General features: G+C 32.5%; 2 protein-coding genes across 2 annotated transcripts; both read right to left on the bottom strand.

Moving 5' to 3' along the window:
* Positions 1 to 4,887: 4,887 nt before the first annotated feature.
* On the bottom strand, positions 4,888 to 12,661 carry LOC132747090 (CD209 antigen-like protein A). The gene is made up of 5 exons (XM_060736400.1): positions 12,531 to 12,661; positions 12,143 to 12,225; positions 10,602 to 10,692; positions 6,024 to 6,243; positions 4,888 to 5,000 (listed from the first exon to the last, which is right to left on the bottom strand). The coding sequence occupies exons 1-5, from the start codon at positions 12,583 to 12,585 to the stop codon at positions 4,979 to 4,981; spliced, it is 471 nt and encodes a 156-aa protein (XP_060592383.1). The 5' UTR covers positions 12,586 to 12,661; the 3' UTR covers positions 4,888 to 4,978.
* Positions 12,662 to 29,792: 17,131 nt separating this feature from the next.
* On the bottom strand, positions 29,793 to 59,083 carry LOC132747093 (sterile alpha motif domain-containing protein 9-like). Its single transcript, XM_060736403.1, is given in 14 exon segments — positions 29,793 to 32,174; positions 33,574 to 33,672; positions 35,103 to 35,207; positions 35,844 to 35,969; positions 37,205 to 37,372; positions 38,260 to 38,403; positions 38,861 to 38,983; positions 42,230 to 42,365; positions 42,805 to 47,129; positions 48,742 to 48,806; positions 49,235 to 49,430; positions 50,011 to 50,328; positions 50,736 to 51,357; positions 58,947 to 59,083. Coding segments are annotated over 13 exon segments (6,663 nt in total). The 5' UTR covers positions 51,334 to 51,357; positions 58,947 to 59,083; the 3' UTR covers positions 29,793 to 31,914.
* Between the last annotated feature and the right edge of the window lie 4,509 nt (positions 59,084 to 63,592).

Genomic DNA, 63,592 nt, shown 5'->3' on the forward strand with positions numbered 1-63,592 from the left:
CAGATGCAGGAGATCACCTGGGAAAAAATGTAACATACCATTTAAAGATATTCCTACACCAAAACCTTCCGCGTTCGTTGAGCAACCAGATGAAATAGTTAAGGATAATTTTGAGAGAATGTTACGCGTTGTCAGAAAAGAATATGACGTAAATGGGATACAAAATGCACATTTTGGAATAACAAAAAAATCTAAAAAGGAAAATATATATAAAAAGGACATAGATACGGTTCATTCAAAAGGGTTATTAGAAGTAGATGAGCTTCCTATTGATAAGGAATACAAACGAATTGGTAAAGACGGTAACCAGTATCAGAGTCACACGGAGCAAGCATTGATGGACGATATTAATAATGTATTAAAGAGGGATTGTAAAAAGGCTAGAGAGTGTGGGGACTTGTATTTGTGGACAAAAAATAGTCCTTGCATGGAGAATACGTACAGATATGCCGGCCAAGCCAAGTCATGTTTTGCAATTTTGGCGGAAAATGTTATGATTATGTGATAGTTTTAAAACGGATAGGAAAATGTCATGTTGGATTTAAAGATTTTTATGTTAAACCTGGTATAAAAGGGAACGAAGCAGCTAAAAGGGTTTTTTTCCAAGAATTAAATGATTTAACCTTTCTTAGGAATAATCTGGCAACTGAAACTGGGGATAAACTTCCAATTGATAATCTTGCGAGGTTCATAAAATTTTATCAAATTCAAATTCCATAACGATTGTTTAAAATGAAAAGAAGCGATGTCTCTATTTTTACTAACATGTAACTGATTACTTTACGTTATATTTTGTACAACCTAAATAATGCTAGAAAGTGCCCTTTCAAAATTTTGTTAATAACCATCAATATTTAGATAGAAATGATATAAAATCAAATATAAATCAAATAAGTTATGATCTTGTTATCTCATTATTTTCAAAACGAAAGAAACGTTAAAGAAGAAAGGAAATACCAAAAGATCATTTGAAATTTAATATTGAAAAATACAACGTTAAATTAAAGGCCTCAACTTCGGTGAGTTTGTAACATTTTCTGTGGGTTCTATTGTGAAAAATCAGAAAAAAAATCATCCTAATAAGTCAAATTGTATTTTTTTATAGTTTAATTTTATTTTTGTTAACAAAACTAAAAGAGGCTTATAGGTTGACCCGGAAACAAATCGTGGTATGAAAGTATTTTTATGGTTTTCTTTGGAATACATGCTTGCAGTTGAAGACCATAGATGCAATTATAATGAAAAATTAGGAAATTTCGAAAGAGGAGAAGAATGCATTTTAGTTCGTGCAAAAGTGGTTTACTCAATTGACGCATTGTTTAGCGTCTAACTTTTGATTTCAAATTGAAGAATAATTCTCCCATTAAACCATGAAACCCAATTGGTCGCTCAATAACTCCCAGAAAACGCATTTGTACAAAAACAACACAATTCAGAAATGTATTTAACATTCAATTTGGTACTTTTTTCAAAAGATTTTGATCAAACAGTGCATACTTAAACTGAAAGTTTTATTTTAATCGCTGTTGCTTTAAATGCAGAATTTTCAATTAAGCAAATTATGTCAAAGTCATCATTCAAAATTTGGAACGGAAGTTACGCACTTTAATTTAAATTGTGATGGACATACGCGTCATTTTTAAAATGTAACACTGAGTTAAGTGCCATTTGTCGAGGTTTATAATTTATTTTGTAACAGTTCCTCAATATTTCATGCTTTTTTTGAACAATTATATTATAAAAAAGTATACAACTGAATAAACCTGCTGTGTTTGCAGCTAGGGCATACCTTAATAATAATGAAACTGAAATAGACGAAACGCGCGCCAGGCGTAACAAAATTAATTGTCTACAACTTAGTTTTTATGTTGTTGTTAAGACAAGTCCTGACTCACAAAAAATATATCAAATTTTCATATCCTTTATTTTAAAAGCACATTTCTCCATATTTCGAAAATAAAATTAGCCATAATGAATATGTAATCAGACATATGCATTAACCATTTTGTTTTAGTGGTTTTTTTTTAAATATTTGTATTATGTTTTGAGCGTCCAATAAACAGGTGACCTGGTTTTATCAAATATTGATGTGAACGAGCGTATAATTTAAATTTCGTCTAGGAACATTTTTTTATCATGTACATGTTTCCCTTTTCGTTTCGTATTTTTTTTTTGTATTTTCGGGCATAAATGCGTCTTTTTTTAAAAAAAAACGTCTATATTCAGGATGGACAATCAAACGCCAAAAGTTTAACAGAGATATACACATCAAAATGCGAAATCAATGTATTTCCCCATACGACGTCTGGATATTCAATAATTGAATTGGTCTTATAAACGAAGTATAAATTATACGAAGATTTACGATCTTATACAAATTTTTATTTTCTCATTATGTTTACCCGTTTCCATGCTTTATCACTTATATATTCAATATGTGTGTGTTATTGGTAGTGGTTAGATAAGAATAAACCAAAGTGTCTACGGTCGTTTAATTCTACTATATTTTGGTTATTAATAAGCATTTCGAGTTGTTGATGAGACCTGTTTCTTTTACTAGAGATGATAATTGATTCTGGCTTAGATAGAACAAAGGTGACAAGCCCTTTTAAGGTTATTGATATTTTATTTTCTAATAGGAAATGTCCCAATTTGCAGAAGATACATCACTATTATTAGATGGTACAGAAACATTTACAAATACTGCTTTAGAAGTTTTTAATACGTTTATAGATATCACCGATTTAAAGAAAGATTTTGACAAAACCTATGTTATAGGGACAGTTTCTCTTAAATATAGTACTAGATCAATTTAGACAAGACGGAAATGAAAAATTGGTAAATCACATTTTAAATTGTTAGTTTAAATATTTGTTGTTGATTTTAAAAAGATTTTGAGTTTAATTTTACTGAAAACTTCAAAAAGTAAAAAAAATTAGGATAAAACACTGCAACGAAGGAAGAATATTAACTACACTAGAAAGATGTGCTGTTATTAACTCAATATGGCTTCCGTTATTTGCTTACTGTTTCACAAGTTTACAAACATCAAATACTGTATTTTTATGATTTTATATGAAAGGCAAAGAAAACATAACCCAGTCAGTAAGCCTTACTAAAGTATACAAAGAAAGTGGTTTAAACAGGGTTGACATTTAAAGTTATGTACATAGTTTAAGGATAAATTGTTTGAAAAGATATATAAGTTATAGCAAAAGTAAATGTAATAAGCTGTTAACACACAGCTTAATATTAATAAACGTTTTTATCACTGGAAAGCTGTTTTGTTATTTTATAATTATTTGATCATTAGTAAGATAAAAATGCTTTCTGGACTGACATTTCAAATCCTTATACCTTGGTAGATAAACTTTGTATAGGTGATAAAGAACAAGTATTATTCTAAGTGAACATTTATCTAACAGACAAAATAAATATCATTTCTGCCTTATCCAAGTATCGACTAGTTCATTTAGATATATTTCTATTTTTTTATCTATATGTCTCTTGCAAATAGTTGTTACTTCCTATGGTGAATTATTCAATCTACCCATTTTCCAAGGATATACCTTTTATCCGAAACAAAGCAAACGAATTTGTTGAATTTACATTCCCCGCCGAGTTCTTGTTATTACTAACCCCCACAACATTTTGAGACATAAGGATGTAAATATTTATCTTAACATAAACAGTTATATTCTATGTACATGATACACATTCAATAACAGAGACCATAACTCCGTGTTTTGCAAAATTATCTTGACATGCCAATTGGATTCAAATTGCCTGTTGTATTGATGGTTCCCATACGGTTTTGTTGAAATCAATCAATCAGTTGCAATATACCCCTCCCGATTCCATCGGCGGCGGAGAATAAAAACCCTTATCTGCAATAATTCCAAAACAGGCTTCCAAAATGAGGCTATCTTGTTTATCATATTCTATGTGGCCATGTGCAAATTGCATTTCTTAGACAATTAAAAAAAACAAAACGCAAAAAGAATAACAACAATGTATATGCACATTACGCTATAAATATCATTTGCATTTTAATTTCAAATTTTGTACAAATGTATGTGAGAAGCTGCACAGCTTAACATTTATTGGACGGACAAGTTTTATTGTGTATAAGTTTATTATTTTTATTTATTGATTTATTTGGTTTTAAAGTCATCATAAAATAAAAGTTCACATTATTTTGACTTAGTTATTATCGTTTTCCCATTCCCCTTTATTCCCAGCAATTATGCAATAAAAGTCTGAATTGATAACATTAAATATGGACTATTATCGACATGTCACACAATTATAATCAAAGAAACAGAAAAAAGTTAAAGTAACACATTTCTGTTGTAAAAAAACATGTATTTCCTGCCTATGGTAATACAAATGTCGTGTAACTATAAGGAAATTCCCTATATTGCTTGGGTAATATGAAAGTGACTGGTAATAATTATGAATTTGATAATAAAGAGCGCAATTTGAAATATCGTGTGTTCAATGAATACTATTTTATAAATAGTATACTACGAGTCGACATAGGAATATCCCTTGTCATAATTCATGGGATTTAAGTTGTAGTAAAAGTAACCAATGATGAAGCATCGCCAGAATTAAAGTTTGTTTGTTTGTTTTATTTTACGCTTTCTTCCAACAGTATTTGAGTCATATAGGCGGGTAGTTTCTTAACCATCGTTCCTGGAAAGTTATACCAGTTCTAGACTACTTTTCTCCGCGCTAAACTACAAAAGCATCTCCCGGGGATCGAACCCACGCCAGAGAGGTAACTGCATTACAAGTCATCGACTCTAACCCCTCGACAGTATTAAAGAATGATAAACAAAATAAGGATATACAATAATAGAGATATGACGACAGAAAACGCAATCTTTGAAAATATCTTATTTCCTGTTATCAATAAGTGATACAAATGCACTGACATAAACATTTACTTGCTGCTCATCATGCATATCTTTTATCATCCGATGATTTCATTGTTTCTGAAATAAAAATGCAATGTCAGATTTACAAGTACAAAAAACTTTAAATGCCATATAAGTTTAAAATTATACAGACAGTGCTTAACTCAGACTGATCAAAGACACAGTTGCAGCAGTGACAAAATATAATAGTAAAATGTATGCAATAGACAACAGAATCAGATGTGATAAGTTATGCGCATCAAACATGTAGAAATAGACAATTTGAAAAATGCAGGCAAATTCTTACAAGTAAAATGGTTTCCTGCGGTGAACATTTTAATGATATAAAGGTATTTCATTTAACTATTTTCAACATTATTTGGGGGAAGGGGGATAAATAAACGTTTGTATCATAAATATAGTTGACAATTGAATAAACGATCAATATTGAAGAAGGTATTTGGCAACTGGTGACCGTTGAAGAACATAAAACAATTATTTCTTTTTAAGAAAATGATTAAATAGGCCTACCATTTTATGAATAATTCCGAGCAAAAAATAAATAAAATAAACACACAAGTTTACGCAGAAAATATCTCTATTTATTATGGCCGATGCCCCTACGAATATTTTAATTTTATAAATGTTAAGTATAAACAATTTATTGTTTGTTAAATAGAGATAGATATTAAACAAACATTGATAGTTTTCAAACACATCATTCAAATTTTTCCACCTAAAACGGTAAAATAATTATAGAAAATAAGAAATATCACGTAATAGTTTTTTATTCTTAATAAGTTGTAACTCGGATTAATTCCCTACTGGTGAACACGTAACGTACAGGCAAACGGTATTTAGCTAGGTTTTCGGAAAGGTCAATTAACCAATCATGTACGGTTTACAGATCACATGCTCCTCCATGTACCAAAACAGGTCACGTGCTCCTCCATGCCTCAAAAGTTAAACGCGTACCAATACCATGCGGTCTCCAGACCGCAGGGAATGATGATTAAATAAGCTAGAAAGATCATTACACCACATCCCCACCCGCCACACTGCCTCCCCAACGCACCCAAAAATTAATACTTAAATTCATACTCAAGTGGCTTCTCGCAGATATAGAATTTAAATACATGGCACTGGTCATCACCCCAAAGACCGTCTGATCGTATTTGACAACAATTTTCCTTGCCGCCAATATTATCTGGCCGTCCTGGTGCCCAACTTGAGAATCCAGTGGTAGTCAGCAAACGCTTGCTTGAGTACCAGCGCCAAATTCCCTCTTCTTGGATATCTGTCAGGCCGATCCAGAAATAGTCTAAAATAAATCAAAGCATTATATAGCAATTATTTTCTTATAGCAATATATCCAATGAATGGATATTAGGTTTACAAACACGATTTGCATTCTGGTCTCGTTGAAAATACAATAAACAGTACGCCAAAGGAAAAGTGTCAATTTTTATTATATGTATGTATGTATGTATGTATGTATGTATGTGTGCGTTTGCGCGCGCCTGCGTGTGTTTATGTATTTATGTCTCGACAAAGAAAACTTAAAATTTCTATCAAACAAACGGTCAAAACATACAGTGGGCTTTTTTTGCAGAAGTTTGGTGGGCATCTTAGAGGCCATCTTGGATTTTTTTTATGTTTCGACCATTTTGTTTGAAACAAAATTATGTTTTTTTCGAGCCCTGGCGAGCATTTAAGTATATAAAAGTAACCTTTTCAAGACATAATTGACTCCCTAAATGAGTCTGGTTTCCTGGTTCATTTCCTATACTATAAGGTTTGAAGTGCATAATCTAACATCAATGATTAATTTTTCAATATTATGCACGTTTTAACTTCAAATGTAAGGCTTATATGAAGTTCACCAGTACATTTTGGGCAAAGAAAACTAGGTCATATTGCAGAAGGTACGGCATTTATGAGAAAACTGGGCTATTATGAGATTGGAGAATTTTGATTGACTCTCCGGCTCGGCCATTATGAATCTGCTTTTGTTTTCCGTTGAAAACAAACGTCATTTTGAATTGCTGCAAGATAGGTTTTCGAGACATTTTTTAAACAAGACCTCTTTTGCCATACCTCACAACAATGGAATTTCATATAAGTTATTGTTCACTTATTACATATTTTTGATTATATGAAGTTAATAAATAAAATTTTCAATAATTACCATTGTATCACATTATTAACTTATCAAGACAAGATAAATCTAGTATCTCAATTTTATAATGCCGTGACATGACATTTCCATCATAGTGGTCGAATTGACATTTCAATTGTTGCATGGACTCTCAGAATCATTCAAGACAAATTTTATTATTTCTGGTATAAAATCTTGATTAACAACGCTTATGAACATTATGAGCGATGCGTTAGTGACGACGTCATTCACAAAATTCTATGTCTTACGGATTAAACTGAATCATCGTTTTGCTTCACATATACTCCTGTTGACATGTATAAATGTATCTTAGTACGTAAAAAGCATGCACATTTAATATTAAAATTATTCACAATGTAGCTCCTAATTATTTTACGTTGTTACACATTGTTCAAGAGCACCGCATAAATTATAAGCTATCTTATATTCATGTAACGACTTGTTGTACATTCGGACAAATAGATCTATACACCTCATCTGAGTTTCTCAAAGAATACGCGAAGTGGTGGTAGAGTGTTTTTGTTTTTTTGTTGTTTTTTTCATTAGCTCACACAGTATCCGGGTAAAGAAAGATTGTCTACGATTTTCCGACACCATCGGGACTTTTCTTCAGTTACAACACGTGATCAGTCTGATATATCCTGGCAAAGGTGGTTTAAACATTTTTATTTAAGCTCGATTGCGTAACAAGTAATTGCAACTAAATCACTTTCGAGTCTGATTTCTTGAACCAGCCAGTACTGGTGTCATATGAAGAAAGATGACCCCTGAATTGTTGATATGATAAAAACACACGGTAGCACTTTGTAATTATTGTTAGAGAATGTTTTCATTATAATTATTTAACCTTATAAATTTTAGATTTTACATATTGATATACATGTACATGATACCATTCTAGACTAACAGTGATACATAAGACCTGAATTTTAGGGACAATTTCAAATGTGACACATAATGGTTTTATTTTCAGTAATTATTATGATTATTTGTATCGAATGAAGTGATTGATATTGCAAAATACCTGTAAAGTCTCTTATGATTTGCAAATCCAGCATCTACAAAATTTGATTTATCTATTTAAGTTCCGATCGATTGATTGAACGTTCGATCGTTCGTTGCTTGTTTTGTACTATGATTTATATAACCTCGTGTCTGGAAACGCATAGTGCATCATACTTATAACAGATTACGGATTATTTGACGGGTTTTTTATCCACGCCGACGCTATTTCGGTTAACTAATTTACAGCGCGTTGCTGTTACGAAAGATTATGTCATAAATGAAACCGTGCGAAAAGATTGCAGAAAATTGCCAGGCTTTCATTACATACTCAAGAAATGCATGTGCACAAAAACACCCATTTATTAGTTTGTTTCATTGGGCTTTACATCACACCGACATAGTATAGATCATATGGTGGCGTTCCAGCTTTACTGGTAAAAGAAAACCTCGGGTGCATTATTTTAAACACGAATGGGCACCTGAGTAGAACTATAGACGTTCCGTTAGTAGTAGTAGAACTATAGACGTTCCGTTAGTAGTAGTAGAACTATAGACGTTCCGTAAGCAAGCTGAATAGCTTCCTCACATAAAAGAATCCAAGATTCATGTCAGGATGCGAACCCACAACGGTGAAAAGTGAGCAGACCTTAACAACTCGACCACTGACGCCCACAAACCGTAGCATCATGATGTTTATCACGAAGTCTTGAGATTATATACATGTAATGCATCTTCACGAAAAAAAACTTAAAAACAACATTTTATAAGCATGATAAATATTTAAATTAAGGCATAGGAAACAGACCCACGTAAAAAAGATGACGTCAGACGTTCAACGGCTACGCGTACAACTGCGCAAAACAAAAGTTACAGCTTATAGTTATCAGTATTTATAATTTTAGCGCAGTGATTGTCTTTAAATCAAGAGATATGCTTTAAAGAACAATATATACAATAGAGTTTAGGACATTTACATAATCATAAAATAATACGATGGCCATAAAAAAGTTTGATAAATCTTTGTTCACAACGCAATGAATGATATACTCTGATCACGAAATAGAAAACTAGACTCACTTATTAGCATACACTATAACAACGACTTGGCAGAGAACTTTTAAATAACAACGCAAAATACTGACAAAATAAAATATCACCATATGTCCACTGCGTAACATATTCAGTGTGGACTATTGTGTCAACTATTTGGTAATTTACATGGTTTGTATATAATGCAATTACTTCCTTTGTACATTTTACAATGTTTTACTTTAAAAAATATTTTCCTAATTGTTATACTTACAAGTATGGGTCTTGAGGCATGATATTTACATTATGTTCAATTATGTAATTTCAAGGAAAGTTTGTTTTCCCCTTAATCTTATATAAAGCAGGACGGAATTTCAACAACTTCAAACGTTTTACGCACATACCCACGCCATTATTAAGTGTCTCTCAATTATATTCTATTGATTGGAGTGTCCGTTTTACATACCAATGAACTCCATGTGATATGATATATCTTCATTGTTCTATTTACATAAAATGTTTATTCCAGTGCGTGTACATATCAGCCCAGCATGTTTCAATATACAGAAATACTTGGAAAACATATTGACACTGGGGAAAAAAACCAAAAGAATATATGTTTTCATTGTTTAATCATTTTAAGTAAGTAAGCCCTGAAAGTGTTTTCTTTTGCAAGGGCAGTATGCCATGTATCGTTGTAACATATGCAATTTGATGGAATTAGATTTGTCAGCTCATATTTTCCTTGAAGTTCTTTGTCTTGGTATTCTAAGATAAGATTCCAGCAAGTGTGTTGTTCTTAATTTTTACGCTGTAAAATTGAATTACAACTACCCATTTTTTTTTAATGCGGAAAACCGTCATCACTGTGGTTATTTTTCTATTATTTTATAGCGGTAACGTAATGTTTTTTTTGTTGTTGTTTTTTTTTTTTTTTTTTTTTTTTTTTGCGCACTGTATAAAACTGCACGGTTCTGATTGGAAAGACGCGCGTGATATATAAAAATGGTGTATGTTATTTTCATGTAACCTTTCTATGATAACGTCATTTGACCATTATGTTTGAAATGTAATGTCACGGCTCAATTATGTTGTTTTCTTTTCTTTTTTTTCTTTTTTTTTTGCTGTAATGTCCTTATTACACCCGGAACAACGGTTTGTGATTATTTTACTATGTGACTGATCTTATTAACATAAATATGATGGAGTGATGCACTCAAACTAAATCTCAAAATGATTAGCATTTTTGTAACATGTATACCTCGTTTTGGATATATCATTTAAAATGCTGTAATCATTTGTTATTAACCATTTCATAATACAATAAGCATAGTTAAAAATACCCAAATCTTAAACGGTTATACTTTATCATAATTATTTTTAAAACATTTGAAATGAACTGACTAGTCTTGATGAGTGTTGATACATACAATTGAAAATAGAGAGATAATATTAAATTTACTCACTTTTCAAAATTTTGACCTTGTTTATCAGAAAAACATTTTCCTCTGCGGTTTCTATTTCTGCTAGTTCCCCACCCATGTTTTGGCATACAAGCTAAAATAAAAATGTTATTTATATTCAAATTGAATGAAAAATTATACATTAATTCATGATTTAACAACATAATGATTGAATCAGAAACAACTATAATTACAACCCTCTAGACTGTCTTAAAATATAACATAGACATAAGTCAAAACATGTTTAATATCTGGTTGGTACAAAATCAATGGGACGATGTGTAGAGCGTAATAATTGTGTTGCTGAAGGTCTCAAGGAAAGGTCAAGAATTAAAAATGTACATTTCCTGTCCGCTCCATAACTTTTAAACCGCTATATTTTTTAAATAACTTATCAGAAATGATTACCATTATGACATGATTTGCAGAACTTAACATTCAGGTTGTTACCCCAAACGTCAAGGTTAAATGTTTTCCATAACTTTTGACTTTATCAAAGATTTTAAATATGATGAGACTATATGCTTATAATATACATGGCACAACATGAAGAGGTCAAGAAGTACACATTCATGGGGATTAAGCCGTCCTTCAGACGACAATACCGAAGGTTACTTATCTTCCGTCACATTTGAGATCTCTTTTATGCAAGTCCATTAAATATATAGTTCCGCGTAATTCCTTTTTTTTAATTTAATTTTAAATCAATATTATTTGCAACTTTTTATAAAAAGTTATTATATTTTTTTTATTTATTATAGAATGATGAATGATTTAACTGCCATAACAAGTCCATAGCAGGTTAGGGGTTACAGTCAATCAGTGCTGGAAACAATGCTTAGTTCCAGTAGAAACGGATGCATATGTAACAAAGTGAATTATTTATAATTTGTCTTCATATTGAGGTGTTTGGGTACTTAGAAATAAAACACTATTAAAATACATGTACTCAGTTGATGCAGCAGAAATAATACACATATTTCTTACAAAATGTTTGTGCGAACTGGATGTAATTCTTATAAAAAAAGGAGTAACGCGGAGCTATGAATAAACTTGTATAGAAAAGGTCCCAAAAGTGAGGGAAGATGATATAAAACCTTCCGTAGAATCAGTTGAGTAAATTCATTTATATATAATCACCTTACCAATAGACACCATTTTACTTTCGACGATTGTCACATCAATTAATAATTAAGTTACACACGATCACGTTAAAAAACAGTAGACACAACCTTACTAACGGATGCACATATGTTTAGTCACGTGAATAAAATAATTATTTTTATTTATTGCCGTCTTAGCAATACACGAAATTTGTACTTTCGGCCACACTTGCATATCATCATATAAATAAGAATAAATTACATATGACATCCTTAACAATAAACACAACTTTACTTTCGGCCACACATGTGTATTTTCACATGAATAAATTCAATAACCTATGGCCATCTAATCAATAGATACAGATATACTTTCGGTCACATCTGTGTATAGTTATATCAACGTATGGGAGCCCCAACAATAGACACAGGTGTACTTACGGCTGCCACAGGGAGAGACTCCTCATCGTGACTAAAATGGTAGCATCTTGTATTGTGAGACACCCAGCCGTCTTGGCAACTTTCTATGTTTAACATAAAGAAGATATTTGTTTTCACGAAAAAGATTATAATTCATCAACAGAATACAGGCATTTTTCCCAAATCTATATTTTACTTCATATAAATATGTATTTAAACCTTAAAATAACAAATACGATCTTATGTAGACACAAAATAACATTTTATATTATCCCTAATCTTTATTATAGAGAGAGTTTAATTGATTAAAGCATACCAAAGTGTAATATTGTAAAATCAGCACCAAAAGCATACGTATTTTAAGCATTTTATGAAAGTAACAACTGCATCTGCGTACAAAGAGACAAACCTATTTGGTCCGTGTAAAGCCATATTATACAAACAATGAAATATATCTTCCACATTGCTCTAATATACTAACATATGATAAGGCTTATGGTGTATTCTGGACTTCTTATCTAAAGACAGGTTACACTGTAATTGTTAAGGTCAATACTGTGAAATTCTACATACTTTCTACTTTTTAAAAATTGTATCAAATGCAGACAGACAACGTTATTGTAAATATAGCATGGATATACATGCATCTTTTTTTATAATCCTTAAAATAATGCTACTACAAGGGACAGCACAAATGGCGAAGGCCATCTCAAATCATTAACTTCCTATAAATTATACAGGGAAGAACTTAATATTAGAAGAATTTTTATTGGTCATTTTAAAATTACAAACTAAAATTTGGGAACCTGTTGGTGAGATTTTAAATTTTGTTTAACCATACTTCCTCGATACAGACGTACAGGTAAAGGGAATTTTACATAATCTCCCCTCCCTTCCTTATGTTGACATCTTACTATTTTTCCTAATATTGAATTTTAAATTTCAATGTTATACCCTACAGTATGCTGAAAATAAAAACAAACAAACCCCCATATGCACAACAACACATGCTGATCAACAGTCATGTAAATTGTTATGACTCTAAGTCAAATACTGTTTTGAGTTTAGCAGGACACAACTTTATAATTTCAGTTTTCTTACTCAGTCAAGGGCAATTACTCCAAAAGCAAACCCCAAAGGTTATTACTACACATGCTGACCAACATTCCTGTAGTTTTATGGCTCCAGGTGAAATATGTTTAAGCTACGCGCAAAACAAGTTAAAAATGGTAATACTTCTAAAGAAATAAATCCACAGACACACATCTGTTCCTGTTCTTGACTCTCAGAAAAAGTAAAACAAAATATGAAAAATAAGATCATCAAGGCCGACCGACACCGTCTGCGTATCCGATGATTTCCCTATTGATCTAATAGGGAACGATATGAGATTAGCATCGTATACGTCACTGATAATGAACCTGTTCTAAAAATAGCCACATATCGATAAGTTTCGGACAAGGAAACTGGTTAATCTACATGTAGATTATACAACATAATGGTTACGAATACTTTATGATTTAACATACATTGTTTACGTATAGACAATAAAATACATTTGTTTTTTATTTTATGTCTCACACAAAATATTTGTTGTTAAAATCTTCGCCAATTACTGGTGCATTTCTAAACTTTGTTTTATTGACAAGGTGTAAAGATGTATATAGAGGCCAGAGCAGATTGTGACATATGTTTATATTTAACTTTAAAAAAAGTACAGTGTGTAGTTGTCCCTTTTCTTTTCACACTAAATTCCATTTCCTACTTGTTTGCTTTCTACAATTGTATTAAATTTCTTAAAATATTGCATGTAAACAGAAGTAAATATACGCTGATTAACATCATGTATAATGTGTAATCCCTAATCCCTTGTCCGAAAGTCAGTACAGGTGATGTAGTGGTGATTGGTAAAATCCGTTTTTAGAACAGTGTTACCTTCAGATCGAAGGCTATTAGATTAACATTCTAAAATTTAAACAAAATAATGTAAATAACAATACAAAAAATAATCTGACCTTCAAGTAAAGCAAAGACATTTCTTTCAATTGAACCATCACAATATTGCCCCTTAGAGAAATCTAGCCTATTTATTGTAGAATGTTTGTTGAAATCATTGATAAACTTATGTCTCATTTGTTGTCAATTTTACAAACAATTGGTGTATTAAATCAGTGAATAAGTTCCTTTTAACGTACAAATTCTGTTTAAAATGATATGGTAAACTATGTTCGCAATTATCGCAATATAATTATATAACAATTATTAGTTTTTCTAAACGTGTTAATAAGCTTTATAAGAGACATGGTAACAATTAATCAATAAATTATGAACAAATTATCTTCTTTAATTTGTTTTGGTTGGGGTTTACATCGCATCACCACAGTAAACATGACAAAGGTATGGTGGTTGATTTCTGCCATTTCGTGTTTTCATGTTTTCGCCCTGAAAGTCGAGAGGCGCAGACACGCAAACATACCTATATTTCGTTATTTCGAATTTTAGGCGAAATAACTAAACTTTAACACGCGAACTGTCGAAAGTTTTCGTGTCGGCTGGGCGAAATATTTCGTGTCCGCGCCGTTTGTTTGTAATGTCTTCGTGTCTTCGCTGGTCGAGATAACTAAACTACGGCAGATTTTCGTGTTGTCGATATTTCTCCTCGTAACTCAAAAGTCGAAGTAACGACAATAACATTGTTTTGGGTTTCGCCTTCCGGCAGGCATGCGCAGAACGGTAAACACAAATGATCAACCAAACTTCTATCTAGCAAAGTCGGGTGAAATAAAAAAGGTCCAGTACACGGAATCCGGTAAACAGGATATTCTCTGCCTTACTACAATCATACTATAAGGAAGAAAACCTCTCAGCCCATCTAAAAAGTCACTTTCTTTTATCTTGTTCAGAAAGAATTTCCAAAGCGATTTGCAAAGAACCTAACAAAGTTCTTTGTGTATATCGTGATGTCATAAGGTTTTGATGCCTCACAAATATGTAATATTTAATCAAGTCTTATCAAAGCGTACCTGACAATGACAAATAATAATAAACCTATAAAACAGTACATCGACAGTCTTATTAAATTCAAATACATTTATACAATAATTACATTTAAAATATAATATTTCGTCACATACATTATCTATATATAAACAGCTACATGTGCTTGAAATACCCCCTTTAAACTGTTCATAAAATCAACATTAAAAGGTCTTATCAAACACTCAATACCATGACAAAATGTCTTGTTATCTGAAAAAATGCGGTTGAAATAAGTGCCTAAATTTAATCGAAATAACTTAAATTTACATTAGCGCGGGTACTTTAGATTGTTACTATGATCACAGTCTTTTAAATTTTTTTCTTCATATTTTTTATAAACAAACGTATTTCTATCACAAAATTACAAATGAAATACCACCAATTAGTAGGTAAAAAAGAAAGAAGTAATGCAGTAACTGATATATAAAATAACATAATAAGATAACTGTTATTTATAGAACAAATGATTTCTTTCTATTCAAAATGCTCACAGGTTTTGGCAGTTTCTCTTACAATATCTTTATTGGAGAGAACAAATATAATTAGCTAAATACTTTTAGACAAAAGTTATTTAACATATACTTCAGTCTCATAAATGTAACTTCGGTGCTTCTATTTCTTTACCGTACTAAAGACAATAAAATATATCAGAGTTCATACATGTCGTATTGTATTCTTTTCAGGATAACTCTTGACCGTAGAGTTACATGTAGTTCACATTTCACATTTCTATCGTAGAAAGAATCACCCTGAAAACATTTACTGTACAATATTATTAATAACAAATACCTAAACTTACATATAACATTTTAACATTACAAGTTATTGAAAGTTACTTATGATACTTTCATTACAATATCGATATATGTTATCTGTAAAATAATAAAGTAATACGTGAATCGTACTTATGGTTTGGTCCTTAATTCAAATAAACATTTTCTTCATTCCATGGGAAATAAAGACATGCCTTAAAATGAAAACATTATCAACATACAATCCCTTAGACATTGAACAATCACAAATGTAAAAAGAAATGACAGAACAATCTTACCCTCGGCACTTCTATCAAAAGAATTACTCTCTCAACACTTTTTATGGAACACCATGTCTGCCTCATGTTGTTACATTTCGTTTTGTTTTTCCCTAAAAGTGTCTTAGTATGTATAATAGTAGTTTTGGCTTGTCAACGTTTTATGAGAACCTGTCTTAACGAAGTCTTATTAGGCCAAATATTCATGTTATCTTGTAAAAATGTAGTGCTTACTTGTCTAAACACTGTCTTATTATTCCAAAACGTCATGTTATCATGTACAAATCCGGTCTTAATTTATCTAACATGCAAGCCATCTTTTCGAATTTAGATTTCAACATGTCTCAACACAGGCGTGTTGAATTGTCTTGAAATTGTCTTATTATGTTAAACAGTAGTGTTGTCTTGTCGGAACTTTTTTCCATCTTGTCCAAATGTGATTCTGGTTTGTTATGACATTGTTCTATTATGTTATAATGTCGTCTAGTCTTGTCCAATTGTGGTAATGACTTGTCTAAACACCGTCACATTTTGTTAGACTACCATGTCAGTGTGTTCAAATTCGACGTTATCTTGCCTAAAGAATGTTGTTTTTCATGTCAAAATAGCATGCTGTCTTGTCCAACTATGGTAGTAAATTGTCTAGAAATTGTCTTATTATGTTGAAAAGTAGTGTTTTCTTGTCGGAACTTGGTGTCAACTTGTCAAACTCATGTCTTATCATGTCGGCTAGTAGTGATATCTCGTTCAACTCGTCGCCCTAATTCCATAATGATGTAAGTCGTTATTTAACATTTTGAGAAAATCGACTTCAAAGTTTTAACAGGCTATATCTTCACACTTACTCAACCAATTTTAATATAAAATACATCATAGTGTGCAGAATTATTTTAACTTTTACACTTTTAATTACGAAAAAGTTCCTGTGGATAGTTTTTTAAAAAATCAAAATAAAAATAATGAAAAATCACTGAAAAATATATTTTATTGACAAAAATACAAGAACCAGAATGCTGTAATAAGTTACAGCAATGTGACCCTAAAATATCATTAGATTTAGGAGTTACAACAGTGTGAAATAATGACCATTTTACTGTTTTATACTGAAATTATATTAAATTTAGACGTTACTAGAAATTAAATGCTTTAACGAATAGTCTGGATCCACATTTATTTAGGCACTACAGAGCATGTAATGTGATCAGGATCAAAACAGTAAATTTAGTCTTAAAAGTCAATAATAGAAATCCAGACAATGCGGTGAAGTGTGAATAGCCACGAACAGGCATTTTAAGGTTGAAATTGAACTAGGGCTTCATTATCTTTTGACCATTTACATGAAATAGTGAGCCTTGCAAATGAACAAAAAAAAATATTACTGATTTTGTAAATGTATCACATTGAGTTAAACTAAACGAAATCAAAATTTAGAAACATCGTCATTGTATTGATATTTACCACATTAAATAGCAAAACTTTTATCATATGATATGCTTTTTTCACATTAACACTGTACACTATATATTTGGAATTCAGATTTACTTTTGGTTTCGTTTATTATATCATTAATTCATTCCAAATTCAATTTTGAATACATGTTACTTGCATACAAGCAGCATGTTGAACACAATTTGACTTACAAAACACACAAAAATGTTTGAAAGATGTAACTGCTTAAACTTTGAAAAACAACATCAACAATGAGTTCCTTTCTCTGTAGCATGAAAAAGAATAAACCTATGTATTTTACTTTTCTAAGAACAGCATTACTTAATGTTTTGTTTAAAAAAAAATGAAAAATAGGAAACACAACAAATTTTCAATGAAGCTACAGATCTGGATTTAGTGTTTCAATGAACTACTGTACTTCAATTACTATATGTATTTATATATCAAGTGGCATACAACTTCTTTACATACAATAACAATTAAGTATACGTTTGATTTTAATGTTTTTAACTGATCTGTTTACATCAATAACTCATTCGTATAAAAGCAATGCTCAATATCTAAGAGTTTTAGTCAAATATTAATTCTATTTTACTTCAACAAACGTTTGATGAAACAAATATGACAATTTAAAGATTCCTAAATGTTTTAAATGGTCTTAAGACTTTGTAACATTTTTTCACAAAATCATTTTTTCTACGTTTCAGTCGAATGACAATTTTTAACTAATCATATTTTTTTTCTTTTTAAAAAACAGTTTTGGTAATGGATAATTTTCAGTTCAAAGGTTCAAATCACTTGATAATTACAGGTAGTATTATCTTACGAGTTGGAAGTAGATGTACAAGAATTATTTTTAACTTAGAAACTTAGATTAATTTTGCTTTGCATGTTCCAATTACATAAGTAATTTTAGCATAAGATTGAAAATGATTATGTTGACAAAAAGCTTTAGACTGACACCCTGTTGATTTATGCAAAATAGCTGAGTGGGTCAACAGGGTGGCATTCTGTTTAATAAGTATTTGTTGTGCAAATGACATCTCTTATTCAATGCTAAATGGTGCATCTGAGAAAACTCGATCTCAGCTTTTAAACTTTTGTTATAGGGATATTGTCAACTTCAACCCACCATATAGTCTTTGACGTTTGGGCGTACTGTTTTAAGAACACAGACGAGTGATGTAGGACTGAACACTTCTGCCATTTTAAAAGTGTTTTGTCTTTCTTTCTATATGACAGTGGGTATTGTTAACCACTCTCGATTGCATAATGCCTTGGACAGCAAAACTTTTGATATTTTTGTGATCGTTATATGAAAGTGCAGAATTTTGAAAATATGAAAATTATGAATTATGAACATCAGTTATGAGTGGTAAAGTTATGTGTGTAAATTTTATTCGAATAACTTAGCACCAGTTCGGTAATTTGTCTTATATAGTTAAAGAAAAACATTGAACAAAATGTAACAATGGCAGTAGTATTTTTCTATTTGATGAGTTTTGTTTGTAAGTTAAAAGTATAAACAATCTTATGCAAAACCTGATTGTCCGTAGTTAATGGTAACATTGATCAATCAATCATATAATCAATCACATATCAAGTTATTAACAGCTGATACTTGTGAATATTGAAAATTTGTATCAAGTTATCCGATTTCCATGCTATCCGAATTTCATAACACAGCATGGTGCTTTGAATTTAGCTCAAGGGTTAAGAGTAGTTATTATTTCTTTTTAAGGTTTGAAACAGTTCAATAAAATATTAATCTATAGATAATTAGATAAGATCTAAAGCAAAACACTTACATGTTATCAAGAAATATAAAACGTAAAATGTCATTCCTGATACCTTGAAAAATCTGCCATTTTGTCAAAACAGCATCACGTGACTAGAATCTTAACAAACTATTGGTTTAGAAGTTACGATATTATGGACTGTATTTTTATCACAATTTTTGGACTTACAGCACTCTGACCCATTCAATATATTGTTACAGGCAAGAACCAGAGTGATGTTGTTCTTACCATTAGATAGAGAAAAAAATTACGAACATTTTGATACCAAACACTCATTTTTTTCAAAATTGGAGTTACGACACTTTGGAATTAGGGCGACGTAATACTGTCTGAGTATTGTCCTGTTCTGTCAAACTGTTAGTTTGCTTTGTATGAGGTGGTGTTGGTGTTCTGTCTTGTTGTGCCAAAACTTTATGCTTTCTTGTCTAAAACTGTTATATATATTAGAATATACTTATTATGTGAAATACTAGTGTTGACATGTCAATAAATTGTTTTTGTGTAAACATTATTTTTATTATGTCAAACAGTATTGTTGACCTGTCGAAAGATGGTATTGACATGCAATTTTATCCGAACTTTATGTTAACCTGCCTAAACACCGTCTTATTATTTGAAATAATGGTGGGATCTTTACAAATCATGGTTATGAACTGTTAAAACGCTATTTTAGTATGTCTAACTGTCTCTCTATTTTGTCCAAATGCAGACTTAACTTCTTGTCTAGATTCGTCTTATTATGTTAAATAGTCATATCATCTTGTCGAAACGTGGTGATCACTTGGCTTAAAATACTTTTTGTCAAAGTGTCATTTTATTTTGTCAAGGTTCGGTGTTAATTAGACTACACATCGTCCTTATATTGCGAAGTATCATTTTTCCTTTTTTATATGTTGTGTTTACTTGTATCAGTATCATTGTGTTATACAGTGGCGTTGACTTGCCAATTTATTGCGTTAATTTGTCAAAATACCGTCTCATTATATCTGATAATCGTGTTATCCTGTCCAGATGCGAGGTTGTCCAAATTTAGTATCACGTTACCAGAGCCCGTGCGGAGGTTGCAAAGACAGAGCAAAAAAGATGACGGGGCAGTTAAACAAAATCAGACGGCGTTTTCTCAAGACAGAACTAAAATTGAACAAAATAACACAATTATCAGACATAATAAGACTGGTTTTTGATTTTTGTTTACAAGAAAACATCAAATTTTGACAATAAATCACTTCTGATTTACATTATAAAAAAAGTTTTGACAAGTCATTACCACATATCGACAAGAAACAGCAATTTTTGACTCTATAAGACAAGTCAAAACCGCTTTTTGACAAAACAGCATTCAGTTTATCATAATAAGGCATGATTTAGCCCAGTCAACACCTCATTTTGGAAATATAATGCGAATATTTGATATAATAAGACAAATCAGTAATGTATGTTGGCAAATTCACACTTCTGTTTGACACAATAAGACAATGCTAAGGCATTTAAAACCGTATTATGTCAAATAACATAGCACTTTGATAAAATAAAGCTGTGCTTAGACAAGTCAGCACTATATTTCAACAAGAGAACACCACTGTTTCAAATGACCAGACAGTCTTTTGACAAAACAGAACCACAAATTGACCAAATAGCGCGACTAGCTGGCATAATATGACACATTTCAGACAAGCCAAAACGACATGTTGACACGATAACACAACTGTTTGAAATAAATAAACAATGTTAAGACAAGTCAACATTAAATTTTGAAGAGATAAGACTACTGTTACGCATAATAAGACAACGCTTTGACAACTCGACAAAACACTATGGAAACACAACGCTAATATTTGACATAATCAGGCGCTTTCTAGGCAAAATAAAAAAATGTAATAACACGAGGCAGCTATGGCGCTCCATAACTTTGGTGTTTAAATGCATGCTGTGAATATAAAGTTATTTGATCATTTGACAGGCAGGAGGTCCAACACGCGGGATTTGGAAATTGTCAGAATAATCATACAGTTTTAATCTGTTTATGTTTTTTTTTCCGCGGTGATAAAGTTAAATGTGTATAGCATGTTCAAATGAACAGTTACTCGTTTTTTTTAGCTCACCTGTCACAAAGTAACATGGTGAGCTTTTGTGATCGCTTTTCATTCAGCGTCCGTCAGTCAGTCGACATTAAGAATGTCCGGCCTTCACAGGTAAAACTTCTTGTTTGATTTCAACCAAACTTTACAGGAGTTATCAGTATCACCCATAGTTGAACACAGCACAAGCACGTTCCGCTTCGCTGCACACAAAGGCCACCAGACCTAAAAATAGACAAATATTTTTCGGCCTTCACAGGTCAAACTTCTGGTGGGATATCAACCAAACTTGACAGAAGTGATCAGTGCCATCCCTAGTGATGCACGTTGTCGACAGATTCCGCTTCGCTGCACAAAATGGCCACTAGAGCTCAAAATAGAAAAATAATGTCCGACCTTCACAGGCCAAACTACTGTTGGGATTTCAACACAGCTTTACAGGAGTGATCCCTAGTTGAGCATATTGCCATCACGTTCTGCTTCGCTGCACAAAATGGCCACCAGAGCTTAAAGTAGAAATATTTTGTCCTGCATTCAAACTATTGGTGGGATTTTAACCAAACTTAATAGGAATGATCAGTAACATCCGTTATTGTGCACATCGCCGGCAAGTTCACTGCACAAAATTGCCTCACAATCTGAAAATAGAGAATACTTTCCGGCTTTCACAGGTCAAACTACTGGTGGGATTCCAACCAAACTTTACAAGAGTGATCAGTACCATCTTTACCATCGACGGCATGTTTCACTTCGCTGCACTAAATAGCCACCAGAGCTATGAATAGACATATCTTGTCCAACTTACACAAGTCAAGCTACTGGTGGCATTTTAATGAAATTTCACATGAGTGATCATTATCATCCCTAGTTGTGCATATCACCGGCATCTTAGGGTCCCAAAGTGCGTTAAACAGGTACATATGCAATTTTTAACATCAGACAAGAGACCGCACTTTGGGGTCATAAAAATTATATCAATAAAATGAATTTTCATGACGTTTTAAATGATCAAAGCCAACGGTAAACATAAGTCAAGGTATTAATTACATAGACGCAAAACATGTGCCCTGAATTATAGTAGAATACAAAGAGATTTTATCAGTTAGAAAAGAACTTTCATCAAATTAATTTTGTATCAATAAATAATCTCAAAAAAATTTCTCACATTTTCCATTTATTTTAAAAGAAGGTATATATTTTATAAACACCATTGTTTTTAGCTATTTGAATCATTTTTCCGTTTTTTTATTTACACATTTTATAGAAATATGAAAGTCTTAGCAAAGACAAAGATAAAGAAGACATAGACATTTCAGTAAAAAATGTGCCTGATAAAATGTTGAAAGGGATATTTATTTAGCTTATTTTAATGTGACATTTAAGAAACTTGACTAGGTGTAGATGCGGCCTTAAGTAGTAGTTGTCCGTACAGTAAAACAATTCAAATTGTTTATTTCTCTCAGTGCATCATACATGATACAAACATAAGGTATACAACAATTAACATTTGTAAAAACGGCAATACATACATGGCATGTCATTTACAGAGAACAATACATAAAAAAGATTAACCATCTATTGTTTATTTATTTTTTCTTCTTTCGTTCAGTAGGAAGTAAATTATTCAATTATTATTAATTATTAAAGTATATAGTCACACATTCAGAGCGGAACTTCATAAAATGTTAAGCTCTCATTGAGGGGTCTAGATGGAATGATGGGATGTCGATCGCCCCGAGATTATAAAAATAATGTTCTAACATGTCTCAAGGCCCATTATGCTTTCTTTGTATTTCTTAATTACTTTTTAATTTTGATGTACTTCTATATTATCTAAAAGTTACTCATTGGCCAATTACCTGAACCACCTTTTTCATCTGTTGCTTATTGGCAATGAGTACAGTAATAGTAAATTAGTATTTTATATGGAAGTACAATACTACTACTTTGTTTATATTTTGTTACTCTCTGAAGAAGTATGTTAGATTTCCCACTAAAAAAGCCTCTGGCGAACGGTTGTTACGAAGCATACAAAAAACTTAAGTTTACTTATATGCTTAATAATGTATTTGTAAAATTGCTAATTGAAGTCGATCAAGAAACATGACATTTCACCAGAACATTGTAATAGAGTATATTTTTAGTTCCTTGGAAAAATGTTAACTGCATCTTATTTAAATGCATCATATTTAAATAATATCAAGGTATTAAATAGACGCAAATCATGTGCCCTGATTAATAGTAGAATAAAAAGGGATTTTAAATGATCTTGATCAGTTAGACTAAGTGCAGAACTTTTATATTTAAAATGGGGCTCAATATGACACCAAAGGTTTTCAAGTAAATGACTGACAGAATATGAAATTAATCGCAGCATGTTTTAATTTTAGGAAAACATTCACAGTTTATGTACTAGAGTACTTTGTTATTTGGACGCAATTTTCAGATATTTCAAATTGTAAAATTATTGAAACTTTTACCACTTAAGCATCAAACAAAGTATCGGCCGTCAATTCTAACTCCACCTCAAACATTTCAATGTCGCATAACATAAATAGGTCAGTATTTAAGCAGAAGTCAGTTGACACCTTCAGTACTCTGGAACGCAAAGTGCGTTGATATTTAGCATATTTACGCACAATTTCTCGATTTTGGCCTCAAAGTGCGTTGGACCCCAAAGTGCGGTGTTACAAAACAAAATGGCCGTTAGAGCTATAGATAGACAAATCTTGCCCGGCTTTCACAGGTCAAACTTCTGCTGTGATTTCAATTACCATCCCTAGTTGTGCTTATCGCCCGCATGTTCCGCATACATAATTTTTGAGAGACATATGTTTTTGTGATAAAACCCCTTTAAGTTTTTAATAAGACTCGTGGTGTAGGTCTTCTGGCACAACTTCTGATTTGCTTTCTATTGGCATTGTTTTTATCGTACCCGTTCTTGTATAGTATAAAACGAGAAAGGAGTACCAGTGCTGATGTGATGAAACTTTCACGTGGTAACATTTCCCCAATAACTCCCATAATTGCCCACATCTAAACAGACAGTACCATTTTCTCCAGCCTTTGCAGTGCATAGCTGTGGTATAACACCTTGCATTCGTTGCCATTTTACGCTTGTGTTCTTTTTGTGTCATATTTGGTTGTAGGGTGTTTGTTTAGCTTTACTTCAAGGTAAATTGAATGTATACTAGTATCTGCCATTCCTATAATGGTCTTGTGCCTGACTGGTTATCCAAGTGCTATCCTTACCGAACTTACCGATATTATTATAATATCTATTCATTGAAGGTACTCCATTGAGGTTTTTGTTTACATGACGGGGCTGGAAATATTTGTTCGAGAATAAATTTCCATATGATGTATGTGTAGACCAATAACTTGTGTGGAAAATAAATATGTTTGTCTAGGATTCTAAAAGTTATCAAGTTACTTCAAGGACATCTTGCACGTTTGAAAATTTATGTCACAAGTTTTTTTTCCAAGTTACCGGAAACCCGTTTAGAAAGAAATGTAATTTTCTTATACGACACCAATAAGAAACACCCACCTGAAACGCAAGATTGTTATTTACAATTAACTTTTAAGTGCGCATTATTTAAGTCTGTCGGCAGGCAGTTTATATTCTGACTGGTAATTAATGGATTTAACTCAATACAGGATTGGAGCTGTACCTGTAGACGCTTGCAGAAATCATGATCACAAAATAGACAAATATCGTTTTTTTCGCCGATTTTTACATTTTTCATTAATTATCAGACATAAATCGGTGTGAAAAGATGAATAAGACGTTTTAAAGTTAATTCCGTTGGGTGAAAAAGCAAGATTTTAGCATTTTATAATTCAAGCGCCTTGTCCGGTATATACCGGAATAGGTTTTTAGTGTGGCGCTCCAATCCTTTTTTTAGTCTCACTCGTAATTAATTGCTATCTGTACTGATTTTTTAAAGTAATGTTATCATACATCATTTTGTAAATCTTATAAAGAAAATCTCGTGATTAATATGTAAGAATGTTTTTTCTCGATTAAGTTCAAAATATTAATCTTTTAGACCTCTGTAAGAAGCATTTCTGTCAGTTTAATGGGGCCCTTATTGGGTATATACATCCCAATTGTATCAATTTATTTGTTCTTTCTAAACATTGTATTGTAAAATTAACTTACTTGTTAAATCTATATATATAGAATTTGAATGGCTTATAAGAAAATAATAAGAAGGACTTTTATATATTTAATTCAACCAAAGCATATACACATCACACACACTGACCATGGGACAAATAATCTTAAATAGAGAGCAACACTGATGTTATTTGCTTACATATTAAGGCATAAACTGTTATACTACATATCTATTTGAGAGTTTTAAATCATATATATTTTTGTAATTGACGAATGTGCGAAAAGTCGATGTGTGTTAGCGTAATTGGGGCCCATAAAAGCTTTGTATCGATTAATTTATATAATGAAAATAATTCACAAACGAGAAAATTTAAGCATATGAAATTAACAGTATATTTCATAAGCATTTAACTTATACTGTGAACATGGTATACGTGACTTTCTCTCTTGTGCGTTTTGTTTTGTGTGTTCAAATAATAAATCTTCGACTATTTTGTTAGACATTTAAATACTCAATGACTTTTAATCGGTAATAACGATTCTTGGGAAACCATACGGATTTTAATGTGTTACATTTTAGTACACTTAAACCGTAAATTGTAGAAGTAAAAAAAAAAGTGAAAATATCTCCCGCCAATTAATCGGTCTAAGGCCAATATTGCCAAATAATAACTTAGTACAGTTTCACAAATTAGGACTACATTAATGTAATAGTTTTCTATTAGTATTAAAAACGACCTTAAGATATCGCAGTAATGTTGATTGAGCAGTTTGATATGGCCATATATTGCAATGTTTTCTCAAATTCGGTTTCAAGGCTACCGGATTTCAACAATATATGATTGATCATGTGCACAAAGCATGGTACGTGAAGTATAGCATTACTTTGTCGCAATTATATCCCAAAATAGAAAGCATTGATAGAATATGTAAAGAATTAGGTACAATATCTTATGTCATTTACATGTCAAGGATAGGCTTGTTTATTTTGCTAGATGATGGAATATTCTTAAAATGTGATACTGTAGGGCATGAAATAAATAATCACTTTATGTGAACTTTATGTTATGGAGGTTGTAAATCAAAAGATGAAAGAAATTTACGTAGTCATCGTAAATTAGTTCCTTCGTTTGTAAGTTATAGCATTTTCAGAAAAGAAAAACGCATACCAGGTACAAACAATATATATCTTTTTCTTTTATAATATGTTAATTTATTGATCACCGTGTATATCCAGTAACGCCGGAATGTTAAAATATCGCACGATTCGTGCAATTAGTAACGCAGAATTGTGCAATAAATGGTGGATACCTGACAGGATTTCAAACGCGGTAAGTAAACTGGCCAATATATTTTTTTATTTAACCGAGCTGTCAACAATAAAAGGCTGCATACGGCTGCAAAGACATAACTCTTTATCCCTCATCAAGATCATTTCAACGAAATTGTTTACTTTTCAAGATCTTTCGTGAAAATGATGACTTGACTATCGTTGAGTTTTTGTCGACAATAATGCATATTGTTTCGTATCAATTCGATTTTAGGTAGGCAAGTGACATTTACTAAAATTTTGGTGACATAAAAAATTGAAGAAAACGGATGAAATGGGATTTAAGTTGTTTTTATGAGGTACGTCGATGTAAGTGAATAGTGCTTCGCCGTAACTCCGGAAAATGTGATTTTTTCACATTCCAGTGTTACTGGATATACACGGTGTTGATTGACCTAGTGATTATAATAGCATTATTTTTTGACTTCATCTTTAATAATGATAAATAACGTGGTCAAATTAAATAATTATAATTCAAAAGGTATATATATAAACAGAGAGAGATATTAGATGGTATAAACAAATTTCTACTTATTGTCACTAACGAAAAGATATATATGTTCCAATTCGACGGATCGGTCGGTATATACGTTGGTTGTCCCAATATTCTTTGACAAAAATGTTCAAAAGTTTAATTCAATAGGTATGAATAAAATATATTAATACGTTATCAACTCATACAATTAGAACATTTTCACTAATTTACATAGAACAATATCAACAAGCATTGTAATGCCAACAGAAATACGATGGTAACTATGTGAACCGCGGCGCAAGTCAAACGTCAAAGATGACTTAAAACTTACATTCTATTATCCACGGCATACAGCGCATAAGCAGTGCCACTTTACCACCAACCAATCGTCAACAACAGACTTAAACAATGTGGTTGTTAGTCTCTGTTGAACGTTATGGTAGCAGACAATTTCTCGCTAGAATCATACTTCCTGTCTCATAACACCTTCTCTGGCTGTGGGAATTATGCGACGGAGATCGGTCCTGTTTGTATATTTTTTTTATAGTTTTTGTTAATCACTCTGGAAACAATTAATTTATAACAATCTTTTCCACAAAGTTTTCAATCCCATCGTTCCTCGATTAAACAGATCGGACAGTCGAGTTCATTATTACCCGATTTATGCACGGTTTAATGAAAGGAATGATTACACGCCTATGATGTGTGGCAAAAATAAGTTACATTTATGCCTTAGATTGCTTTCAGTTATATAGTGTGCCGGAAGTATACTTGACATTTTAATGACGTCACATTTCTTCTTCTTTCCCTTCTTCTTCTTCTAATAACAATAATTTAAACTTTCTGTATTGCAAATCTCTGTTTTTGTCGTGTCTAGATATACTCACAGAACCGGAAAACTGTTCGCTGCGCGGCACGTTCTCCGGACGTGGCCGTTTTTTAACTTTCCATTTTCTAATTATATGTTTTCATTTGTCTGTCTAGTTATTAACCTGAAACTTTCTGAGATGAGATCATCATACATCAGCAGATGAAGTCATTGTGAAATTGTACAGACACATAATCAGATATTTGAAATATACATAACTTATATGATTTGTCACGGAGTTTTTGGACAACCCATATATATTTTAATCAAAGATTTATATGACCAAGTTTTAGCTTTTTGTTGTTCTAAACCATGTTAACCAATTAAGTTAATTTAATTTTTAGAAAGGTCTGTTTGCAATAATATTACATTTTTTGCAAAAAAAAATACAGAACTGTTTGCTGTACTGGTAACCATGCAATAGATTGCATTTGTAGACGGCTGTTTCTTTGAATATGCCGTATACGTCATCAATGTAAACAAATTCGCATCTGTGTTTGTCAATAACCCTGTGTTAAAATGTATTTTGTATTAAGAAATTTCGATGTAACTTCCTTTTTTTCAAAATGGTTCAGGAAAATAATTACATATAGCTCTGCATGTTTTGGCAATTCGCATATGTAAAATTCAGACTGACGTATGACTAAACTAAATCTGCTTGTTAATTTAGATGGCATAATGTATTTGAATTGTGATTAAATTAAAAATAATCAGGGTCAAGATGGTCCGATATCACTCACCTGGAATCAACTGCTGTAAAATGTAACACCTTTTAGCTCATTAGAGGACAATGTATAGATTTGCCTCTGAGACATGTGAACATGGTGTACAGTAATATATAAATCCCCAATGTTTTTAGTTATAAACTTATACAGACCTTATTTTAGTTCAATTGTGCAGGAAGCTTGCAGTTTATACACGAACTCTCGGATCCGTCTTTAGAACAAACCAGTACTGAGTGAAAAGGTTCTTGCTTAAGGAGCAAACGACTTGACGCTGTCGGGGTTTAAACCCACACAACTAGAGACCATGAGAATTATTGTCCACTCGTCCACACATACTTTTCTTACGGGCGATGTCATTATCATTATTTTTTTACATAGAGTCGTTGAAGAATTTATAACATCTAATGATTATATCACCATTATAGTTAATTAGATACACAAACAATAGGTTGTAACCTATGAATTTACAAGGTCGATAACAAATAAAAACTATATTCGTGTTCTGTAATTAGTCGTATTGCAATAAATATGAAAAATCATACAACATATATTCCTTATAATTTGAATTTTATTACTAAAAACAAATTTTACATTTGTGTATACCTTAAATCATTGGTATCATCAGAGTTGAATTAACAAACAACTGAGTTTATGTAAAGTTCTCCAACTTATCCAATAATCAATGTCACATTAGCAGTAATATATCTTTCTGAACAATATATTTCGTTGCTCGACATACATGCAGCAGTATCATATAAACTTATCATCAGTAACAAAATATTTATGTATTAATTTATATCTTTACAATTTGTAAAATATGGAATAAACTTTAATTGATTTCTTATTTATATACACATAAGGTTTTTTCATAAGACAACATAGATTACATTAAAAACGATAATATCACGAACATTAAAAGATGCTTCCATTTGTCGTTTTGACAATAAAAAAACAAAAAACATGCATTTCTATAGGAAAAATAAGTCAATCATTTCCGTCTTTGTAGGCATAGACATTTATATCTCACTCATGATCAAGCATTAGGCTTAAAAAGGTTATGACACAAAACAAGCATTATTTCTACAAAGCAGTAACAAGAGGGTTATGATTGCCCGCGATTGCTTACCTGAGGTACATGCTAAAAAAGGAAAAAGACACATTGGGTTTGTCTTTTTTTCTCCTAGCTGTATTATTTAAAAAGATGTAGACATCTGCTACAAATTGCTTCATGATATATGTCTAAGCATTTTGCATTGTGTCATTTACATACTTAATTAATCAATTGTTTAACCATATATTAAACAAAGTGACCCCACCCCAGGACAGGACAGTTTTAACCGTAGCATTTATAGATACTTGGGGCGTGATTTATATAACTTTGCAACAACTCTAGATATTGCAGTTTCATAAAAGAAAGCTTAAAATTTAAGCTCTGAGCATTATTTCTTCTAATTTTTTTGATATCTCGTTTTAGGTTCTAAATTTAGCTCCTTTGACAGACTTATGCATCGGACTGGAACCATATAAACAACCTTTAAGAGGACACTTAAGGATAATTCCTGTAATATTTGGACCAAATCTATTATGCGGTTAAGGAGATGTTGATATAAGAAATACTGGACAATGATTAATGACGGACGCCGGGAACACTGCCAGCACAAACGCTTATCACTGAGCACTTTGTGCTAAGGTGAGCTCAAATGTAAAATACAACGAGGAAGATGAAATGAGGCATGCAGACATAAAACTATGTTCCGTAAGCGTTTCGGGAAGCATACAAATATTAGAATATCAAACATATTGAAGGAACTCTAATGAGATAAATAAACTTAAAAACCAAATTTGAATTTCTTACAGATATCAGCTAGAACACTTTTAACAGAAAGACATGTACATGATAATTGAAACATATACTCTGAAAACACTGAATATCGTCTTTTGTTCTATTCTAAAATATGGTAAACAAGATCAACAAGGAAAGGCCCGATTTGAGTGAAGGCATTTCAACACTTATCCATTTCGAGTAAACTTCGACAATGAGACATAATATTATTAAGGAAAAATCAACAGAGTGAGCGAATGATCTTAAATTTTGCAAGCCAGTTAATGGCCAAGACGTACATCAAATAGTTCATTGATCTCGAAAGATTATTTCAGTCCCGTTATGTCACAAACCAAAGCGATATTCTCCTGGAATTTCATTTTTAATCAGGTACTGTTAAAGAGTTATTATCAACATTGTAGTAAATGCTTGAACTTTGCAAAAGTGTAGTGAAAGGCACTACTACGCCTGCACACACACATACGCGCCGACATTCCCTAATCTAATAATCAGAATTATATTGCATAATTATATCAAAACATATTTCGATTCTGAAAAGAAGGAATTTTTTGTTTTACAGCAGAATATTACATTCCAAGTCATGTCAGAAGTTTTTCTAACACTTAACTTAAAATGTCATTTATAATTATTGCTTCATAAGTTAAATATATGGTGAGAACAATATATGCAATTTATACTGACTTTGAATAACTGTGATCTAAAAAGGAAAACTTTATACTGTGTTGATTGTTTTTGATCGTTCGCTTTTTCAAGAAAAACTATTTTTATAGTGCAAAAAATTTACAAATGAAAACTATTTAAACAAATCTAACACAAATTGGAAGAAGATTTTTATTATGAGCATATTTCTGTATTTTAAATATCCAGTTGATCTACGTTAAGTTTTCAAGATTTAATGTTTTTATGCTTTTGGACCTCCTTAGAGCTCCTTTAAGATAAATATGTGTCTCTGTTTTGAAAATAAATAAAGCAAAAATATACTAAGTTATAATTGTAAATAACACAAATTTTGTCGATGCTTACTATTTACACTATCAATCTATTTCGTCAAGAAATAGTTTCTCTGTATCACTTTGTTTGCTTTCCAATTTGTCCTTCTTTCTCTTCTTTTTCTTCTTTTTAGCCGTTTTGAATTCTTTTTGCGTTGATTCTTTATCTTTCGTAATTGGAAGCCCTGTTTCAATCTTCTTGAATTTAGTTCCATGTACTTCGTGCGTTCCAGACATTGACATTTCATCCAAACCTCCATAACCCCCACTTCTCTTACCTTTGATTTCCCAATCTGCACTCGTTACTACAAGATAAACAAGACATAAAAACTTGCCGTTTGGGAACTTACATATGCCCCTCCGACGATGGGTCCAGTAAAAGAGCTATGACTTCTAATTTACCGACAAAGCATGTTTACTTTATAAGTATTACAAGACTAAACAGAGTGTATTAAACTGTATTTTTTATTACTTTTGGAACATACACCGCTTTTCACGGAATAACACGTACGTGTTGCATTAAAAATTCCATGATAATCGCCGTACGAACTCATCTACGGATGATTCTAAATTCAAAATTGTTCCATAACATGTTTAAATGTTTAATACTGCTTTAAGCCAGTGCTAGGGAACGTGGACGTTAGTTTGAACTTGACAGTACCGTCAATGAACGGGCTCAATCCAACAGAACCTGAAACATTTTCAATTGTGCCATTTTTGACGTTCTCTACGGATTCTATTTCTCATTATTTTGTTTACCCTCGGTATTCAAATTATTTATAAAAGAAACAATAAAAAAAATAAAATCAGACATAATATTAAAAATTCTATTTTGACATCTAAGTTCGACGTTAACTTTTTAAACTCTCGTCTTGGCGTTTGCAAGTAGTAATATGTTGTCTAAATATAACACAAAAGTGTCATCCTTGAATGACAGAATTGATGACAGGTCACCACCACTTATACTCAATTATGAAAAGTTCATATTATGAATTAAGACTTATATGTTTTGACGCACATGTAAAAGTATGATATTGACCTTTTAGCTGAAGATTCAACTCTAGCATGTTGTCATCATGTTTAACATACGTTTGCATAGCTATCTTAAAACCCGTTCAGGAATGAAAGGATTGTTCACTGAACACGACCAGCAATGCAATTTAAAGAACATTACCTTGAATTTTAAGCTAAAAACATGTATCTATTGCTTACGCATCTACAAATATATCACAAAATAACAAAGTTATGACAGAATTGTTGGTCGGACATGACTTTAAATGCATTTAAATAAAACATTGACACAATGGATTTAGATGTGCAAGAGTATACTTGACCTTTAGACTGGAGACCACCGTATTGTTGCGAGCGTAACATCATCATTAGATTCAACTTATTTATTTAAAAATATTGTTTTCAAAAACATCCATCTATGCATTTTTATGAACATACCTCTTGTAATTACCAACTGAGACCTCGAAATTTTAAACAAAACAAGAGACATTTTCTATAAGACGTTCTCATCCCTTTGTTTTAAAAGATATATGTACTAACTAGAGAATACAGTTCTATTGCACGGATACTGCATGTACGTAGAGTCAGAAACATCTAAGCTAGTTTTAATTTTTATAATTTGTTTTTGCTTATATAGATTCTAAACAACCTTCAAGTATCATACAATTATCGTCCGTAAAAGTATGCATTTACCTTCTTTCTGTAAGTTATCCCAGTAATCGTTGTCATCAAAACATGTCGCCTGTGAAGCCAAAGCTTCATTCTTTTGACAAGCTCCTGTAACAGTAACATCTGAAAACAAAGCAGTGTTTCAAAATGAACAAGCAAATTCGTTGAATTTATATCCCCCGCCGAGTACTGGTTATTATTAACACAACAACTGAAAACATAAGGCTTTATTTATATATTAATCATGGCATAAACAGTAATATTCTTTGAACTTGATAAATATTCAGGGCAATAACAGAGCCATAATTTTGTGTTAAATAGTAAAATCTGGAAATGCCAATGAGATGTATGCATACTACATAACTAATCAAGGACCATAAATCTGAGTTATAAGTATCTGACTCGAACAAGGCACATCTCCTCTTAGTATCCCATACAGTTTCATTGAATTCCAGCCAGTAGTAGCAGAGAAGTAGCGAGGAAACAAATATTTTTTCTATATGGATACTTCATAACTAATAAAGGGCCATAACTCTGAGTTAAAGTGTCTGACCGGAACAAGCCGACGATATGCGCATCTCCTCTTGGTATTGAAGGTTCCCATAAAGTTTTGTTGAATTCCTGCCAGTAGTTGCAGAGAAGTAGCGCGGAAACAATTTTTGCTCTATATGCATACTGCTTAACTAATCAAGGGCCATAACTCTGATTTAAAAGTGTCTGACCGTAACAAGGCGACGTTATGTGCATTTCCTCTTGGTATTTAAGGTTGCCATAAGTTTCATTGAATTCTAGTCAGTAGTTGCAGAGAAGTAGCACGAATTTTGCTCTATTTATAATGCAGAATGCAAAACTAATTAAGGGCCATAACTCTGAGTTAAAAGGTCTGACTGGTACAAGCTGACTATATGCGCATCATCTCTTGATATTGATGATTACCATAAATTTTCATTGAATTCCAGCCAGTAGTGGCAGAGAACTAGTGCGGAAACGATTTTCACTCTATATGCATACTACATAACTAATCAAGGGCCATAACTCTGAGTTAAAGTGTCTGACAGGAACAAGCCGACAATATGCGCATCTCCTCTTGATATTGATGATTCCCATAAAGTTTCGTTGAATTCCAGCCAGTAGTTGCAGAGAACTACTCCGGAAACGAAATTCGGACGGACGGATGGACGGACGGACAACGCCAAAACTATATCCCCCTCCCGATTCTATCGGCGGGGATAATTAAATTGAAACAGCATATCCACAAAATAGAAGTAGATCACAATTGTCAAATAGCTATAGGAACATCCAAACAATTGAATTATTCAAAGATAAAACTCTCCAATAATAGTTTTTAAGGATTAGAAAACTTGATGTTAATGGACATATTTCGATCACATTATAAATCAGTAAAATATTACTCAGTTAAAGCTTTCTAAAACTCATGTTCTGAAAAAAAAAATCTATATTTTCCAGTTAACTGATTAAAACTTGCGAAATTTTGTTAGGTACATGTAGTTTATATAAAGTTTTTTTTTAAATTTCAAATAGCTTTGCAATACCTGGTACTTCCTGTCTATCAGGTAAATAGTTTTCAGGTATCCCCTTGATAACTGCAGCGTAATCTAATCGTTTTTGTCTTGTGTTATGGCTATCATCCTTTCTTTCTGATGAAGATATATTAAAGTTTAGTACATTTTTAGAATTCACATTAAATGTAGTAAGTATCAATATAACATTTACATGCATTTGCAAACAAAACATGTTTTTGGAGCCCGAACAAGTGCTTTAACCAAACAAATAGATTATCACCGTTCTAACTTCACTATCGTGTACAATGGTTCACAATAGAGTGATCAACACATTGCGCTTATTTTTGATAAATCCATCTTAAATTGGGGCAACACCAAAGAGTTGTAACATGAGTTTATATTTCCGGGCCAGCTATTGTACCTTTCGGTTCTTTCTTGAACTTAAGAGTATGAATACGTAATGTGATATGTTATTATTTTGATACTAAACATGACCAAATCAATTAACTTGCAAAATTGAATTATATTTATCAATGTAAATTGTTGATCAAATGCAGTTAGGTTATACCATGTGTTATTTATTGTATGTTATAGGCAAACATTCTGTGATTACTTATTATACTTTGACAATTTTTCTGACAAGAAGATTAAACATGATAGGAATAAATTGTCCCGCGTTATAACATTTTCTTTTTATGTATGCATTTTGATATAATGGCGTTCAAAGATTTATTTAAATTAATGTTTTCATTTGTGAATCAAAATACTTACTTTCTCTTTCACCGGGTACATCTTTCACATTAATGTTACGTCTGTCAGAATAGCTTGTGTTCTCTACACTGGAAGTGTCATGCACAAGTTCAGGAAACTGTGACATCGAAATGAGCGGCTTGGCATCTTAAATACATGTATACACGAATATGCAAGAATTTAACTAAATCTTATGTATGAAAATATTACAAAATATTACAAAATATTACAAAAATCGTTTTTAATGCTTTAAAATCGACCGATTATCAAAGTTTACTTCAAAATCATACTCCATTGCAAAAATATCATATCATATCATAGAGTGGTAACTTTGGTTGTATTCTATGTGAATTACTATTGAGATTGATTAACTGTTGCCGTTGAAAATATCCTAGATTTGATACATAAACCATTTTCAATAATTTTCAAAAATGCAACACTAAAATAAAACACTCTCGAAAGAATAACAAAAGGGTAATTTACTTCACAGCGCTCACCTGATATTTTTGTAAAAGCAGTAAAACCCGGTGTTTATTACAAGAGTGTGAAGATGTTGGTCACTAGACCATACTTGATACAAAATATACTTTTTTAAATTTTCACTTTATGTATGGTCCTAATTTCATAGCTGTACATCAAAAACAAAACTTTAGGTCACTAGGTCAACATTTAGGTCATCACATTTCAAGTCTACACCTGGAACTGTGCATATGGTCAATATTTCATAGCTTTATGTAAATAAAGGAATAAAGTCCAAATCTAGATTAACTGATATCAAAGTTCAATTTTACATCTAAACTTTGCACATTGTTCAAACTTCCAAGCTGTACATTAAAGGACAAAAAATTGGTCAAAATCTAGACAAACTCATTTCAAAGTTCAATTTTTATCTGAAACTGTGTACATTGTTCCAATTTTATAGCTGTTTATCAAATAATAAAAAGGTACAACACAGAGTTCCCTTTGGGGATGAAAAATTTGACCCCAAGGTTTACTTAAACAATCATGATACAAGTCCAACAGACAATGTTTTATGTCAAATGTCTAAATCTAGCTCTCTACCTGTCTTCTTTTTTAGTTGTTTGGTTAATGAAACAAAAACTAATGACCCCACGGTTTTATATTAGCACTAGGGTCATAGTTTTGCACAATCTTTGAATTTAAACAAACTCGGTGGAGGTCCACTACACAATGTTTCGTGCAAAATATCTAACCTCCAGCCATTTCCAAAAGAAATTAAAATTGTTTATAAAGTATATGAATATTTCGGAAATATATGACCTAGGTGCAGACTAATTTTAACACCAGGACTTCGGACGGAGGGGATCACAATAGCAAACCATTAGAACGTGTTGTTTTGTTCAGATTGCCGAAAAATGTACCATTTTCTTGTCGTTTTAAACTATAGGGTTCCTGCTGAACATCCAGAGGTGTAGTAACAGTTCTGGATTTAAGACTTCGCTGCTCCTCTAATAAACCGGCGGATATACCGTAATTTGTCTTCTGCGATTTATATTCGGTTTGTTGTCTGGGACTCGTTGTTAGTTTTCCTACAATTTTAGAAAGAATGTGTAGTATGATAAAACAATAACGGCATTGTCTAAATTATAATGCAAGTTAAATGCATTATAATTTTAATACTGTCAAATAATTAAAACAAACGTGCATTTCAATTATAGATGTACTGCCATTAAGAATCTAAACTATAAACAAGAGTATTTATGAATACTGAGACCCACGTTTACCTTAACTGAAACATTTTCTGTACAAATGTTCGGTGGGGACATGACAACTGTATAAATTCCCGATTTCATCTGCATGAAATCACAACTTCACCTTCATGAATACACATTAACAAGATTCGGAATTCGCGAATTCACGATTTCAACTTTATGATTTCACGATTTCAATTTCACAAATTCATGATTTCAACTTCATGAACTCACAACTTAAACTTAAGAACTTAAGCTTCGCGAATGTACGTTTCAAACAGCATGATTTCAGCTTCGTGAATTCACGAATTCATAATTTCAACTTCATAAATGGACGTATTCAACTTCATGAATATAATGACATGAATTCATATTTTGAAATACACGATTGTAACTTTACGAAATCAAGAATTTATCTTCACGAAGTTGAAATCAAGTATTCCAAAATGTACTTGCCAACGGACGCATGTCATGCAAACTTAAGGCTGTCGGTAGAACATTCAAATGAAAATAAAACAAAACATAAGTAAAGGTAAGTTTGATATACCCCTGTAGTTGTTCACATAACAATAATGAATTCACTGATTTACATAATAATGTTTGCAATTTCTTTATTATTATTCTTTGCTCAGCCTTTATACTTAGCAAACTCCTTCAAACAGCGTGCTTTATTCGATTTTGATATGGTATACAGCCGTATGGTAATTATTTTTAAAAAATCGTACCGTTATTTGACGGTTTATTTTTAGAAGATTGTAGATGGAAGTCTTTTAATTTAGTCCCATCTCCATTTCTACGAGTTCTTTTATCAGAATCGTATGATTTCTTTGGGGAAATACGTTCTAGTAACGTGGCCTTGTCTTGATCTCCTGAAATTTAAAAGAAATAATGCCTTGTACAATTATAAAGCAATATAAATTTTATTTGACAAAATAAAGCATTTTAAAAATAAATGTCCCCCAAAAAGAAAAGAAAAAATAAACTAATATAGCCTCCTGTTGAAACGCTTGACAACAATTTCAAGAAATTGAAGTAATAGACGATTTCCAAGCTCATACAGTTTGTAAATTGCTCTATAATCAACAACGTAAAGCTTTAAAAGCCTTTAGTTATATATTATCGTATTAAACTTCTGCAAAACAAAAACGTAATCGGTATTCAGCTGGCGTTTAGTAATGAAATAAATTAAAATGATCAAAATCTAAAATTGAGTCCATAAATAAGTTGATGTGCATTGAGCAAACATTATTTTGTAGAGATAATTGCTTCTTTACCCCTTTTAGAACACTTTGCAGTGTCTTTTATAACTATGAATAATTTACAAACCATCCTGTGGCACCAATTTACGTTGTAGTTGGTCTGTCTCTCTGAACTTTGAAACAATTACAGCATTTTGTTCGCGTGATTTCTCTCCATTTTCGCTTTTTCCATTGCTAGCGATACTTTCAGCTATATTTTTAGAAAAAACATTAACTGTTACTATTTTGTTGAAATAAAATGTAAAGTTAAATGTTCTGTACAAAAATACCCTTTTTGTCTTTCAATCTTACATTCTTACAAATGAGCAATCATATACCTACTTGATCCATGAAATGAACAATGTTAAAAGATTTAAATTAAAAAAACATTTAAAATTAGATTCGTGACCATGAACATGACATAGAAATATACATCGTGTGCAATTCACTCATCCTTTATGAAATCTATCAACGTAGCAGAAACGTTCATGTTGATATCTCAAGTACTTATGAGATATGCACTGGGCAAATAAAAATGAAAAAGGTGGTCATGACGGCCCTGGATCGCACACCTGATTTAGAAAAGGTCATATGTTGACGTCAATGAGTTATTATTAAGGTTTGTCAACTTTTACCGAAGCTGGCATCGGATTTTCTAAAAAAAAGACACACAATGGAATGTGTTTTACTAAGCAGGTCTATATAAACTAAGTGCCTCGCGTGATAAGAATCAAATTTGACCTCAGTTGGGTGTTTCCCTTATGTGCGAACGGAGTTCGACATTTAAGGTTTATTGTACGATATTTAATTAGCATTTGAAGCAAATAGTCAAATGAACATAGCATCTCTCTTAAGTACTAGTATTATCTGCTGTTTGAAATACATAATTTTAATATCTGAATCAATTTATGAATTGGGCGGTACGCTGGTTTGGATGGATGTCTGATGTTCTAACCTGAGGCTGAGCCAAATGTCTGTCAGGAATTGGCTCGGCGACCAGATAAAAACTTTTTATGTTTAGGAAATAGAAAATGTCGCTAAAATGGAGCTAGATATAGAGTGTATACTGTACGAGGATTGATAAAAAAGTCCTTGGCTCGATGTACTTCCGGTAGTCAGAGAACTCAACTAATGGTCTTAGTTTTCAATATAAACGCCCTCTACATCAATGCAGTTTGCCCACCTGTGCTCCAGCTTGTTTAATCCTTCGAACTCTCTATTTTGGTCCTTAAAGAACTCATTGACCGCCTCCACGACACCTTTATTGCTTACAAAACCGCTACCTCGAAGCTTGGTTTTCAGATTCGGAAAAAGGTAGTAGTCAGAGGGGGCCAAGTCCGGAGAATATGGGGTATGGGGAAGAATTTCAAAGTCGCAGTCACTTTCGGCAGCCATCGCAACTTGGGATGTGTGAGTTGGTGCATTTTCGGGCAGGAGCAGAACGCCTTGAGTCAGTTGGCTCATCATTTGATGCGCAATTTCTTGACGCAGACGTCTCAATTCGTCTGCATAGTACGTACCATTTATGGTATGACTTGCTCAAGATAGTCAATCATTATCATCCCCTGACTATCCCAAAAAATTAAAGCCATCATCTTCCCTGCTGATGGCACCCTCTTGAATTTCTTCTGAGGGGGTGAGCCAGGGTGCTTCAACCGCATGCTCTGTTTTTTGGATTCTAGATCGAAGTGATGTATTCATGCTTTATCCTGAATTACGATCCGGTATATAAAATCAGATTCATCATCGTTGCGAGACAAAGAGAAATTGAAATGTCAAGCTTGGTCCGTTTCTGGTCGTCAGTCAACTGTTTGCTGTCTGGGACCCCTCTAGCGGAAACTTTTGACATGCCATAGACATCAGTCAGAATTGCGTGAACTGAACCAAAGCTTATCGGCAGTGTCAACTGGTTTTTTACCTCAGGTTATCCATATTCAAATTTGAGCTAGAAATCATTTTAACAACCCTTGTAGACAAATTTTCAAGAAACTTTAACTGAAAATATTGCATTCATAATGTTAACAGTGTATTTACTATGATTCGGCTCTTTGGCCTAAATTCGAACTTCAGCTAGAAATTATCTATTTTTAAAGTGAACACATTTCTGACAAATTTCAAGGAAAGTAAAACTAAACATGTTTCTTCCAGAGTGCTTAAAATGTTAATCTATGTTTTTCTATGTTATGACCTCATTTGTTTTTGACCCAGATGACCTATATTCAAACGTAATCGAATTATCATCAAAAAAGCAACCTTTCTCACAAAATTTCAGGTTTTTGTTTTGGCTGAAAATGCTTCATCTAGACTGCCAAAACTAATTGTTCGTATATAGACTCTGTTTCCTACCTTTTGAGCCAAATTGACCAACACACAATCATACGCTAGAAATCATCAAAAAGAACCAGTGATACCAATTTCAAGAATATTTGGGTTGTAAATGTAAACTCTAGGGTGTATTTTTTTCATATTAGGGCTGTGTGACCTAGTTTTTGATCTTATTTAAGACATTTTCTAACTTGGGCTAGAACGCACTGCATCAACTAGGCTGAAAACGTTACCCCTAGGGAGCTTAGGAGGTGTTTTGTATTTGAACTGTTTGACCAAGTTTTTGACCCTAGATAACCATTATTCGAACTCGAGCTAGAAATCATTAAAACATTAAGTTATGACCAATTCCCAGGATAGTTAGTCTGAAAATGTTACCTCTACAATGTTAAGAAGTTTTTTACAACATTCGGGTTATGTGTTTTTCCCAAGATGACAAATAGATACATGAGATAGAAATCATCTTAACAACATTTGTGACCTTTGTGAAGGACAGTTAGCCTGGAAAAATATATGTAGAACGTTATCAAGGTTTTTCGATATTTGGGAACGACTTAGTTTTTGACCCAAGGATACCGATATTCGAAATTGAACTAGAAACTATGTAAATAAAACCTCTCCGACCAATTTCAAAGACATTTGGACCGACCAAGTAGCCTGGATAGTGTCAACAAGGTGTTTCCATATTTGGTCTGTGCGACTTAGTATTTGACCCCAGGTAACCCAGATTTGAATTTCAGCTTAAACTCATAAAAGCAACTTTTCTGGCCAAATTCCAGTATATTTGAATCGAAAGAGTAGCCTCTGGATTGTTTACAAGATTTTCCTATTATTGGCTCCTTTGATCTAGGTTTTCATCTGAGGTGACCCATGTTCGAACTTGTCCGAGCAGGCCAGGCACTGGTTCAACACCATCTTTACCAAGCAAAAACATGACAACTAACGTGTTAACGAACACAATTTGGGCGGACGACAGAAGACGGACATTCAACAACCCTTTAAGCTCACCGTAAGCATGACAAAAGATTTGGCAACGAATCAAATATAGCAAGCGAAACAAAATTCAGTGAGTGGCTATTAACTGACTCCATTTTCATAATAGATTTAAAATGAATAAGCATGGAATTCTTACAATTTTCAACGACATCAAACGCTCTAAGTCCACTCCATGTAAATGCTAGCACAAACGTTACTTGTCGATTCCGTAGCTGAGCGGAGGGATAAAACGCTTTTATCAAGAAAACGTGAGTTGCTTCAGGATATGTCACCTTAAATATTTGTACATATATTATAAATGATAAATCCGGAGTCTATTTCATGTTTTACTATGTACAGGAAACAGTTAACATATGTAAAATTTGAGATTGAATACCATATAATATATGGTCTCACTATATATACATTTAACTTTATTGACCTATCAGACATTCAACCATTTTAAATAGTGTATAAGAAATAACGTTTGTGTAAAATCTTAGACTGTAGCGACTATACATATGATTACTTAAATATGATGAATGTTGACTATTTATAGATGAAGATAAAAAAAATCAAAACTCAACGTTCAGTAAATACATGTAGTAATTATTTTGAATAGCCATTTCCATCACGCCAGTCACACTAGTTTTCATACAAAATAGAAAGTTATCCAAAAAATATATATATCTTTGAAAAAATGTTATCATTTTTTATAAAGGCATGATTTACCTTATGACTAATTGTGGTTCCAGAGTCGTCTAGAGTACCTGTCAGTCTCTGAAGTCGTTCAGCCACAAACGGCTCACGCCAAAAGTAATCCTTGTACACATGCATACGCGATCTTCCTTCCTCTTTTTCTTTCTTTTCCCGCCACTCCATTTCGATTTCAAACAAGTCTATCACACCGAGATGATCCTTACTCAATGCGAAATAGGTTTTACCTTTATTTGCCTTCATTTGATCTCTGGTTTTAATATAGTTATTGCTTAAATATCTTTCTTCCCAAAGGTCCATCATATTAATGTACGTAGCTGGCTTCGACAGAGAGTCAAATTTAAACCTTTCCTTTAATGGCCAATGGAATATTGCATAAAACAAAAATGCTTCTAGGTACGGTCTCTTTTCCTCCCTTTGCGTATCAAGAAGTTTTGTTGAATAGCTGAGAAGCTGTCGATATTCTTTGTTTTCTATGTTTAAAACATCAGTTAGAAGTTTTATGAAGCTGTAACTAATGTAGAACAGAAGGTCTCTAGTGTCGGCAAATTCAACTGGGCAAGTTTCGAGTTTCATTTTTGCTTCCAAATATCTGTGATGTACAAGTTCTTGGTCCTGATATTTCATGGCTTTCATCAATGGTTTAAGCCCGTAACCAAATTTCAGTTGATATTTTCCACCATGACTCCTGTAAAACCTCTCGTACCTCTCCCGTAAACTGAGTAAAAGAACATCTTCCAGCGTGTAAATTGTATAGAATTTCTTTACTTGATAGTCCCTCTCTTCTACGAATCTTAATGCATCGGCTGCGTGTATTTGTCTTTTTCCACCTATGACAATGTCATTTATATAACAGTTTTCATTAAGAACTGCTAAACAAGAGCTATTTACGTCTACCCCTGGATTAGTTAAAATTTCAAGTAAGTCGTCATTGTTTGTGAAGCATTCAAATGTTTCAAACATCTCTAACAGTCCAACTAGTGTTCTAACTTCCATATGGTAGCAACTTAAATTGCACCTGTCTCGTTCGTACTCTTGGGTTATTATTTGACCTTCAGCAAAGATATCTAAAGCTTTAAAAGCCAATGTAATCACTTCTTTGGCAACCTCATTACTCATTTTCTGGGCATGTGGGCAATTTATTTCTTTTAAATACTCCATGTTGGTTTTAAAAACTTGACCTTTAGTGTCAAGCAAATATGAGTTATTTTGGCACATTTCAATAGATTCGGAAATTGCTTGTTCAGCATCTCTGAAATTCTTTGTGTGGATAATGTGGAACCTGGCAAGTTGTTGACCAACAAAGGCGTCACCAGTTATTTTGAAACACTTGTCCATGACTCTTACAACACTGTCTATCCCGTCGTTTACATTGACTGCATTTTTTCTATCAAGAAATGCAACTATTAATCGCGAGAATTTATCTTTTATTCCGTCTCTTCCTTTTCCGCTATCTTCTCTTGTTTTGAATAGAGAGCAAACAACCTCTACAAAACGCTTTGAATCAGTATTGTCTTTTGAACTTGGCTTCTCTATTTGCCCAATTATAAACAATACTATATCTTCAAGTGTCAAATTTTGCCTTTCCTGTATATGACGCAAAATAATTTCTGCCAGAGGCTGAGATATGATACGCAAGCCCCTTTTTTTCAGCTCATATCCCGATCTGCATACAAATAAACTCGGTGATTTAGAGTTCAAAATCTCAGGGGGTCGTCCAAGTCTTCCACGATTTTGTCGAAAACCAAACAGTTTGCCTTGTCCGATTTTTGTCGGCTTTGGGTATATAGGGATCCCAACAATGGAGTCAAATATACTGTGAGGGACAAGCGTCCCGATTTCATACGTACAGACTAATGACAAAATTTTGAGAATATCTATCTCATTCGAAGTAACTTCATCCATAATTTTGTCAACTGTTGATCGTATGTATTCTTTATCAAAAGAATTTCTCATGACGTTGAAAGCTATAAGAGTATTAACGTCAACATATTCTGATTTCTCCAATTCTTTATATTTATTTTCAAACCATATTTTTTCTCTTTCTGTTAATCGATGTTTTAAACAGTTCTTTACTTCAACCCGTCCATCTGCAGCTTCTTCAACAAGATCGTCTGTCAGAGAAACTCTGGATACATTAATGACAATACCAAATAGTTCCCCTGGTGATGCTGTTTTGTACGCAAGTTGTTGTAAACCTTTCTGGAAGAACATATTACCATCTGGTTCATCGTCAAGAAGAATAATCACAGGTCTTGGTTTATTGTCGTTGTACTGTCGAAACTCTTCTATTTCCCTAACAGTGTTTTCGGTTATTTGCTTTATAACACAGCATCTTAAGGGTTTGCTTGTGCAACGGGACTGACTAAAATACCATATCAAATGCCTTCCCAATATACTTCCCCCAGCCCCAGGCTCGTGTCTTAATTCCACTGATTCAACTAATGTCACATCGTGCATTCTTGTCAATTTATTTTCAATTAAAGATCTAAGTTTACTAAAAAGGTCTCTTTCTCCGTGATGCGCATAATAAAAATTCCACCAGGAAGCCTTTTTTCCTTGATAAAATCTAGTTTCTTCTTCCTTTTGTTTTGCTTTTCTTTCATTCTCTTTCATCTGTTTTCCTTCATTAATGCATTCCTCCATGCTTAGTATGTCAAGATCTTTCCAGCGTTCTCTTTCCTTGTGCGACACTTCGTCAAATGTTCCGCAAGAATTTGGAATTTTGCATACAGAGTCAGAACTTTCCTTGAATGTCTTCCGAAAAACCTTTGCAATGTCAAACCAAGTTAGACCAGAAAATAAATATTTGCATACCTTCTCATTTCCAATCTGACGTGATATTTCATTGTCGAATGGTTCAAGAACATCAGCGGTCTCGCCGATAATAATACACTGGTGTTTGAAGTTGCGTATAAAAGCCTCACGTGCAAACGTAACTATTGGGTTTTTACATCCGTATGCTTCGAAAGCAAGAAAAATAATTTTTGCTCGTTGGTAGGGTATTTTTGACTTCATGTAACGTAAAATATTTTCCAAGGGGATAAGTCTTTTGTCTGTCCAGGAATCTGCATCAAGCACTTCAATTCCGGTGTCATCATTCCCATTGCAGTATATCCAAGGCTTTTCCTTGTCTGAAAATGAAACATCTTTTTCATCGGTTTCGAAGTCTGAAAGTGTTTTGACAGTGTTCACTGTATATAAAGGATTACCTTCTTCCATTATCTTGCGCAAGTGTGTTGAAGAACCAAAGTCGAACACTGCGCATGAATTTTGGAAGGCATCTTGTAAGCCAGGGTAGTTCACAAAATTATCTGAATTCATATTCCCAGAACATATTATTGGAAAGAAAACGTCTGTGATGTAATCGGCTCCTCTTGTTAGTTCATACATCAGAAAAGAAGCACGATCGGATTCAGAGCGATATCTACGCAATGTCTCGTCGTCTAATAACTGCCTTTCTCTCAGAGAGTCTTGCAAATTTTTCTTCACGGCTTCCACTCTGGAGTTTTCTACTTGGACAATGTCACAACTTGGTCCTTCTTCGTACAGGAAGAATAATTCTGTTTGTGGTCCGCTTGGTGGGAACATAACAGTGTAGAATGAATCAGATAAATGTTTATGGAATGGCACAATGTCTATTTCAACTACCAGTAGACTTTCGTGCTTTACCTTTATTAGCTGTGCTGGTCTTGTGCACCTTATTATATTTCTTCGAAGTGCGGTACTAAGGTGTTAAAAACACCTATGAATACCAGTTAGAACAACATTATCTATAGACCGTAGCAGTGATGTATTGTTCACGCCAACAATTTTACCTGTATTCCGTCCTGTTCTTTCTATTCCAAAATGGATAGTCCCATTTTTTCTAGCATTTAGACAAGCGGAAATAAATCGCACAGTATTCTTTACGACCACATATTTTGATAAAACCGCAAACCCTGTATAAACAAACTCGTGTGCAGGGGCATTTTGGTCTCCACCTGATGGATAACTTACCTCCAAATTAAGATATTCTGTGTGAAGTGGCTTGTCGAACCTTCTAAGTTCACATTTATCTTCCGACGCCATTTTATTATTTTTCAACCGGCTTTTCAGTTTACTTTGAAGAAGCTGCAGCTGTTTCTTTATACCGAACTTCAGTGGTTTGGATTTTAAATAATAACCAAAAAGCTCATTCATATCTTCATCAGTCAGTTCAAGGAAAAGCTCAAGTTGCACCGCTTCGTCTTTGATAGCTTTAGTAATATTTTCACAGACAGCCATACTAATAGACCGAAAATGATTACCTATATACTCTGCGTACTCTTCAAACGACATTGCAGCAACACTGGCATATTCTGTAAAAGTAAAAGTTTGCTATTGACCTAGAAGTATCACACATTGTAACAATAAGGACACAACCTAACTGAAGACATGTTGCGTTTATTGAGCGCCACCTTCCCTTGTTGATCTAGTTTATCATATTTTGGGGTAAGTTTTTTTTAAACGGTGCTAAGATTTAGTAATATTCGCCCTCAGTTAGAAATTAAACATTTAAATTCATGCTAACTAAGTTCTTCTAAGTCTATTATGGTGCATCTTATTTAAATTATGGTTTGTCATTAAAAAGATAGGATTATCGGCAAACAAAAAGACTTTTTCAAAACATACTATGAAACTATATAAAATTTATGAAGCCCTTTTTAATTAACAATGAAAATCTTGACTGGATTTATCATATATAAGTCTTTAACTTATAATATATTAGTCATTAAAGGAATCGATTGTTATGGTATTAAAATATATTAACATACCATGAAAGTTTTTGAAAGAGTTTTGATCTCTTACTACAAACAAGAGGGCCATATATCGCTCATCTGATTAAAATGACAAGGAATAAGTAATATTACAAACAATAAATGAAATGAATTTATCTTCATCTGATATTACAAAATTCATTTTTGTTTTTAAAACGAAAATCGAGAGGTAAGCACTGACATCGAAGATCGGAATTCAGTTAAAAGCGAATTTCCAGCTAGCGTTTAACCTCGACCTTGCTAGACGATCAAAATTCAAGTAAACCAAATCTGAATTTTGAGCCAGGGTTTTATTTTGAGCTATCTCGAATATAATAATTACGTATGTTTCAATCACGTTAACTAAACAAGATACAACGTGATCATAACTTAATAACAATAACTAAATTATTCATATTTTCTTAGTATGTGAAGTTCTCTTTGGATTATATTTGTATGTGAACTTATGTTTCCTTATGGTATGTAATTTTAAAACATTGAAAGTAGGCAGAAAATGAAACGAGAGAGTTCAGCGCGTCATAATTTGTGGTAACTCTGTCAGAATGCATCAAGATTAATTCTCTTGTTGTTTGTATTATTTTTAAATTGACTAGTCAAAAAGCCACGTGATAACGTATATTTCAATCAAAATGAATTACTAATAAAGAGTAAAATAACGTTTTTTAATAGCAGACATTTATTAATTGTATGAAATATATGTATTATTAAGCATGCATTGTTTCAATGAATTTTCGCTCGCACGTGTTTTAATGTATTATTTTCTATGCATATTGCGACATTTGGTCATGTATAATACAATAAGGTTTTAACTGCCACATATAATTTACACCATTGCTCATGCATGTACCCATCACTAATTTTTCACGTCTCGTTTATTTTGGAACCCGTATTTTTAAAACATTTACAAAGATGTAAAAAAGTAGATGAAGACAGTAACGTTATATGTTATAATTTGGGGCATTTATCGTAGATAAAAGATACGATTGAACAATAAAATCCCTTTTAAACACAGAGTGACAGTCATCATACTTATTTCAATTTCACCTCAAGTAACAACTTCGTATAAGAGCTCTCTAGATAAACAACGATGGTGTCTTATATTGAGAATGAGCTGTTCTTAAATTCCAGATATGCACGTGTATAATATGCTTACCATCAAGCATGTCCTTTGGTTTGCTTTCAGTACCGCATGTTTTTATCAATGATACGTCGTAAAACCTACGAAATAGATAACATTCGATTTAGAAAAGGATTAAGAAATAATAATAATAATAATAACAATTATAAACTATAAACATGGACTGTCTCATAAAAACTGTTCTGTGCTCCATCCAGCACCCCACAAAGGTGGAACCATTTTACCAAAGAAAAATGACCTATATATTGTCTGTATAGGTCCAATAGACAATGCTGCATATCAAATATCTAAGCTGCAGGCACAATATTGAAACACTTTTTAAATTATATATCCTTCATAGAGGGCCACCTAAGAATCATTCCTGTGAATTTTAGTCATTCTCCTTCAAGTGGTTTAGGGGGATATTGTTAACAGAAATGGTTGATAGCGACGAACAATGATGGACAGACTGCCAACCAAAGCAAACCTCCAAGCACTTTTTGCTCAGATTAGCTAAAAACACAAATACCTTCCATCTTTTTCACTGCAGCCAAATGTGGTTTTCATCATGTCATTTAGAAACGAAAATGGTATTTCATTGTCCATTACTTCTTCTACATAACTGTGAACAGCCTCACATGTTTCATTGCAATTTTCGCCAGCTTTTATGCAACGTTGTAGCACGTCTCTTAGCTTTGCCTTCTCTATTTTCTCTATTTCGTCAACTTAAATATGATCAAAGTGAGATATGAGGTAATCGTGAAATCATAATTATTCACAATTAATTACAGTAAATTAAAATTTATCAAATTATTCAAATACTTTCAAAAGTGATTATATTTATAAAAGAAAAAATGTGTACTCATCGGTTACATTTCACTTTAAAATTGATAGGAAAAGCACTTTGCAATATTTAATTGCCTTCCTTATGTGACTATAATACTGCAATGTTTTACTTGTTTCAGCAAACATTATCTTTTACTGATCTCAAGCATTGTGAAAATCTGAACTATTTCAATATAAGTAATAATTAACTAACAGAAGATACTAAGTCCGGACTGGATTATACACTCTTGTGGAATTTCTGATAAACCATAAATGCTAATGAAATGAGAAGCACAAACTTTGGTGTGAACTGGATTATACCCTCTTGTGGAATTTCGAATATACCATCAAGGCTAATGGAATGTGAAATACAAACTTTGGTGTTTTTACATATTAAGTTCGAACTTCCTGTCATATTAAAATGATAATATCAAGAGTAATATTCATCGTTATAATTCTACAGAACTGAGAAAGACTTGCCAGTGTCGGCTCCATCTGTATTTTTCCCTTCAATCAGATCAGCCAGATTTTCGCATTGTCTCCCTTGTTCACGAAGAAGTTTACAACACTGCAATATTTCAAATTTGCTCCCTTCTTTGATCAGAAATTCGATGAATGTTTCTGCTGTGTTACATTCATACTCTGAACCTTTGATCTTTTGTAATATCTCCTCTTTGAAAAGTTTCAGTCTACCTAACTCTGTTAACATTTTTGACATGTCAATACCACGTGATATCTGCTTTGACCAACGTGAAAGGTTGAATTTCAGAATTGCTTCTCTAAATGTATTATCACCAACTGTAAATAAACAGCAAGTACAACTGGTTGAACAAGGAAACACAGAAAGGAGCGTACCACATCAAATAAAGGGAAGAGCAATATTTTTCGTTGTTCCACATATTTAAGATTGTATCGGGGTAGTAATTTTAAAATCATACATCCGTAACATTGCTTAAAGAGTGAAATTAATAAGTTTAACAAAACATCAAAACGACAAACAAAAAATAACAGCTATGCAGTGGACGCGCAAATCCGATATTCTTAGGCCTAACATGCCATTAAATATTTATAGAGCTAACTAGTTTGAACTTAAATAAGAGCCAGACATTAAATTTTTAAAAAAGAATTATAAATTATTTTGTTCAACACAAAGATATTAATAAAAAGTGGTAGATAGTTTTAGACGTCAGGAAAAAAATACATACCATCGCCATGTTCTTCCATGTATGTAAGAGTTATTTGAAGATGTTCAGTATTGAATTTTAGAACTTCGAGCTTGGAATGAATTCTTACACAGGCCCTTTGCTTTAATTCATCGATACAGGCTTTCAAATTATTTTGGACTGTCGCTTTTAGGGATTTTGAGAGATCCATCATATCATTACTTGTTTCTACAAATAATGTGGTGTCATTTAATTTTCCAGAAATGTTGTGAGCCAGGGTGTTTCTATGCTCCCGAAGTTTTTCTATGTACTTTGTTTCCGCTTTTGTTACGTTGATGCAATTGTTGCATTTTGCTAAAAGTAATACAGTAAGCGTCGAAACGTCTAGATCTTTAGAGTCAGGGTTAGCAGAATAAAACAATGCCTCCTGGAATGCAGTAACATACTTTTTTCCAGTTAAATGAAATCTACATTTTTTAATGTAACTTTTTAAGTCGATCTTATTTGTCAAAAGCTTGAAGTCTAGAAACTCTCTAAGCAAATCAGTTACACATTCATACTGTAGTGCGATAGTCCGATGGAATTCATTTCGACCTTCAAGGTCTACTGTCTTTTTAGTGATATTTTTTGTCGCTGCCATTTTATAAGGAAAAGTGTGTGTCATCTGAAAAAAAAACACAGAACAGAAATAATTTTATCATATTGAACATATTAAAGAATATGCATCATAGTCTTTCAAATACATTATTTTAAGTCGATATTATTCAAAATTCAGAACAAAATAAAATCAATAGCTATTGTAACTAAAAATATCTAAAAACGTTATACCAAACATTCAGTTGTATGTGTTTAGTTTTGTTATAGTTGTAGGTATGTTTAAAACAAGATACTTATATGTCTGAAAGATGTATGCTATGGTTGCATATAGTCATATAGCAGTGTGACATTTATTGCAAAGGAATGCTAGAACGTAAGCGTAAATAATTCCTACCCTAAAAGGCACCAGAAAATAGTACAATAAAAGGTCTCTAAGAAATAAGACATTGGTGAAAATACAAACATTACAGGTTTTACCTAAAGATTAAACATCACAAAAGCCCAAAATATAACAATCATAGGTAGTGAAGAAATTGAAATATTTGGTTAAAGGAAGCAAACATAAGAATCCAAAAATAGGCGGTAACGAAAACAAGAGTAAGTAAACAAAAAAGGAAGGAAGGAATCACAACTTATCATTTTTTTCCCTTGATAACATTGATTTTTTTTAATAAAACATATAAAAAGAAAATAAAACATTGCACACGTCGTAAACTTTTATATTAAATTTTATTTATTTTTTAATTGCTGGTTTTAAGCAGTTGTAAGAACTACTTTGTGCTGAATGTTAAGTCTCGAAGCCATTTGCCGACATTATGGACGTCAGAATTGTATTGCAAGATATGCGATCATGGAAAATAGTAGCAGAATATTGAAGACATTTATATATCTGGAGTCAGTGAAGGCGTTTCCGGTTAACAACATACCAGTTGTTCTAAAGCCAATTGGTCTCTAATGGAAGGTTTGTTACACAAAAGTCATTCTTATGAGAGTATTATATTATATATATATTATATTATATTATTATATATGTGCGCTGTTCGTAAGTTTGAGATAAATGATCCGAATAATATTAAATATTTTCATATAGCAGATTATAAATTGCTCTAGATCAGATTATTATTTTAATAATATTTGAATGCCCATACTATATCAGTATGGTAATATTAAGTAACAATATCAAAATGATATATTTCGTACCATTGTACGTAGTGACAGTATCCTTATAAATATCGGTAATTAGATACACAGGTTGCCGTCAATGTGATGCGTTAATGTGACAGTACAACATATTCATTACATATTTTATAAGGTAGTCATGAGAAGATGTATTTTAAGTTCGTTACTGGACACACCATTTTATTAGATCAGCGAAGTACCCCAGATGAATTAATCATTTCAATAATCTATCCAATACAGATTGCTTTGATTTCTGTTAATTAAGTTTTTTTTCTTACTTGGTTTGCTATTATAATGCAAAAAGGCCATTAATGAACTTCTTTAACATTACACTGTCATGTCCATTTTATTTTTTTCGTACAGCTTATGATCTATTTTTCGATTTTTTTTAAAATTTCTATTCAATATGGTACTTAATATTCCAATCAGTTCAAGCAGTGCAGCCACCGTGTATATCAAGTGACACAGGAATGTACAAATAATGTAAAAGTAACGCCGAATCTGTACAACGTTATTGCTTAAACGATTGACACAGTAAGTAAACATAACCAAAATATTTTATTCTGAATGAATTAGCGCATACGGCTGCTACGGAATTATACTTTAACAAGCATAACATTTTTTTTTCAGTTTTATCACCGTGCATATCCAGTAACGCAAGAATGTGCAAATAACAGAAAAGTAACGCCGAATCTGTGCAACAGTATTGTCAAAACGAATAACACAGTAAGTAAACGAACCAAAATATTTTATTCTAAATCAAATATAAAGAAATGAATTAGCGCATACGGCTGCTACGACAATATACTTTAAGCAGCATTAATAGATTTTTCAGGAATGTGTTTACTTCCTTAGATCATTCGTGAGAAAGACAACCTGATTACCAATTTGAAGGTGACTTTTGTGTTTCATCAAATAAATATGTTCATTTAGCACATTTAAAACATTATTTTTCATAGTTTGTATACCTAAGACGTTTGTCAAACTACAAGTGTCGTATAACAATAGAAGGAAGCCGGTAAAATAAGATTTAGTTACTTTTACCGAGATAACCGCTGTTGATTCAGTGTGTCACTCACGAATTTAGCGTTACCTCGTAAAAATTGTCTCAATTACGTTTTATCTGCAAAATTAAGTGTAAATGACACGAGTAAATTGGAAAATGTCTCAGGTACACAGATTATAAAAAAAACATAAAGTAATATGTATGTTATTGTATCTAAAGATATCAACTAACTTAACAATCTCCATCAATACGCTAGTCAGGTCGTCATTTTCACGAATGATCTTGAAAAGTAAACATGTTCATGGAAATATTTTGATGAGGTTTAAAGTATAATGTCTCAGCAACCGTATGCGCTAATTGTTTTCTTCACATTTGGTGTACAATAAAAAACAAGCAATTATCATAGTATTGCAAGCAATCCATAAGTCCCCTACCGGTTAGAACCCCAGCATCATTCTGATGGGCCATTGGCCATTCAATTTTACCAGTGAATGAATGACATGAATGAACTTAAATCTTTTGAGTTCTAAGTTTGTCTATATCACAGTAATGTGTTAAGTTTCCATGCCTATTAAGGAAATTATGTTTATACAACCTTGTCATATTATTACGATGCGGGATTTTAAAGTAAATCCTATAAGGAATGAAGAAGTTGGAGTGAAAATACCAGTTTCTCGAAAAAAATCTAAGTTCAAGGGGGACATAATTCTGGAAATAGTCTTGCTAGAGTATTTAACCTTCTCAAAAATGTCGAGTGATAATAAGAAACATATATATGAAGTTTGAAGTAGATACATTAGGAAATAAAGAAGTTATTTAAAAAAGACAACATTTTTTTCCCCTAAAAAATCTAAGTTCAAGGGAGGTAATACTGATAATTTTTGTGCTAGAGTTATAAACCTTGTCACATATGATGTGGTTGATGACCAGAAACTTAAATTTAAAGTTTGAAGTAAACACCTGAAGAAATAAAGAGCATATAGTGAAAAAGCTGAAAAATTTAAATCAGAAATCTTGAAATTCAGGCTATTTGTTGCCATAGCAACCAGAATTTTCAACATAGGAAGAAAAGAAAAAGATGTGCATAATCTCCAGACTGCCATCTACCCATATTTCAAGTTTCATAAAAATATTTTCAGTACTTTTCGAGTTATCACTGGATCCAGTTTATGTGTTAAATTTGCCATATTTTCAGACTATTTGTTGCCATAGCAACCAGAATTTTCAACATAGGAAGAAAAAAAAAGACGTGCATAATCTCCATACTGCCATCTATCCATATATCAAGTTTCATAAAAATATTTTCAGTACTTTTTACGTTATCGCGGGATCCAGTTTTGTGGACGGACGGACTGACGGACTGACAGACAGACAGACAGACAGACGGACAGACAGACAGACAGACAGACAGACGGAGGGTAAACCTAAAGTCCCCTCCGGTTAAACCGGAAGGGGACTAATAATGGTTAATTTACTTATCGTGGTGCTCGTTTTATCCACTAAATTGCACACTTCTTTGTTACTTTTGAACAATACCTGCGTAATTTGCACATTCCTGCGTTACTCAGTATACATCGTGAATTTATTAAATTCTTCAGATCATTCGTGAGAAAGACAACTAATTACTATTTTAAAGATGACTTTTGTGTATCGTCAAATATATATGTACATGTAACACATTTTAAACATTATTTTTCATAGTTTGTATACCTAAGACATTTGTAAAACTACAAGTGTCGTATAACAATAGAAGGAAGCTTGGAAAATAAGAATTAGCTACTTTAAATGAGATGACCGCCGTTGCTTCAGTGCTTCATTCACGAATTCGGCGTTACCTACTCAATTACGTTTTATCTGCAAAATTAAGTGTAATATGACACGAGTAGATCAGGTAAACAGAATATAAAAAATCATTAAGTAATATGTACGTTATTGTATTTAAAGATATCAACTAAACTAAAAATCGCCCATCAATACGCTTGTCAGGTCGTCATTTTCACGAATGATCTTGTAAAATAAACATTTTACTTGAAATATTTTAGATGAGGTTTTAAGTATAATGTATTAGCAACCATATGCGTTAATTTATTTCTTCCAATTTGGTGTACAAAAAAAATTGGTCCATTTACATATCGCGGTGCTCATTTTAGCCACCAAATTGCACAAATTTTGTGTTACATTTGCATAATTCCTGCGTTATTTACATGGATATACACTGTGAGAACGATTATATTTCAGTATTTATCTTAAACCTCGCTACGCCTGTGTTATCCCTGATCGGGTTACCCACCATTCAAGTGCTTTATGATTTATTAATGGATTTACCTGTCTCTGTTTCGATAAGCGAAATCTTATTTTCTGAAAATTGAAAGTGAACCGCGTCAATGTTAAAAAATAAAGGACATGTTTTTAGAAAAAATGCGTCTTAACGCATTTTCGGAAAAATGGTTTGCTTTTTATAGTTAAAAATGGTTTGTTATATTGTTAAAATATAGCTTGTTCTATTCTTTAAAAACGATAGGTCACTGTGTTAAGAGTTAGGAGCATGTGGCCTAAGAATGATTATTAAGTTCAGTGTAACAAAAATAAAGAAAACACAATCAATTTGAATATTTTAACACACTGTTAGCCAGTTGCTTAGCATGCGTTCATTGCTCCTAAAAATACGACAGAGCCGATAACACAAAATCTCACGATAAATATACTTTTATGGGTTATCTTAATCAAGGTCCTCGATTCCATCATAAGTATTTTTAACCCACAGTGCAAGCATTTACTATTTCAAAAGTGCTCTATCAACTGTCGATTTATTGTTCCTTCTCATATTGAAATTAACTGAGGCGTGACGATATTAAACTTCACCTTGAAGTCAAATGCATGGAGGCAGCCATCTTAATATTTCTTATCTTACAAACCTCTATTTAGATAGTCACAAATACATGCAGAGCTACCAATTAAAATGTTTAGTTTCACATAAATACCCCCAAAATACTGATCATTTCCTATACACAAACATATAAGAATTACAAGGAAACATCAAAAGTGTACAGTACCATCAAAACATGTTTGTGTTATTCATAAATTTAAAAGGGGTAATAATTTGAAGATATCCCCTGCCAGTTTTAGTATATTTAGGTAGTCCTTCTATGAAACTTGGACCAAATGCACAGTTTCAGGAGCGACATTGAGATTTGACCTAGATTTTGACCCATTGTTCTACTTATTATATTGAGAGCGACATCATCGATTACTGAAATATTGCCCCATATTAAAGTACAGTTTGAACTTTGATATCAGTTTTGGAAAATGTTTAGTTTGAACTTTATATTCATAAGGGAAACATATGTCTATGACACCTACCACATTTACACCACAGGTGCTCGTCCAGTCTTGGTGCCCATATAAAAAAAAAATGAAAATAAAAAAAAAACACAAAAAAAACCACCAAACAACTATTCCGGGTTGAGTGTAAGAAAAAAATGAATTGTTTTGCCTATACTACAGTATACCATTACTACGAAATGGTCACCTAGTCGCCGTAACGCTATGGAATTTTACTAGGACACGCTGTGGAACAACCACAATGTCCAGTTATGTATCAATACAAGCCATTTTGCTTCTTTACACATCGTGTATTTAGAAAATTGTGAACATTCTTCTTCAACCTTACATACAATCTTAAATAACTTACATTTAACTCGGACACTCCAATTTGTTAAAATCTTTCAATATTCCGTTGATGGTCGGCCATTTTGTCGAAAACGAAAGTACAAAACATACATCGTACAGTTCCGCTCTCCTTGTTTCCTACGTCTACGTTCGCAGAACGGTAGTCAACGGTAACAATCAATTTATTGGTTACTGTTGTCTATTGTTCAGCGAACGTAGTCGTAGGGGACCAGAACAGCGGAACAATACGGTGTATGTTTTGTACTTTCGTTTTCGACAAAATGGCCCAAAATGGCCGATAATCACTGTTGTTTTGCAAAATTGTTACAAGTTGGACTGCCCGAGTTTAAATGTAGGTTATTTAAGATTGTATGTAAGGTAGAAGAAGAATGTTAACAATTTTCTAAATGCACGATGTGGTTGTTGCACAGCGTGTCCTAGCTAGTAAAGCTCCAAATCTTCTTTTTTTCCAATTTTTTTCTTACAATCAACACAGAATAGTTGTTTTGGTGCTTTATTTTAACTTCAATTCTTTTATATGGGCACCAAGACTGGACGAGCACTTGTGATTTACACCACAGTTTACTCAAAACTTTGGGGAAAAGCACTCGTCGAATTCGAACTTAGAGAAGTATACAAAAAGGCATCATACGCTCGATTATTGGCTTACATGTATAAAATCAACATTGTTTCAATCAGTATATATTGTGCCGGAATCTGTCTACATTCTGTTTCGCATAGACAACGGCGCAGACACCTAGCAACTGCGGCTGGCTACCATGATTCGGAGGTACCGCTATTCGGAGACTACAACCACCACCATCCACAGGCACGAGTATCGGACCTGAGAAGAAAAAAATATGACCAGATTGATAATAAAACCTGTGTTGATCTTATTGGTGTCAAAAACCAAAAAAAAATGTAAATAATGACCCCATTTGAAAATAAACTATAAGTGAAAAGAAGGCCGGAAACTCCAGATTCGAGCCTACGAGCAAGGGATTCATTTCCCGGGCCGTTGTGAAAACAATTGGCCAGACAATTAGAAAAAAACTTTTATCACTATTTCACGTACCGAATTGTTGTGCCGCAATTTTGTCTACCAAGGATTTTTAGCACGAATTCGCTCGTTTCCTGATAGATATTTCATGAACGGGTAGGGCTAGAGACTTGGGGTTGGTCTCATTTTGAAGCTTAATACAAACGTGAAATAGTGATAAAAGTTTTTTTAATTGTCTTGCCAATTGTTTTCAAAACGGCCCGAGAAATGAATCCCTTGCTCGTAGGCTCGAATCTGGAGTGTCCGGCCTTCTCTTAACTTATAGTTTATTTTCAAAGGGGGTCATTATTTACATTTTTTTTGGTTTTTGACACTTTTAAGATGAACACAGGTTTTATTATCAATCTGGTCATATTTTTTCTTCTCAGGTCCGATACTCGTGCCTGTGCCACCATCACTACCAACACCACCGCCATGATTAATGCTATTTGGATCGGTATCATGTTATCGTCGCGTCGTACATGGCGGTCAACAAAACATATTCAATACCTCGATTAATGCATACGAGGCATTTATTGTATTGTTCTTGTTCTTACATGTTTTGCCCTTTCAGTCCTTTATATGCGAGAAACATCGAACTATGTTTAACATTGAGACAAGCACACGTCGACTTATAAAAAAATGTTCATAACTTCAATTTAACCTTCTAAATTTAAACTTGGTTGTTATCATGCAAGCACTAGGTCTGAATTAGATCTACGCATTATATTATAAACATGCAATAAATAAAATTAAATCTTACCAGAGTAATGACTCCAATTAAATGATTTATTATCCCTCACATGATATATACATATATATTTTAACATCAAAAATATAATACACGACAGGTAAATTATCTGCCTGTCTGCGCATGTCGGTACACATTTGTTAACCTCTATACATTTATCTAGCCAATCGCTACAATCACGATCGTAGCAGGAAGTCAACTGCACACATTGCATATCGCTCAAGCGTTATTCTGTTTCAAATATATTCTTTCATTCAAAATTTGTTTTAGAAATAAAATATTCGATTAAAAAGAGAAAAAAGTTTGATAAAATATGCATTATAGGATATTTGGAGAAAGTGGTATAACTAAAATACACAACGGAGATTTGTTGTAAATTAAAGGATGTTAAAAGAGTACAGTATACGAAAACTCCGCTTATAACAAACTCATTTGGAGATTCAAAATCTGTTCCTTATATCCGGAGTTCTTTTTAAGCATATAGCGAATTAGTTCCTTGTATCAGAAGTTTTTAAAGCGAACAGTTTAACATATAACGAACTAATTGTTTACCATCGTAGCATTTGATTAAGATAAATAACTCTTGGGTTCGTCATTGTTGTCTCTCTTTTATTGATTCAATAAAGAATAAAAGGAATAATTGCAATGTTGTTTCTTTTTAATATATTTTTATGTATAAATATATCTATAAGATAATTATATGATATGCACAATATATGCAATATTGTTATTTATTAACAATACAGTATCAAGCACAAAAATAATCACTTTGCTTTGAAGAAGTCGCTAATGTTAGTTTGGGAATGTTTACAATTCTTCAGGTTAAATGCAATTTTCAATAAACTTTAAAAACTGTTTCTTCAACATGTGCATTAGACTCTAAGTATGGTCTAATCTTGTGCAAACAATCAATAGCTTCATTTTTGACACAACCGGCAGATCATCTAAATAGTTCTCGGCTTCGGATGATTATCTGTTCCTAATATATCCGCTACATTCGGCCAAGTTTTAATCTGTGCCGATGAAAACGAAAGTAGAAAATACGTGATCTGTTTAAGGATAGCCGATGTTTTGGAGTTTGTTATAAAAGTGTAATTTTCTGTACTTTTTATGGCATTGGGACTAAAAGTGAGTTCCTTATAAGCGATAATTCCTTATAACCGTGTTCGCTGTAACCGTAATATTTTACATTAAATAAAGAAGGGCAAAATTCGGGCAAAAAAATTTGTTCCTTATAACCGGAAGTTCGCTATAAACGTGTTCGCTATATGTCATGGACTTCGACAGTACTCAACGGATCGCAATATTTGTCTTAAAAAATAATTTAGTTTCAGATCGCTGGAACTTTAACTCTTGCACGAAATTAAACTCAATTTTTGTAAGTGTGTTCTTTTGTTGTTGTTTTGTTGTTTTTGTGATTTATTATTTTTCTATTTTATTTTATTTTTTAAGAATATCTAGGTAGCCCAAATTCATCTCAAACACTTAATTCTTGGTTTAAAAAGTATTTAGCATGAGGAACAAGGTGCTGGACTCATGATTTAACTCAACAAGAGCAATAATCCTGTTTTGGCGCAATATGACCTTAATTTTGTCGAAACGCCGTAAAACCAAACAAAACAAATATAATTATGTCTTTGTAAAAATAATAGCGTTATTATCAAATGTCAATTGTCTGTTATCGCACTGTCTATCAGTCCACATCTCGTACTTATAACGAAATCATGTCATCATAGTTTTATCGACGTTTATTAATCATTTCCTGTGTACCAGAAAGTACGAATTTATCAGTACGAATTTATTACATTTAACATAATATAAAATAATATAAACAAGGAAGATTGTAAGCGGACTTTTAGTAGATTTGAATTAAGGTCATTTACGCGTGAACCAGATTGTTGTGGTGCTCATGTAAATTAAGTTTATCTGTCCTTATAAGGACAGATTATTAATATATGTTCACATGATTGTCTTACGATTTATCTCATTGAACTATTGTTAGAAAAGAACTGAGGAAATATAAAGTATACATGCATTAAAGTGGATCAATCATTCTTTTTGCGTAAGGTCAATTATTTCTATTCCTGATGCGGCGGACAGATTAAACTCTGGAAGAATGGTGATCCTTCGGAATCAAGATTATACGCAGAATTAAGTGTTAAGAGGCTTCCTAACGAAAGTGCCATACCGTGAAAAGCGGTGTATTGTCCCTAAATAATAGAATATGTGTGCCTTGAACTAGAAAACAATCAGCGAAACTGTAAAAATTGAATTTAGAAAGGGGATTAGAGATTATGAAGCCTGCATATCACATACAAGACGTCATAAAACAAAGTTGTATGTGAACTCTGACAAGTAATTAATTTTGTTAGAAAAGAAAACACAAACGTATCAGTATATATTTCAAATATAATTTCAGCGGAACATTACATTCTATCATCTTTATCTAAGCGTTGATTCAAAGTTATTTATTCAAAAAGGCATTGGCGCTGCTAATTATGTTCTTTCATAACATCTTGAAATCGTAAAAATCATGTTAACAATTTTGGTTAAGTAAGAAACTGATACAGTGTAAGAGACGCGATAGAAACCAACGATTAATTCAACAAAAAAAATCAAAATAAGGGGTCCTCCTGTCGGTGACTGTCAGATCTTAAAACGCAACAGTTATTTATTAGAAAATTGCAACGTCTATATTTCAAATCTCTTTGCATTTTTCGATAAAATATCATGACGCTGTTTGAGTGAGGTTTGGCGCCCCTAAAACCGGTTTAAACTCCTACTGATCGTTCCAAAGTGTTCCTTCACGTGTTTTTCATGTCTGTGTTGTTACTTGTTTTTGAATGTTTACATGTTTTGTGATGTCTGCCTTGTTGGATTGTCGTTGACGTTAGGTATTTTCTCACACACCCTCCCATTTTTAACCCCTCCCATTTTCACCCTTACAGCCCTTATCCCTTTAATTCCCTTATGGGCCCCTTTCAGTTTATATTATTTAACACATTACATGTCCCTCTCCTTTCACCGCTCTTATATCCACTCCGGGTTTTTGTTTGGTGCCTTTTGGAGTGTCGAGGCTGCGTCCTGTGAACGTTGCCTTTGCCTTGTTGATCATTATTCTTGTCTTGTTTAATTATACAATATCCACAATATCAGTTATTGTAACTTCCAGTGTTTGTTCAAGTCACATGACTTGTTTTAAAACTACTCGGTCATCATATATATAGATATGTACGCTTTAAAACCCAATTATATAGATTTTATACATAAATTTATGCTGGGCCTTTAAAAATGTCATTTTAGCGTGATTTGAGAACATAAGATCATTTTACTAGTTTTGTTATTAATTTGCCTGAGTATCCCCTTACCGTTCTTTTTGCATTAAACAATTCAGTTGAACAAGGTGGGAAAGTGGTTGTTTTTGACAACAATGTTAATATTTTCTTTCATTTTTGTGACTGAAAAACTTCACTTAGTTAGTAAATTGACTATTCTTAATAACATATTACATTAAAGAAAAACTTTTGATCTTATATTTACAGTTGGTGTTGTTTGATGTTGTTTTTTTTTGTTTGTTTGTTTGTGTTTTTTGTTTTTGTTTTGTTTTTTTTTGTTTTTGTTGTTGTTTCTTTATAGCATGATAATCACGACGTTCTTTATTTTTAATTTATATATTTCAAGATGAGGTTGGAAATAACATGAAATCAGATGGTCCTGGGGAAATCATGTTAAGAAATTACGGTACATTCAATCAACTGTAAAATATTCCGTCCCCCGTTGATTTGATATTCCAAGCTTATTTACGAAACATAATTCGTGAATGATCATTATCTGTTAATGAAAAGTCGCAGTCTTTGTTTCACTATTTGGTGAAGCCATGCTTTATTTAAAAATATTCTGTACATTTACGATTAAATGTCTACAGAAGTATCTTATCAAACAATATATTCTGTGAAATATCCTCTCCTTTTAAATAGCCCACGTATATTCTGTAAAATACCCACTCGTTTTAAATAACCCACGTATATTCTGTAAAATATTCTCTCCTTTTAGATAACCCACGTATTTTTTTTAAAATATCTCCTCGTATGAAATAACCCTCGTATATTCTGTAAAATGTCTTCTCCTTTTAAATAGCCCACTTCTATATTCTGTAAAATATTCCCTTGTTTTAAATAACTCACTTATAGTCTGTAAAATATCCCCTCGTTTTAAATACCCCAAGCAAGTCTCCGAGAAAATGGATAATTGCTGAATCAGGAAGACATGTGTAAGCTTTAAAGTAGAACTGTCTGCTTTCTCGTTTTAGTTGTTAAAAGTGATTTTTATAACTATAATTTTAGCGATTTACTTTACATTTTTCATCAATAAGTTGGTTTTTTTTATTAATCTGTAAACCTTTTTACATTTGACATAGTTGTGTGTCTTGTATGAAGAGAAATTGTACTGTTGTTTGGACTGAAAAAAATGATTCAGTGGTCCAGGTGGGTTTTCCTGTCTTGTATGGGAATAAATTGTACAATGTGTGTTAGTGATTAAAGTGTCCTGTATGCATATGCTTCTATGAATCGGATGGATCTGGCAGACATGAAGACGGCGAAAGGGTTCCTAAAGTCACTGCACTTAGGTAATTTGGAATCTGAGCTCAACATTTCACA

Source organism: Ruditapes philippinarum, unplaced genomic scaffold, assembly GCF_026571515.1.
Source record: "Ruditapes philippinarum isolate M1 unplaced genomic scaffold, ASM2657151v2 ctg2321_1_1_1_1, whole genome shotgun sequence".
Classification (NCBI taxonomy): Eukaryota; Metazoa; Mollusca; class Bivalvia; order Venerida; family Veneridae; genus Ruditapes; species Ruditapes philippinarum.

Coding starts and splice junctions, on each gene's coding strand:
- LOC132747090 (XM_060736400.1), bottom strand. CDS start 12,585: ATGTGGAAGATATATTTCATTGTTTGTATAATATGGCTTTACACGGAC. Junction 12,226..12,530: donor GCTTTACACGGACCAAATAG/GTTTGTCTCTTT, acceptor TGTTAAACATAG/AAAGTTGCCAAGACGGCTGG. Junction 10,693..12,142: donor AGTCTCTCCCTGTGGCAGCC/GTAAGTACACCT, acceptor TTTTTATTTTAG/CTTGTATGCCAAAACATGGG.